Source organism: Nannobrachium achirus (assembly GCF_963921795.1).
Source record: "Nannobrachium achirus genome assembly, chromosome: 8".
Taxonomy (NCBI): domain Eukaryota; kingdom Metazoa; phylum Chordata; class Actinopteri; order Myctophiformes; family Myctophidae; genus Nannobrachium; species Nannobrachium achirus.
The window spans coordinates 3,895,185-3,950,088 of NC_137817.1; the positions used below are offsets into that span (position 1 = coordinate 3,895,185).

The following is a 54,904-nucleotide window of genomic DNA, read 5'->3' on the forward strand; positions in this document are numbered from 1 at the left end:
ACCGTGTCAATAAGAATATTTAGACAAGATGTATCGAGGCATCGAACGTCAATAAAGGGTCCGCAGACGGTTTCATAGCACCTTTATGGTCATTATTGCGCTAACAGGAAAACTCGACCGAAAACAATTCGACCTCATTCGCACGACCGCGTGTTTCCCAACGGGTCTGTGGCCTTAAGCTAGATGCAGAATAGACCAAAATCTAATCTTTGCTTCTGGGGGTCCCTGGAACAAAATATTTTGCGATGGGGGTCCGTGGCCAAATACATATCATGCTGGGGGTCCTTGACATGACAAAGTTTGAGAAACACTGATGGCAACATAAGTTTTTTTTTCTTTTTTCATCTCAAAAACGGTTCCAGGGACCCCCAGAAGCAAAGATTAGATTTTGGTCTATTCTGCATCTAGCTTAAGGCCACAGACTCGTTGGGAAACACACGGTCACACGAATGAGGTGGAGTTTACTGGTATTGGTTATTGCCAGTCCCTCTACGAGCCAAGAGGACACGACGTGTCCTTCTAGCGTGAAGGACAGTCACAATCCTCCCAATTTCCCGGGAATCCCTGAACGCAGCATAGCTCGGTTTACACACCGCCGTGAGGCGCTGCCGCTTGCCGACAAAACAACCGATCTGCAAGCTGAAGTGTGGCGTTAAATCAGACATGAAGGCACTGAGGTGGATCTATAGATCTAGGCTGAAACAGTGGCTCTGAATACAATCTTTGAACCACTTTCAACCTGTTTACATACACTATAGCAGATTTAAAGTATTATTATGCTCTTTTCGTGAAAAAAAAGCATTATGGCGAAAACCTTTTTTTTTCTACAAGCTCACCACATGCTTGTAGATCTGCTCTTTCTGAAATAGGGCTTACATGGTTAACAGTTCCTAAACTGATCTTAAGCGAAAGCAAAACACATACGACAAATTCATCTTAAAGGCCCTTTTCCACCGGCAGCGATAACGATAGCCATAAAATATCACAGCGATAATTATGCCTTCACATTGATGTCCGATAAAGTTATCGGACATCAATGTGAAGAGGCGCTAATTAACAGCCGCTCGCTCAGAGCGCACCTCGAGCTGTTTGTCAGAGACCCAGTTCCATATCACTGTGATCTTAACCACATCGTTGTTGATCCTAACGATGTAGTTGGCGGCTATCGTTGTCTGTATCGGTGTTGAGTGGATGCTGCCGATCCACTTCAATTGAAAACCCACTTTTTTAAATCGTTATCGTCATCGCTGCCAGTGGAAAAGGGCCTTAATGCTGAAAGTCATTGTGTGTAATTATCATTGACATACCGACAACAACCCAAAACGTCTTTTTGTAGAGGTTGTGCGACTTGATCACTGAAGCATAAAGTTACATGCAGTGTTGGGGAAGTTAAAGTTACATGTAACTGAGTTACGTAACTAAGTTACATTTTGCTGTAACTTGCTGGTAACTGAGTTACATTCATATTTCTGTAACTCGTCAAGTAACTGAGATACTTTTGGGGTCATTTTTGGCTCAAGTTACAAGTTACAAGAAGTTACAAGCGAAGTTATAATTTTACGATCAAAATGCCCTCAACAGATCATAATTTTCTTATTTGTTTAATTTTATTTTAGGAACACAGATGTTTACTAAAGAAAATATCAACCTTTTTGAAATAAAATATAAAACTCAGTTGAGGCATATTTCTGCTGGCAAGTGACTTTTTTTTGTAGGATATTATATTTTGTTTCATGTACACCAAATGTACATTCTCAATTTAACACTGGAAAAAAAAGTAACTCAAGTTACCCAAGTTACTTTTTCTATGTACCGTAACTTGAAACTTTATAAGTTATATTTCTCCAGGGGTATAACTTTAACTTGATCAAGTTACTGCCATGGTGAGTTACTTGTAACTGTACAAGTTACGCTTTCAAAGTAACTTCCCCAACACTGGTTACATGTTATGTATCTGATATAAAAGGTCTCTGGAATCACAGCTTTCAGATCATTTCATATTTACAGTCTCTAATCTACCAACATTGTGCTTCCTGAACACCAGCTGTTCTCAGAGCAGCTGAAGCCTAATTCATACATCCCAGTACGACACCAAAATAACTGCCATTTACCATATTATCACCATAATGAAAATATCACCCAACATCCATTATCCTGGGGAGGAATATTTGCCAAAAAAATAGCCGATCTACAAGCTCACAACGCGTTGCTAATGCGACGCGTTGTGAGCTTGTAGATCGGCTATTTTTTGGCAAAGATTTTGTAGAGAATGAAAAATATATATAATATATACTTTATATCAAGTACGTTATTTATAGGTCGATTTACCAATCATAGAGGGTTTAAGTGGTACCGGATATGCAGCTCGGCAAATAAAAGGTAAATTGATCCCAGTGCATGACGGAGGACGATATCACGATAAATTAAATCTCCACGATACGATTATTGACTATCATCCCATCCCTAATTGCTAAAGGGCAGAAACCTCTTATCTTATAGTCCGACTAGGGTTAGGTTTAGGTTTAGGCATAGTTTTACTGAGGTTAGAGTTAGGGTTAGCTTTAGGCATAGTAGCATTCACCACCGTCGGCAGGTTAGCATTTCACCCGGTTAGCATTCACCAGCGTCGGGACGAATGTGACGTGGAACTATCGAAACGTGGTAATAACGCTACGCTCCCATCGGTGAGCAGGTCTGACTGCAGTAGTAGAGGCATTTATTATTATTATTATTATTATTATTATAATCCCCGTCAACATGGCTAAACGGCACAACAGAAATCCCATTGCACTTGGGTGTGTTCACAACAAAAGTCAACAATTCATCCACACATTTGTAAAATATGTATAACATATTTTCAAGTGCATGTAAAACATAAAATAATAAAGATATGTTGCGGCGACGCTACCAACACATTCCTAAAGTTTCCCATGTTCAAATCCTGATTCTTGGCGTATCCAGATTGTTATCCGATTTTTTTTTTTCAGGTCTGAACAGCAACAAACCGCATGGAAACTACATTTAGCTGATCCCATCTGAACCAGATTACTACCAGGTGGTTTGAAACCCGATTTAAATATGACCTCCAAAGACGGGTCGGTCTGGACTATCTGGACACTGAAGCCCGATTTCTATTTAGTGGCAGGACGATGTCACTCGCCGCCGACAACAGCGTTCTACGAGCTCACAGCGCGTCACTTTGTGACCCGCTGATGACTTCAATATATTATTTTATGCTTTAACTAATGAAAAATAGCAGATATTCATATACAGTAAGCTCACAGCACAGCACCGTGAGCATGTAGATCTGCTATTTTTGAAAAATCTTGAAAATCTGTGCAAGTCTTTGAATATTTTGACCCGATTCTATAAGTGTCTTCTAAATCCTTCTAAAGGTTTTTTGAAAAACCCATGTTTCTATGTCAGTGGTTCTCAAACCTTTTCCTGTCGAGGACCCCCAAAATGACATGTATTTGGCCACGGACCTCCATGTCAAAATATGTTGTTCCAGGGACCAGGGACCCCCCCCCCCCCCCCCCCCCCCCAGAAGCAAACATTTGAGTTACAAATGTTCGCTTTTATATTTATATATATTCAAAGACTTGCAAAAATAAATTACACATTTTCAAAAATAGCAGATCTACAAGCTCACGGCGCCGTGCTGTGAGCTTGTAGATCTGCTATTTTCAATAGTTAAAGCATTAAATAATTCGATGCCTAAATGGCCCAACCATCACTAACGCGTTATTACCACAGCAACCGATGCCGATCGGTCGCCGACGTGTGAGAGAACACAAGTCCCATCTGATCACTTCCCTTGCGAATAACAGTGAGGACAGTCGGTCTTAAAGATGGTACCTGCAGTCTGATCAGTGGTTTCCCAAACCTTTTAACCTTTCAAGGACACCCTGGTTTGATATGCAGTTAGGGCCACGGACCCCCATTCAAAGCTCTATCTCTTGAACCGCAATCTATACCCTACAATCCCTACTCGGGGTCTACAAAATGGAACCATTTTGGTTCCATTTGAACACTCTTAAGAGTTACAGTCCCATAACTCCTCAAGGACCCCTGGGGGTCCTCGGACTCCAGTTTGAGATCCACTGCCTTGGATGATTAGAAGAGAACAGACAGAGAGAATCATTTATAAAGTCACATCACACCACAGGTTAATATCCTGGTTATAACGCTGTTAAAGGGACACAGAGCAGACATGTGCACCACGACTGTCTGCTATTAAAGGAGCATTTCAGACAGACAGAACAGAAATAGAAATATCTATTGGGTCTAAGTGTATTGCATGTACAGTACATGTACGGTACAGTGTACTGTATGTCTCCTTGTGATGTCACCGCAAGAGAGACAAGTCTTGCGTGCTGTCCGGAGAAATGAGCTGGTAATGTGAGGTTCTTTATGAAATGAGCTCAGACTGTCTATAATGTAATGTACTGTATGTGTGCTTCATGAAATGAGCTCCAACTGTCTATATATCGTCACTGTCGGATGAAAACCTTGTATGTCCAAAACCGTTCGTTTTGCATTTTTCATTTTAAAAATGATTTAAAAGTGATACACCATGCATTTAAAAAGTAAGGTTTGAGGCTAAATTACCACTCCTGAATAGAGAGCCTCTCTCATTTTTGAATGGCTCTCAGAGCATTTCAGCTGCAGTACCACCTTTGGCCTGAACTGGCCTGAAAAAAAAAACGAAATAAAAAAAAAACTATCAATTATTTTTTGATGATGACGTCACAATCGGCAGATGACGTCACAATCGGCAGCAAATCTGGATAGACTGTTTTGAGAACCCGTGGGATACTTTTAACCTTCGCCTTCTCAAAACCAGAGAAAGACACACCGGTCAGAAATGGGACTTTGTGAGGATAGAAGGTGCTAGTGGGACCCCAAAAAAAGGTTTTAAAATAGGAAAAGTGAAACTTCATGGTGTATCACCTTTAAACTAGTGAAAACAGCCGATCTACAAGCACACACAACTTGCTTGTAGATCTGCTGTTTTCGCTACTTTTGTGCGACGGCCTTGTATGATGAAGCAGGGCTTTGCTTTGCGAAAGAACGGACACATTTGAAACTTGGAGATACGAGGTTTTCACCCCACAGCGACGATATAATGTATGTGTTCTTTATGAAATGAGTATCAACTGTCTATATGTAATGTGTGTGTTCTATATATATATATATAATGTATGTGTTCTTCATGAAATTGTGACCAGTGTTGAGATGCAGTAGCAGCAGTCTGGTTCTCCTCAGACATCAACAGTTCGAAAAACGCTGGAACATACCTTGTCCTCACAACGTCGGAGGTGTTTGTACTGTAGGTCTGTCTGTAGACACCTGGGGCCCTATTATGAACCAGGTCTTATGCCTTATGCCTTAACGTCTTTGCCTTTTTTTACTATTTTGTTTTTGTTTTTTAAATATTTCAAATAGCTGATCTGCAAGTTCACAACGTGCAGATGTAGATCAGCATTTGAAGTATTTAAAAATGTTTTTCAAAATAGTGAAAAAAAGGTAAAGAAGTTAAGGCATAAGGCATAAGACCTGGATCATAATAGGGCCCCATGTCTGTCTAGCTACAGGATCTACCTACCTACATGTTAATCTACCTACGTAATCTCTCTGTCTCTCCACGGAACACAGTCCAGTCTCAGTGCAAATGCTGGTGTAACTGGCTGTCAACTTATAAGAGAAAAAAACCCACTTTTGACTCGCAGGCAGCAGCCAGTTGTTTCAGCCCAAAACATTTAGTACTTTAGTTGTTTCAATCAAGATGAAAACTCCTGTTGTTTTAAGGCAGTGATGTTTCGCCCCTTTTTCCAGCTCTTTTCAGGCTGGATGATTTTGTCGGCCCTTTCATGCCCGTGAAACGTTTTTATCCAGGCAGATTCATACTTCGTCGCACGGCGGTGTCGCGTGAGGAAAACAGGCGACATAACAGCTCCGGTACGAGCTGTGAGCTCGGCCATTAGGTGGCGACGCCGAGCACAAATGTTTTGCCGTTTCAGGCCGAGACGTTGATGGGAGCGGTGGTGGTAGCAGCAGCGGTGGGCTGGGGAGGGGAGGGGGAGGGGAGCGTCTCGGGGGACGAGGGCGTGGACGAGGAGGGGGGCGGGGTGTCGGGGGGCGGGGGAGGCGGCGGGTTGTTGTGATTGGCCGTGAGAGCGGTGGCGGCGGTGGTGGGCGGAGTCTGGAACAGGATGTGATGTAAGGTGCGGCGCAGGTTGGGGTGGAGCCTCTCCTGCGTCTGGTAGAAGGTCTCCACGGCCACCGAGCGCATGGGCCCGGAGACCAGGTCCTCGTACAGCGGCACCGTGTACATCCTGGAGGTCTGGAACGATAGAGAGATAGATAGACCTTTATTATCCCACAAGGGAAATTCAGTTGCCCAGAGGCAGCACAGCAGTTTAAGGTTACAAGTTACAAAGAAGTAAGAAAAAGAAAAAGAGTACTGCAGTGTACAGTCCAAAGAGCAAGCACACAAAAGAAGAATATAAACATAAAGTGTCGAAAAGCTATTACAAAAAAGAAGAATATATACATAAAGTGACCACAAAACATTCAACTCTCATACGTGACACGTCACACACACACACTAAAAGCTATACTCAAAGCACAAAACAGTGCCAAAATAAAAAAAAGTGCACATAACAGTCAATGCTAGTCAATGCAACACAAGTATCACACCGCCATATCAACACAGCAATAGTACTCAGTTCAACCAACACAACCCAATAGTGCAGGGCCAGAAAATAAGTGACCACAGTGCAAATAAATCAAGAATATATATATATTTTTTCCTTTTTTAAGCAATAATGGGAGCCACAGCAAGACGCCACAGCAACCCTCTCGGGGAAAAGTATGTTAGAGGTCAGAGTCAGTACAACTTTAGTTCCAGTAGTGCAAGGTAACAGTTGTCCTAGGTAATCCTATTAGGCCTTGGCAAGCGACCATCATGAGTCTCGTTGTATTGCTTGAGAGCGACCGGCACAAAGGACTTTCCAAGTCTCTCGCACCTCCGTCCTGGGTAGCGGAAACGGTGGTGGTGGTACTGGTCACAGTGGTCAGTGTGTGTTCAGAAGGACAGAGGGTCTTACGTGTTTGTGGAGGAAGGCTCGAACCCGCGGCAGTTCAGGATAGAAACTGTTCCTGACGATGATCTGCAGCCATCGGATCTGAACCTCAGCATTCAGACCATCAAACAGAGCAGAGTAAGACCCTGTGAGACCCACCATCACCTCTACACACACACACACACACACACACACACACACACACACGCACACGCGCACACACACACAGTGAAATAAGTCAACATTTTGTCATTATTACATTGCAAAGCAAGGGCAGTAATGTAAGCATTCTGTCAAGTGTACCAAATTCATCAAGGCCACGGCTACTCAATTTAACACATTGACCGCCATTTTAACATACCTCCGTACTCCCACCTGCCATTCGTCTCCATAGACTTCCATGTAATTGGGTGTGCACGGATCATGCACACCCATGCCTAGATAATGCACCACGTGTGTCCACATTGCTCACAGCTTTCAAACAAAAAAATCCGAATGGAAATCCGTTCAGGCATTCATGAGATAACAGCCACTATGTTTAACAAAGATGGCTGCCAAAATGGCTGCCATGCTTGAAAGATGGGGTTGCTATGGGGGTTAAACATGCAATTTCGTGATTGCTATCATGCCTACTCCATTTTTTGGGGTCAAAATTTTTTTTTGAAAAAAAGATTTTTTTGATTTTTTTTTTTTTTTTTTTTTTTTATTCTCGGGACTATCGGGCCTGGCGGGGAAAGACATTGGAATAATCTCGGGACTATCGGGCCTGGCAGGGAATGAGTTAAGATGGCTCAAAATACCAAAGGTCCAAGGGCCGCAAGCTAAAGATGACGGTTCTATTTTGGAGGTTTAAGCTGGTCGCACACTAGCCGACAATCGGGGCATTTAATGATCCTCTCGACAATCAGGCTGCCTGCGTCTGAAACGGGCCCGGGCTAGGGCTGCACAATTCATCGTTTTTAAACCGAAATCGCGATTTGGAACCACGCAATTAGCCAATCACAAAGGTGCATAATAATCTCAAAAGTGATTTCTGTGTGACAGTGGCTCCCCTGCACACATGTGAAACTTATGGTGTGTCTTAGGGTGCATTTTTTTGCCTTGATAAAAGCAAGGCAGTGACATGCGGTACTTTCTTCCTTGACAATAATGAGAGGCAGACAATCCCATTACTGAGTTCTTTCTGAATATAAAAACGTTTTATATTGCTAATAAATAAACTAATTGGGGAACCCTGGTGTATGAGGACCCCTAGGGGGTCCCTGTAGGTACAGTGTATGAGGACCCCCTAGGGGGTCCCTGTAGGTACCGTGTATGAGGACCCCCTAGGGGGTCCCTGTATGTACCGTGTATGAGGGGGGAGTGGTCCAGCAGGCGGTCCAGGAACAGCACGGTTTGGAAGGTGCTCCAGGAGGACAGGTCAAAGGTCACCAGGGTGTGGGGGTCAGGGGGGTTGCTGCCCCCCCACAGCTCACACAGAGCGCTGACCGGCTGCGTCAGAGCGCCCCCTGCTGACACGTCGGGCTCACACAGCGGAGGACCACACTCGTTTAACCACCGCTCAAACTCCACACCTGAAGAGAGACCAGGGACGTGCGGAGAAGGTTAGAGAGGCAGGGGATGAAATATATAAAAGGGCCTTGGAAATATTGAAAAATAGCAGATCTCCAAGCTCACAACGCGTCGCAGTTGGCTATTTTCTATACTTATTTATGGCCTGGAGAGGGCACTTTTTACAGACAGGTAAAAGGGCAGGCCCTAAAGGTGAAAATTAGTCGGCAACAAAGTATAAATCAGACAGAACTCCAACCCCTAACCATAAACTCTATATGTCTAATCTTAAACCCAACCTAATTGTAAGTCAAAAGCTGGTTGCACACTGCTGCGTTTTTTCGTTGCATTTTGGAAACCGAAATCCGCAAAAAAACTTTCGGGCCAAGGAGAGAGAGAGGAGAGGGGAGAGAGAGCAAGGCATCCAGTGGTGACAGTTGCGAAATTTGAAAAAAATCTAACCTGGTCCGAAAATAAATTCCGAAAGGGGCGGCCAAAATGTAACTCCCCAAATGTATATTGTGAGGACTGGAGAATTGTGCTCATAAGGTGTATTTCTCAAATTCTACTATACTTTTGTCCCATACAAGTATGGCAATAAGCATGCTTGCTCGCACATACACAAGCAAACCCCCTCACATGTACAAATAAAGACACACTAACACGTACAAACACACTAACCTTGTGTGCGTATGTGGGGGAAGTAATCCAGGTAGTAGTCTATCAGATCCTGAGCCAAAACACTGCTGAACTTAAACTCTGAGATATAAGCCTGTTCACAACACACACACACACACACACACACACACACACACACACACACACACACACACACACACACACACACACACACACACACACACACACACACACACACACACACACACACACACACACACACACACACACACACACACACACACACACACACGTTAACATACGGCTACATTTTGTTTTGTGTATAATTATGGTTGCTATATTGTAATGTCTGTTTTGTTTCATGTTTTGGAGGGGCTACAGATGGAAAGTAGCTTTGTGTTACACTGACCTGTCCTGTGTTCATTAACACTTTCTGCTTTATGTATAATTCATTATTTCAATACCTTCGGTCGGGTTTTTTCCATTGATTGTACCTTATTTTGAAGACCCACAGAAGCCACGGTCGTGTCCATGTTGTGGAAATTAATTCACTATGGTGTAATATCGATGAACTTGTTTTCTTACGCACGAAAAAGAAACATTGTTACGGCGACTGTCCGACGGGGCCACGCGCCGCATGTTTCCAACAAAACAGTGGCGAGTGGAAAGCTTTCCAAGTCTCCATCAAAGCCGAGGCTCGCGTTAGCGCAGCCATTTGTGTTGGGAACACACTGGCAAAGGAGAAAGTGTTTCGGACATGGTAGCAAACGGAGCGGCGGGGAGCGGAGCGGCCCGGTGGCCGACCAGAGCGACGAGCGAGAGGGACAAAAGCCCTCTGGAGCGCGGAACGGCTTTTGTCATCGCTCCACTCCGCTCGTGTGCTCTGGTTTTGAGCTTGTAGATCGGCTATTTTTGGTCCGTCGCTTAGATACGGGCCGGTGAAAAAAAGCGTTTCTCGGCGATCGACTGGATCTGGAGATAGATTCCGAGATTAAGCCGTTTTACTGCAGAGCAATGCATAGAGGCCTTCCTGATGACGTCATCATCTCTTTCACCCGCGGGTCCCAATGACCCAGCGTTACTGTTATTTCATTAAAAGCAATATCCTGGATGTTATCGGGGGAAAAGCACACCACAGCTGGGTTTGAAATCCTGACTTTTGTCGGGAAAAGCACTCAATGTGTTAATGTGCACTGCCCTGACCAAATAAATGAACTAAGTTAAGTAAAGTAAACTATAAGTGTTGTTAAGGTAATTGGCCAAGTGACTTCAGTGATGCTTGCAGAGCTTGGCAAAGGGTTAATTTTTTTTTTTTATAATTTTTATCCCACGGTTTTTGCAACCCATTTTCTCACCCAGTGCCAACTACCTAACCTGTAGTCCTGGTTTCCGCTCTCCCCCTGCTGCGCCAGGGGAATTGGGGAGCACCCGGCTGGCTAGGTGGAGGTAGTAAAGAAACCAGGACTACTGCATGTTTTTGCGAGGGCATCTACCCTAGGAGACACGGGGAGAACATGCAAACTCAGCACAGAAAGGCCCTATCGCCGACCCTATCGCTGATGACGCGGAAGGGGGGAACACGCCCCCAGCGCCCCCCGGCGGGAATCGAACCCAGGACCTTCTGGCTGTGAGGCGAAGCGCTAACCACTGTGCCACCGTGCCCCCTGGCAAATGGATAATGACGGTAAAACATATCCTCTTGAGAAATATTGCTTAAGCGTGTTTCACCAAATTTGTTATGGTGTGTGTGTGTGTGTGTGTGTGTGTGTGTGTGTGTGTGGGTGTGTGTGTGGGTGTGTGTGGGTGTGAGAGAGAGACAGAGAGAGACAGAGAGAGAGAGTTTCACCCTGAGGAAGCTGTCAAATCTCTTGGTGTCTCCACACAGCTGGGACAGATAGCAGACAAAACAAAAGCCCTTCTCATATGTAAACAAATTCATCAGACTGCTGGGGTTGGTACCTGGAGAGGAGAGGAGAGGAGAGGAGAGGAGAGGAGAGGAGAGGGGAGGGGAGGGGAGGGGAGGGGAGGGGAGGGGAGAGGAGAGGAGAGGAGAGGAGAGGAGAGGAGAGGAGAGGGTAAGGGCTGGGACCACAGGGCAGGACTTGACAAAGGATCAGTTATTAGGAAGGATATCGACTCAGCAAGCAAGATGATGTGCATGTGTTGTGTGTGTACTGTAGAGATGGAACTCATTAATTGTTCTTGATAATGAGCACCTTATCGATCCTGCTTATCGAGCCCACTATTGAGCGTTTTATAATATTTTGTAAGGTTGCGGGTGCAAGAGGCCGAAATGGGTTTCCTCAGACGGGTGGCTGGTATCTCCCTTAGAGATAGGGTGAGAAGTTCAGTCACCCGAGAGAGACTTGGAGTAGAACCGCTGCTCCTACACTTGGAAAGGAGTCAGCTTAGGTGGTTGGGGCATCTAGTACGGATGCCCCCCGAGCGCCTTCCTAGGAAGGTCCTCGATGCACGTCCCACTGGGAGGAGACCCCGTGGTATAAACGCCTCGGTATACTCCCTGAGGGAGTGGAGGAAGTTGCTCGGGATAAGGACATCTGGAGGTCTCAGTTGGAACTGTTACCCCCGCGACCCGATTCCGGATAAGCGGTTGAAGATGGATGGATGGATGGATGAAAGATGTGAGAACATAAGTTCTCAACAAAATAACTGGTATTTTTTTTTTATTGGTCAGTTGTTGTGACTGAGTTTGTGGCTGACCACCATCTATGATGATGACAACTGACAAACATTATCATTAAATATCATTAAAACAATCATTCATCAGTGTGCAATAAGTGTTAAATGGCTTTATATTATGAATATTACTGTAATAATTTCTTGATGGCTTCTTGTCTTGATTGTTTAAACATGACATCATGGGTCACAATGCTTATAACAAGCTTGATAAGCCCAAAGCTTATGCAGGCATTGACACTAAGGCTTGCCCACCTGCCCCCGACAGGTAAATAAAACCTTCGGGTAGGTGGAGTTTGCTTTCAGGTTGCCCAAATGGCAAGTGCTTGTTTAACTCATCTGCTGCCATTTAACAATACCTTCGTACTCTCATATGCCAAACTGTCTCCATAGACCTCCATGTAATTCATAGAGCACGGATCATGCACACCCATGCCTAGATAATGCACCACGTGTGTCCACATTGCTCACAGCTTTCAAACAAAAAAATCCGAATGGAAATCCGTTCAGGCATTCATGAGATAGCAGCCATTATGTTTTCCTAAAATGTAAACAAAGATGAATGCCATGTTTGAAAGATGGGGTTGCTATGGGGGTTAAACATGCAATTTCGCGATCGCTATCATGCCTAATACATTTTTTGGGGTCAAACATTTTTTTTTGAAAAAAAACTTTTTTTTATTTTTATTTTTTTATTCTCGGGTTCCTCGGGCATGGCAGGGCCGTACAACGGGATTTTTTTGGGCTCCTCGGCCATGGCAGCACATGAGTTAAGAGGGGACACAACCGTCTATGAACACAACACAAGATATTTGACTAGACAGATGAATATGGCCAGAGCGCTCTGTCTTCTTGTCTGTGGAATGTCAACTTAGAGCTAGTTTGTAGCGGACCCTTGTTTCCAGCTCCATCCCTAGTTGTGTGTGTGTGTGTGTGTGTGTGTGTGTGTGTGTGTGTGTGTGTGTGTGTGTGTGTGTGTGTGTGTGTGTGTGTCAGGAGTTTACCTGGCTCAAATTTGGCCTGCAGTTTGCTGACAGGGTTGTTGTCTCCTAGAAGGCGGAGCTGTCTGTGGAGAGCGTCCAATCGGAACACAGTTTCCAGACAGGTGAAGGGCTCACCTGGAGAGGGGGCGGAGTCAGTCAGCAAGGCTGTAGAATACTTTTATTGAGCCACGAATAGTCAGCAACTTTGGGGGAAAGAATCACTTTCAAAAATATATATTTGAATTATTGGGTCAATGTTTTACAATGTCAACTCAAGCAAAGTAGTATGCGTCTTTGATGCACTGCTGACTGAGTAGGCTACGTTGAGTGTGAAACACTTCCACAAGACAGTGACAACACAGAGGAATTTTATTGTCTGAATAAGCATAATCAAGTCAATACTGGAGATGTGGCGTGACGGCATGGATTTCTACACAGAGAGGGCTGTTTTTTCAACTTAAGATGCTGCATTCAAGTTCAGGAGAGTTTGGACAAGGCAATTCTCTTGAATGCTGCCTTCAGGTATGGCATGGAAAGAGGGGGCATTTGTGTTTCTTTCACCATAGTGAAAACTGCATTCATGGTTCTGGAGAGGGCCCTTTTTACAGACGGATAAAAGGGCAGGGGCTCAAGCCCCCTTTGATGTCTATGTGTGCACGTTCCAGCTAGACATCATCTTATTTTTTTTTATTTTTTTTTTATCCATGTTTAAAACTGCTCTGTATTGTTGAAGCTAATTTTTTTGCTTTGTTTTCTCAGCGTACACAACAGTACTTTTTTTCTTCTTATACTTCCCTGTAACATTAACTGCTGTGCCGCCTCTTGGCGCCCGATTTTCCCTCTTGGGATAATAAATCTATCTAAAGCTGTATCTTTAATTGACACTCGCATTGCTGAAACCCTAACAGGATAAAAGTATCAGTCCGGTAGATAACATGAGACCTTATTTCATGTCTGACAACATTCAAGTAGAACCACCAGAAGGAGTAAATCAGGTCAAATAACATAACAGCAACGTCAGTTAAACTCTAGACATGAAATAAATATTAGTTACAATCACCTTTTGTAAGCTTGTTCTTGACAACTGGCAGCAAGTGCCCTCTTGTGGATATACCACACACAATAACAAAAAATAATAATAATAATGGCATACATTAAAATTCAAAGTGCTGGGGGTTGAAAGCAGCTTTATAAAAGGTGAGTTTTCAGAAGGGATTTCAAACAGGCAAGGCATTCCAGAGTGTTGTCGGGGCTCTGAAAGCAAAGGCTCGTTCAACTTCTGTTTTCATTTGTCACTTTGGAATGTTCAGGAGTGCTAAACACAAGAGGCAGGAATAGAGGGAATTACAGTAGTCAAGGTGTGAGTAAACAAATGCATCGTGGATACATTTTGCTTTTGGTTTTGGTTAATGTTTTACAATGTCAACTCAACCAAAGCAGTACAGTATGTGTCTTTGATGAACCGCTGACTGAGAACACTGAGGAATACTTTATAATCTTCATTCCAGCCTTTTTCAAGCAGCAGCGGGTCAGGGGTGGAAGGAATGTTGTTTCTGAGGCGGTAAAAAGAGGTTGGAACAACCTTCTTTTCATGTGTTACTGGAGAGTTCAGAAACTAGACATACACCCAGGTTTCTGGCAGTGGGGTTGTAAATTAGCAAGTAGTGAACCAAGGTTCCTTTCTATGGGGGTTATGCCTTGGGGTGGATTGAACACCAGAACTTCGCATTTTACGTCATTTAGTTGAAGGAAATGCTCACAGACATCCAGTAGTAAACACAGACCGTAAGAAATATGGACAGTGGGAACCGTCACGTGACCCATTGGTTTCTATCAGAGCAAAAATGAATATTTTTTTGCCCTTGTCCGCCATCATTGTATTAATGGTACCAAAGGAATGCTATTGGTCACGTGCAACCGCAGGGATACTTGGGAGAATGTGCTTGCTTGCCGAAAATAAAGCAGACGTAGAAGAAGGAGCTTAGAAGGAGTCTTAGCATAGCCAGCTTTAACAATTCAATTGTTAAATAAATGGGATGGAATATTTTCACAAAACACGCATATCATGTTGATTGAAAGGAAACTTTAAAGTAGCGACAGGAACCATAAAGTATTTGTGACGATGTTTATTAAGGTAAGAAAATCAAATGTAAAGTTCGGGAAAAATTCATGGGGGGATATCAGCACGGGGGGAAAACAGCGACACTAGCGGCCAAACGTTGGACCCTTTAGTTCCAGGTTTGTTTCATATTAAATCTGGATAACTGGCCCCCTTAAGTAACTGGCACAGCAGGTCCTACCGTAGGCCTGTGTGGTGATCCTCCTCTGAGCGTAGGTGGCCAGGCCCTCGCTCAGCCACATGTCTTCCCAGGTGGCGTTGGTGACGGCGTTCCCAAACCAGCCGTGGGCGATCTCGTGGATGACGTCGATGAGCAGGAACTCACTGCTCTCCAGGATGGAGGCGATGATGAAGGTCAGGCACGGGTTCTCCATAGCAACGATGGGGAAGGAGGGGGGCAGGAACACCATGTCACACCTGGGGGGACCAGCAGTCACACTGATTAAGAAAAAACATATCATCTAGAGCAGGGTGTCTCAGGGCACCCCATGAATATGTGTTTTTAATCCGAGGCACCCCTACATTATAATTTTCACTCCCAGCACCTTATATTTATAGCATATCGTCGTTGTCGGGTGGAAACATTGTATGTCCAAAACCATTCATTTTGTATTTATCATCTATAAAATGTACTAAACAAGTGAAAACAGCAGATCTACAAGCACACAACGCCTCACACCGCGAGTTGTTGTGTGCTTGTAGATCGGCTGTTTTCACTAGTTTTGTGCGACAGTCTTGATGAAGCAGGGCTTTGCTTTACCAAAAGACACTCACATTTGAAACTTGGAGATACGAGGCTTCTGCCCGACAGTGATGATATTTTAGTGATTATCTTGCGAGGAAAACGTTGAGATAACAGCCATTTTGGTTAGAACTGACTGAAAATAACTTTGTACTTCAAGTTTAAAATGATAATAAATATTTTTTCAAGTGTCCAAATAAATTCCAAATATTATCAAATGATCTCGTGGCACCCCTGGACTGCCGTCACGGCACCCCAGGGTGCCCCGAGTCGACACCCACTTTGAAAACCCCTAAACAGTGCTAACCACTGCCCCCAATCAATCATCTGATTGATCTTAACTTTAGATCAGTGGTTTTCAACCAGTAGACCGGGGGCCACCAGTGGTCCTTGAGGGGGTTCCAGGTGGTCCCCAGCTAAAAAATGGAGAGTTGGAAACCAAATTATAGATCTGGGTCCATTTGGTTTCATTTTACACACTCAAGAGTTAAATTATTGTTAGACATCTGCATTACTTAATTTACAAGATGTCTACACAATTAGAGAATGTAGAAGAATTGTTATTTTGATTAAAGTCTGCCTGTTATCTCTCCTATGGAACCACAACAATACAGCATGGAATTGTGGACAAATCCAACGATAACAAAATATTCTACGTTTTGTGTCTGAGAGAATAAATCTCATCAAATGGTGGTCTGTGGCTCAAATCAAAATCAATCAGGTGATTGATTGGAGCACTGGTCCCCAAACCTTTATGCCTTACACCGCAGTAGTGTAAAAGTAGGGCTGTCACAATGATAAAAAATGTAGCTGACCAATTGTCATACAAATAATTGCGATTCTGTTCGCCTTGGAGGCCTTGTAAACTAAAATTGCACAGTGTAGAAATGGTGTAACTAACAAATGAAATGAATAATAACTAATATATAATAACTAATGGGGTCGGGTGGTAACCTCCTCCAATGTCCAAAAGTGTTACTTTTCAGGATTCAAATTCAAAAATAGCAAAAGTAGCAGATCTACAAGCTTTCATTTTGTATTGTAGACAATTATTATTCACCCCTTTTTCTCCCCGATTTAGTCGTTATGCCAATTAAAGGAGTAGTTCACCCCAAAATAACTTTTTTTTTGATTACTCATGCCATGGAGACTTGAGTTCAATCATATTATTTTGTATTTCTCACATTCCTAAGACAAAAATGGGACTATAGTAAATTTACCCCTATTGATTCCGGATGGGGACCCAAATGCATTTGGGTCCCCATCCGGAATCAAAGGGGGTAAATACATTGTAATACAATTATTGTCTTAGGAATGTGACAAAAAACAAAACATATTATTGAACTCAAGTCTCCATGGCATGAGTAATCAATAGGAAAAAAGTTATTTTGGGGTGAACTACTCCTTTAATTCCTCCCCACACATATTTCTCTGTTAGTCACCCTAACCCTAACCCTAAACCCCTAAAACAAAGGTAAGAGGTGGTTTAGGACCCAGATCCACTCAGCGAGTCACTCAGTCAGTCACCTTCCCCAGAGGTAGGGTCCAAACAGCTCCTCAGCCACAGCCAGCCAGCGCTCCACACTGCCCCCTAGCTTGTTCACCGCACATGACAACAGACAGGGCTCCGCCCACACGCGGCTCCTGGAAACCAAATAGACAAGGGACATTTAAAATCCGACTCATTAGGGAGGGGTCCTGGGCCCCTGTTGAAGACCTATGCTATAGCACACCTACAAGCTCACATCATTCATCACACGACAAGCAGGCTACAAATCGGGGCACAATGCCATTAAAATCCATTAACTGCATGAGTTTGCAGACCTGGGTCCGATGTCTGCGTGCTTCAGGTCCCCTGCCACCAAGGCCACCAGGTAGGAGGGGACAGGGTGCTCCATGGAGAACTGGAACACCCTGTCACTCTTAGAATAACAGCTCCTGGTGGCACTCATCAACACCGTCACTCCTTCTGGGACCTGCAAGGACAATAGCAGGATTTACTTTTCACAGAAAGAACTCACAAAGTGCTTTACATAAAACAGAAATAAAAACAGCAGGAAGCATTCAAATTATTAGGAAAAACTAAAACAAACTGTACAATGCATCTCAGGAAAACAATTAACTGTAGGAGAAGCTCAATGACATGCTTATTGAAACAGGCATGTTTATAGGTGGTTCTTAACAATATATCCACAGATGCTGAATGTGCATGTTTTCATAAACCTTCCTACCTGGTTTGGTGGATTTCCCTCATTGCTGCCTCTTAGGGGTGTAACGATATAGTAACTGTATCGAAATATCGTTTTTAACTTAAAAAATCGAAGTAGATCGAAATGAAAACAGCTAAAATTGAATCGTATTGTTTTATTTTGTATCGTATCGAATCGGCAGTGTAAAGAATCGATTGTATCGATACTACCTACTTGTGCATTGTATTTAGCATTTTTAAGGAGAAAAAATTAAAAGGAGGGGTTTAATTACTTTTCCTTTCCATATAGCTACACTGGTCTATCGATGAATGTGTGTAATCTCTGGGTTCATGTCAAGGTGCAGGTTTTTCAATACAATAATGTCCATGTATTTGGAAGATAATCACCGTGTTTACTCATTTATATCCATAATAATACATGTTTCCCTTAAAAACCTGCACTATCCACACTTTTCACACAGATTTAATTTCTTTGCTAAATAGTTACTATATCAATTTTAAATCATTAAATCGAATCGTATCGTATCGCCATGAATGAACCAATATCGTCCATGTATCGTATCGTCAACCATGTATCGTGATATGTATCGAATCGCTATTAAAATGTATCGTTACACCCCTACTGCCTCTGTTCAGAGATCTGCCAACCTCTCCCCACAGCTAAAACGGGCTCTTCGTCGTCTCCCAAAAAAACGCTTATTTTGGCCGCTCCAAGGTTTTTTCTTTTTTCTTTTCTTTTTAATGAATCGTCTATTTACGGTTCCAATCAGCAGCAGTAAACTATTGACAACGGGGCAGTGGAGATTCACTTCCTCCAAGCGGAGCCCAGCCGGACCGGAAGGGGAGAATCTCGCCTGGGCTAGGAAGCTGTCTTTGGTCGTTCTCATGCGTTTACTGCTGCTAACAGCGCGCCTGTGCCTCTATTGTAACCGTAAATAGACGATACATTATAGAAAAAAGAAAAAGCATCCAAAATAAGCGCTTTTGGGAGATGATGAAGAGCCGTGGGGGAGAAGTTGGCAGATCTCAGATGGTGCGGTTGAGGCAGAGGCAGCAATGAGGGAAATCCACCAAACCAGGTAGGAAGGTTTATGAAAACATGCACATTCAGGGGGGGGGGGGGGGGGGGGTCATGTTTTGGTCCGAACGCCTCCTTTAATCATGTACTATCATCGTAAAATAACATGTCAGGGTCATTTTAGGTGGAAAGCCACGTGAGGGCACAAAGGCCAAATGCCAGGGCAGCAAGGCCATCAAATAATAAAACAATGATTTTTTCCCATGTCCATGGAAATAAATAAAGTCCATGGAATTAATGCAATTAATGTACTGTAATTGAGAAAACAACGGTCCAATCAGCTGGGGCAGTGTGGGTGGGCAGGATCTACACACATCCTGAGTCTCTGACGTAATACAATCACAAGGTACACAGTAAATCACTACCCATCCATCCAGGGGCCACAACGCATTATTTGTACCCAGATAAGGTTACAATGTGAACAGTTGAAAGTAGAAATGCGCGCACGACTCAGAGTAGTTTCACAGCACTAGACTGTACGCTGATGAAGGCTTAAAGAGTAGTTTCACAGCACTAGACTGTACGCTGATGAAGGCTTAAAGAGTAGTTTCACAGCACTAGACTGTACGCTGATGAAGGCTTAAAGAGTAGTTTCACAGCACTAGACTGTACGCTGATGAAGGCTTAAAGAGTAGTTTCACAGCACTAGACTGTACGCTGATGAAGGCTTAAAGAGTAGTTTCACAGCACTAGACTGTACGCTGATGAAGGCTTAAAGAGTAGTTTCACAGCACTAGACTGTACGCTGATGAAGGCTTAAAGAGTAGTTTCACAGCACTAGACTGTACGCTGATGAAGGCTTAAAGAGTAGTTTCACAGCACTAGACTGTACGCTGATGAAGGCTTAAAGAGTAGTTTCACAGCACTAGACTGTACGCTGATGAAGGCTTAAAGAGTAGTTTCACAGCACTAGACTGTACGCTGATGAAGGCTTAAAGAGTAGTTTCACAGCACTAGACTGTACGCTGATGAAGGCTTAAAGAGTAGTTTCACAGCACTAGACTGTACGCTGATGAAGGCTTAAAGAGTAGTTTCACAGCACTAGACTGTACGCTGATGAAGGCTTAAAGAGTAGTTTCACAGCACTAGACTGTACGCTGATGAAGGCTTAAAGAGTAGTTTCACAGCACTAGACTGTACGCTGATGAAGGCTTAAAGAGTAGTTTCACAGCACTAGACTGTACGCTGATGAAGGCTTAAAGAGTAGTTTCACAGCACTAGACTGTACGCTGATGAAGGCTTAAAGAGTAGTTTCACAGCACTAGACTGTACGCTGATGAAGGCTTAAAGAGTAGTTTCACAGCACTAGACTGTACGCTGATGAAGGCTTAAAGAGTAGTTTCACAGCACTAGACTGTACGCTGATGAAGGCTTAAAGAGTAGTTTCACAGCACTAGACTGTACGCTGATGAAGGCTTAAAGAGTAGTTTCACAGCACTAGACTGTACGCTGATGAAGGCTTAAAGAGTAGTTTCACAGCACTAGACTGTACGCTGATGAAGGCTTAAAGAGTAGTTTCACAGCACTAGACTGTACGCTGATGAAGGCTTAAAGAGTAGTTTCACAGCACTAGACTGTACGCTGATGAAGGCTTAAAGAGTAGTTTCACAGCACTAGACTGTACGCTGATGAAGGCTTAAAGAGTAGTTTCACAGCACTAGACTGTACGCTGATGAGTAGTTTCACAGCACTAGACTGTACGCTGATGAAGGCTTAAAGAGTAGTTTCACAGCACTAGACTGTACGCTGATGAGTAGTTTCACAGCACTAGACTGTACGCTGATGAAGGCTTAAAGAGTAGTTTCACAGCACTAGACTGTACGCTGATGAAGGCTTAAAGAGTAGTTTCACAGCACTAGACTGTACGCTGATGAAGGCTTAAAGAGTAGTTTCACAGCACTAGACTGTACGCTGATGAAGAGTAGTTTCACAGCACTAGACTGTACGCTGATGAAGGCTTAAAGAGTAGTTTCACAGCACTAGACTGTACGCTGATGAAGGCTTAAAGAGTAGTTTCACAGCACTAGACTGTACGCTGATGAAGGCTTAAAGAGTAGTTTCACAGCACTAGACTGTACGCTGATGAGTAGTTTCACAGCACTAGACTGTACGCTGATGAGTAGTTTCACAGCACTAGACTGTACGCTGATGAAGGCTTAAAGAGTAGTTTCACAGCACTAGACTGTACGCTGATGAGTAGTTTCACAGCACTAGACTGTACGCTGATGAGTAGTTTCACAGCACTAGACTGTACGCTGATGAAGGCTTAAAGAGTAGTTTCACAGCACTAGACTGTACGCTGATGAAGGCTTAAAGAGTAGTTTCACAGCACTAGACTGTACGCTGATGAAGGCTTAAAGAGTAGTTTCACAGCACTAGACTGTACGCTGATGAAGGCTTAAAGAGTAGTTTCACAGCACTAGACTGTACGCTGATGAAGGCTTAAAGAGTAGTTTCACAGCACTAGACTGTACGCTGATGAAGGCTTAAAGAGTAGTTTCACAGCACTAGACTGTACGCTGATGAAGGCTTAAAGAGTAGTTTCACAGCACTAGACTGTACGCTGATGAAGGCTTAAAGAGTAGTTTCACAGCACTAGACTGTACGCTGATGAAGGCTTAAAGAGTAGTTTCACAGCACTAGACTGTACGCTGATGAAGGCTTAAAGAGTAGTTTCACAGCACTAGACTGTACGCTGATGAAGGCTTAAAGAGTAGTTTCACAGCACTAGACTGTACGCTGATGAAGGCTTAAAGAGTAGTTTCACAGCACTAGACTGTACGCTGATGAAGGCTTAAAGAGTAGTTTCACAGCACTAGACTGTACGCTGATGAAGGCTTAAAGAGTAGTTTCACAGCACTAGACTGTACGCTGATGAAGGCTTAAAGAGTAGTTTCACAGCACTAGACTGTACGCTGATGAAGGCTTAAAGAGTAGTTTCACAGCACTAGACTGTACGCTGATGAAGGCTTAAAGAGTAGTTTCACAGCACTAGACTGTACGCTGATGAAGGCTTAAAGAGTAGTTTCACAGCACTAGACTGTACGCTGATGAAGGCTTAAAGAGTAGTTTCACAGCACTAGACTGTACGCTGATGAAGGCTTAAAGAGTAGTTTCACAGCACTAGACTGTACGCTGATGAAGGCTTAAAGAGTAGTTTCACAGCACTAGACTGTACGCTGATGAAGGCTTAAAGAGTAGTTTCACAGCACTAGACTGTACGCTGATGAAGGCTTAAAGAGTAGTTTCACAGCACTAGACTGTACGCTGATGAAGGCTTAAAGAGTAGTTTCACAGCACTAGACTGTACGCTGATGAAGGCTTAAAGAGTAGTTTCACAGCACTAGACTGTACGCTGATGAAGGCTTAAAGAGTAGTTTCACAGCACTAGACTGTACGCTGATGAAGGCTTAAAGAGTAGTTTCACAGCACTAGACTGTACGCTGATGAAGGCTTAAAGAGTAGTTTCACAGCACTAGACTGTACGCTGATGAAGGCTTAAAGAGTAGTTTCACAGCACTAGACTGTACGCTGATGAAGGCTTAAAGAGTAGTTTCACAGCACTAGACTGTACGCTGATGAAGGCTTAAAGAGTAGTTTCACAGCACTAGACTGTACGCTGATGAAGGCTTAAAGAGTAGTTTCACAGCACTAGACTGTACGCTGATGAAGGCTTAAAGAGTAGTTTCACAGCACTAGACTGTACGCTGATGAAGGCTTAAAGAGTAGTTTCACAGCACTAGACTGTACGCTGATGAAGGCTTAAAGAGTAGTTTCACAGCACTAGACTGTACGCTGATGAAGGCTTAAAGAGTAGTTTCACAGCACTAGACTGTACGCTGATGAAGGCTTAAAGAGTAGTTTCACAGCACTAGACTGTACGCTGATGAAGGCTTAAAGAGTAGTTTCACAGCACTAGACTGTACGCTGATGAAGGCTTAAAGAGTAGTTTCACAGCACTAGACTGTACGCTGATGAAGGCTTAAAGAGTAGTTTCACAGCACTAGACTGTACGCTGATGAAGGCTTAAAGAGTAGTTTCACAGCACTAGACTGTACGCTGATGAAGGCTTAAAGAGTAGTTTCACAGCACTAGACTGTACGCTGATGAAGGCTTAAAGAGTAGTTTCACAGCACTAGACTGTACGCTGATGAAGGCTTAAAGAGTAGTTTCACAGCACTAGACTGTACGCTGATGAAGGCTTAAAGAGTAGTTTCACAGCACTAGACTGTACGCTGATGAAGGCTTAAAGAGTAGTTTCACAGCACTAGACTGTACGCTGATGAAGGCTTAAAGAGTAGTTTCACAGCACTAGACTGTACGCTGATGAAGGCTTAAAGAGTAGTTTCACAGCACTAGACTGTACGCTGATGAAGGCTTAAAGAGTAGTTTCACAGCACTAGACTGTACGCTGATGAAGGCTTAAAGAGTAGTTTCACAGCACTAGACTGTACGCTGATGAAGGCTTAAAGAGTAGTTTCACAGCACTAGACTGTACGCTGATGAAGGCTTAAAGAGTAGTTTCACAGCACTAGACTGTACGCTGATGAAGGCTTAAAGAGTAGTTTCACAGCACTAGACTGTACGCTGATGAAGGCTTAAAGAGTAGTTTCACAGCACTAGACTGTACGCTGATGAAGGCTTAAAGAGTAGTTTCACAGCACTAGACTGTACGCTGATGAAGGCTTAAAGAGTAGTTTCACAGCACTAGACTGTACGCTGATGAAGGCTTAAAGAGTAGTTTCACAGCACTAGACTGTACGCTGATGAAGGCTTAAAGAGTAGTTTCACAGCACTAGACTGTACGCTGATGAAGGCTTAAAGAGTAGTTTCACAGCACTAGACTGTACGCTGATGAAGGCTTAAAGAGTAGTTTCACAGCACTAGACTGTACGCTGATGAAGGCTTAAAGAGTAGTTTCACAGCACTAGACTGTACGCTGATGAAGGCTTAAAGAGTAGTTTCACAGCACTAGACTGTACGCTGATGAAGGCTTAAAGAGTAGTTTCACAGCACTAGACTGTACGCTGATGAAGGCTTAAAGAGTAGTTTCACAGCACTAGACTGTACGCTGATGAAGGCTTAAAGAGTAGTTTCACAGCACTAGACTGTACGCTGATGAAGGCTTAAAGAGTAGTTTCACAGCACTAGACTGTACGCTGATGAAGGCTTAAAGAGTAGTTTCACAGCACTAGACTGTACGCTGATGAAGGCTTAAAGAGTAGTTTCACAGCACTAGACTGTACGCTGATGAAGGCTTAAAGAGTAGTTTCACAGCACTAGACTGTACGCTGATGAAGGCTTAAAGAGTAGTTTCACAGCACTAGACTGTACGCTGATGAAGGCTTAAAGAGTAGTTTCACAGCACTAGACTGTACGCTGATGAAGGCTTAAAGAGTAGTTTCACAGCACTAGACTGTACGCTGATGAAGGCTTAAAGAGTAGTTTCACAGCACTAGACTGTACGCTGATGAAGGCTTAAAGAGTAGTTTCACAGCACTAGACTGTACGCTGATGAAGGCTTAAAGAGTAGTTTCACAGCACTAGACTGTACGCTGATGAAGGCTTAAAGAGTAGTTTCACAGCACTAGACTGTACGCTGATGAAGGCTTAAAGAGTAGTTTCACAGCACTAGACTGTACGCTGATGAAGGCTTAAAGAGTAGTTTCACAGCACTAGACTGTACGCTGATGAAGGCTTAAAGAGTAGTTTCACAGCACTAGACTGTACGCTGATGAAGGCTTAAAGAGTAGTTTCACAGCACTAGACTGTACGCTGATGAAGGCTTAAAGAGTAGTTTCACAGCACTAGACTGTACGCTGATGAAGGCTTAAAGAGTAGTTTCACAGCACTAGACTGTACGCTGATGAAGGCTTAAAGAGTAGTTTCACAGCACTAGACTGTACGCTGATGAAGGCTTAAAGAGTAGTTTCACAGCACTAGACTGTACGCTGATGAAGGCTTAAAGAGTAGTTTCACAGCACTAGACTGTACGCTGATGAAGGCTTAAAGAGTAGTTTCACAGCACTAGACTGTACGCTGATGAAGGCTTAAAGAGTAGTTTCACAGCACTAGACTGTACGCTGATGAAGGCTTAAAGAGTAGTTTCACAGCACTAGACTGTACGCTGATGAAGGCTTAAAGAGTAGTTTCACAGCACTAGACTGTACGCTGATGAAGGCTTAAAGAGTAGTTTCACAGCACTAGACTGTACGCTGATGAAGGCTTAAAGAGTAGTTTCACAGCACTAGACTGTACGCTGATGAAGGCTTAAAGAGTAGTTTCACAGCACTAGACTGTACGCTGATGAAGGCTTAAAGAGTAGTTTCACAGCACTAGACTGTACGCTGATGAAGGCTTAAAGAGTAGTTTCACAGCACTAGACTGTACGCTGATGAAGGCTTAAAGAGTAGTTTCACAGCACTAGACTGTACGCTGATGAAGGCTTAAAGAGTAGTTTCACAGCACTAGACTGTACGCTGATGAAGGCTTAAAGAGTAGTTTCACAGCACTAGACTGTACGCTGATGAAGGCTTAAAGAGTAGTTTCACAGCACTAGACTGTACGCTGATGAAGGCTTAAAGAGTAGTTTCACAGCACTAGACTGTACGCTGATGAAGGCTTAAAGAGTAGTTTCACAGCACTAGACTGTACGCTGATGAAGGCTTAAAGAGTAGTTTCACAGCACTAGACTGTACGCTGATGAAGGCTTAAAGAGTAGTTTCACAGCACTAGACTGTACGCTGATGAAGGCTTAAAGAGTAGTTTCACAGCACTAGACTGTACGCTGATGAAGGCTTAAAGAGTAGTTTCACAGCACTAGACTGTACGCTGATGAAGGCTTAAAGAGTAGTTTCACAGCACTAGACTGTACGCTGATGAAGGCTTAAAGAGTAGTTTCACAGCACTAGACTGTACGCTGATGAAGGCTTAAAGAGTAGTTTCACAGCACTAGACTGTACGCTGATGAAGGCTTAAAGAGTAGTTTCACAGCACTAGACTGTACGCTGATGAAGGCTTAAAGAGTAGTTTCACAGCACTAGACTGTACGCTGATGAAGGCTTAAAGAGTAGTTTCACAGCACTAGACTGTACGCTGATGAAGGCTTAAAGAGTAGTTTCACAGCACTAGACTGTACGCTGATGAAGGCTTAAAGAGTAGTTTCACAGCACTAGACTGTACGCTGATGAAGGCTTAAAGAGTAGTTTCACAGCACTAGACTGTACGCTGATGAAGGCTTAAAGAGTAGTTTCACAGCACTAGACTGTACGCTGATGAAGGCTTAAAGAGTAGTTTCACAGCACTAGACTGTACGCTGATGAAGGCTTAAAGAGTAGTTTCACAGCACTAGACTGTACGCTGATGAAGGCTTAAAGAGTAGTTTCACAGCACTAGACTGTACGCTGATGAAGGCTTAAAGAGTAGTTTCACAGCACTAGACTGTACGCTGATGAAGGCTTAAAGAGTAGTTTCACAGCACTAGACTGTACGCTGATGAAGGCTTAAAGAGTAGTTTCACAGCACTAGACTGTACGCTGATGAAGGCTTAAAGAGTAGTTTCACAGCACTAGACTGTACGCTGATGAAGGCTTAAAGAGTAGTTTCACAGCACTAGACTGTACGCTGATGAAGGCTTAAAGAGTAGTTTCACAGCACTAGACTGTACGCTGATGAAGGCTTAAAGAGTAGTTTCACAGCACTAGACTGTACGCTGATGAAGGCTTAAAGAGTAGTTTCACAGCACTAGACTGTACGCTGATGAAGGCTTAAAGAGTAGTTTCACAGCACTAGACTGTACGCTGATGAAGGCTTAAAGAGTAGTTTCACAGCACTAGACTGTACGCTGATGAAGGCTTAAAGAGTAGTTTCACAGCACTAGACTGTACGCTGATGAAGGCTTAAAGAGTAGTTTCACAGCACTAGACTGTACGCTGATGAAGGCTTAAAGAGTAGTTTCACAGCACTAGACTGTACGCTGATGAAGGCTTAAAGAGTAGTTTCACAGCACTAGACTGTACGCTGATGAAGGCTTAAAGAGTAGTTTCACAGCACTAGACTGTACGCTGATGAAGGCTTAAAGAGTAGTTTCACAGCACTAGACTGTACGCTGATGAAGGCTTAAAGAGTAGTTTCACAGCACTAGACTGTACGCTGATGAAGGCTTAAAGAGTAGTTTCACAGCACTAGACTGTACGCTGATGAAGGCTTAAAGAGTAGTTTCACAGCACTAGACTGTACGCTGATGAAGGCTTAAAGAGTAGTTTCACAGCACTAGACTGTACGCTGATGAAGGCTTAAAGAGTAGTTTCACAGCACTAGACTGTACGCTGATGAAGGCTTAAAGAGTAGTTTCACAGCACTAGACTGTACGCTGATGAAGGCTTAAAGAGTAGTTTCACAGCACTAGACTGTACGCTGATGAAGGCTTAAAGAGTAGTTTCACAGCACTAGACTGTACGCTGATGAAGGCTTAAAGAGTAGTTTCACAGCACTAGACTGTACGCTGATGAAGGCTTAAAGAGTAGTTTCACAGCACTAGACTGTACGCTGATGAAGGCTTAAAGAGTAGTTTCACAGCACTAGACTGTACGCTGATGAAGGCTTAAAGAGTAGTTTCACAGCACTAGACTGTACGCTGATGAAGGCTTAAAGAGTAGTTTCACAGCACTAGACTGTACGCTGATGAAGGCTTAAAGAGTAGTTTCACAGCACTAGACTGTACGCTGATGAAGGCTTAAAGAGTAGTTTCACAGCACTAGACTGTACGCTGATGAAGGCTTAAAGAGTAGTTTCACAGCACTAGACTGTACGCTGATGAAGGCTTAAAGAGTAGTTTCACAGCACTAGACTGTACGCTGATGAAGGCTTAAAGAGTAGTTTCACAGCACTAGACTGTACGCTGATGAAGGCTTAAAGAGTAGTTTCACAGCACTAGACTGTACGCTGATGAAGGCTTAAAGAGTAGTTTCACAGCACTAGACTGTACGCTGATGAAGGCTTAAAGAGTAGTTTCACAGCACTAGACTGTACGCTGATGAAGGCTTAAAGAGTAGTTTCACAGCACTAGACTGTACGCTGATGAAGGCTTAAAGAGTAGTTTCACAGCACTAGACTGTACGCTGATGAAGGCTTAAAGAGTAGTTTCACAGCACTAGACTGTACGCTGATGAAGGCTTAAAGAGTAGTTTCACAGCACTAGACTGTACGCTGATGAAGGCTTAAAGAGTAGTTTCACAGCACTAGACTGTACGCTGATGAAGGCTTAAAGAGTAGTTTCACAGCACTAGACTGTACGCTGATGAAGGCTTAAAGAGTAGTTTCACAGCACTAGACTGTACGCTGATGAAGGCTTAAAGAGTAGTTTCACAGCACTAGACTGTACGCTGATGAAGGCTTAAAGAGTAGTTTCACAGCACTAGACTGTACGCTGATGAAGGCTTAAAGAGTAGTTTCACAGCACTAGACTGTACGCTGATGAAGGCTTAAAGAGTAGTTTCACAGCACTAGACTGTACGCTGATGAAGGCTTAAAGAGTAGTTTCACAGCACTAGACTGTACGCTGATGAAGGCTTAAAGAGTAGTTTCACAGCACTAGACTGTACGCTGATGAAGGCTTAAAGAGTAGTTTCACAGCACTAGACTGTACGCTGATGAAGGCTTAAAGAGTAGTTTCACAGCACTAGACTGTACGCTGATGAAGGCTTAAAGAGTAGTTTCACAGCACTAGACTGTACGCTGATGAAGGCTTAAAGAGTAGTTTCACAGCACTAGACTGTACGCTGATGAAGGCTTAAAGAGTAGTTTCACAGCACTAGACTGTACGCTGATGAAGGCTTAAAGAGTAGTTTCACAGCACTAGACTGTACGCTGATGAAGGCTTAAAGAGTAGTTTCACAGCACTAGACTGTACGCTGATGAAGGCTTAAAGAGTAGTTTCACAGCACTAGACTGTACGCTGATGAAGGCTTAAAGAGTAGTTTCACAGCACTAGACTGTACGCTGATGAAGGCTTAAAGAGTAGTTTCACAGCACTAGACTGTACGCTGATGAAGGCTTAAAGAGTAGTTTCACAGCACTAGACTGTACGCTGATGAAGGCTTAAAGAGTAGTTTCACAGCACTAGACTGTACGCTGATGAAGGCTTAAAGAGTAGTTTCACAGCACTAGACTGTACGCTGATGAAGGCTTAAAGAGTAGTTTCACAGCACTAGACTGTACGCTGATGAAGGCTTAAAGAGTAGTTTCACAGCACTAGACTGTACGCTGATGAAGGCTTAAAGAGTAGTTTCACAGCACTAGACTGTACGCTGATGAAGGCTTAAAGAGTAGTTTCACAGCACTAGACTGTACGCTGATGAAGGCTTAAAGAGTAGTTTCACAGCACTAGACTGTACGCTGATGAAGGCTTAAAGAGTAGTTTCACAGCACTAGACTGTACGCTGATGAAGGCTTAAAGAGTAGTTTCACAGCACTAGACTGTACGCTGATGAAGGCTTAAAGAGTAGTTTCACAGCACTAGACTGTACGCTGATGAAGGCTTAAAGAGTAGTTTCACAGCACTAGACTGTACGCTGATGAAGGCTTAAAGAGTAGTTTCACAGCACTAGACTGTACGCTGATGAAGGCTTAAAGAGTAGTTTCACAGCACTAGACTGTACGCTGATGAAGGCTTAAAGAGTAGTTTCACAGCACTAGACTGTACGCTGATGAAGGCTTAAAGAGTAGTTTCACAGCACTAGACTGTACGCTGATGAAGGCTTAAAGAGTAGTTTCACAGCACTAGACTGTACGCTGATGAAGGCTTAAAGAGTAGTTTCACAGCACTAGACTGTACGCTGATGAAGGCTTAAAGAGTAGTTTCACAGCACTAGACTGTACGCTGATGAAGGCTTAAAGCCCAAACGCGTCCGTTTGTTGCTGCTCTGCAGCTTTCCATACCGACCTTAAGATAATAAAAAAAAGTGCCTTAAAAGGACTGAACCGTGAGTGCTGGTGTTCTCTTTTCAAAGTTACAATGTGAACAGCACATTTTGTGTTCAAGTCATAGAGAAACAACCGCTCAATGTTTCCAATGACATTTATGTATTGCAGTGGTTCTCAACCTTTTCAGGCCGTGACCCCCAAAATAATCATATTTTAACTCATACAGTGCCGCCGGCCACAAGGGGCGCTAGAGTGCCAGAAATGTCTCTATAGACCTTCGCTCTAGCTTCCGTCGACACTGTCCCAAGTGCCTTGGGATTTCACTCCAGCCAATGCTATGAGTGACTAGAGGAGGAAGCTAGCTGACACGTAGCCAAAATGCTAACCCATTTAGAAGCCCGATCTAAAGCTATTTCAGTCGCAAAAAACATTCTCTTTGGGTCTGGGAACACAATCCGGAGAAAATCCTGTCTAAAGATGTGATTTATTATTGGAGTGGGCGGCGCGATGCGGCCGTTAGCGCGACTACGGCCCGTGTATGGCCGAGTGTTGGCCCGGACCATGGATGGACGTTTAGACCGGGGCTTCGTTGAGGCCTCCGATTAAATAATTCATTTTATTAAATATCCCGGACTAGTTCGGGATAGGCACCCTGGAATACGTCGCGCCGCCAACAGTATAGATTGAGGTTTTTTTGGGGGGCTCTAAACTTTATTTTAAACCATTTTCAATGGAATAAATCGTCGGACCATCTAGCGTCTCTCGTTGGTAAGCGCTGGACGAGCAAGGACCACCCACGTTGCTCCAAGCAGCTCGGGGTAAGTAAAATAGCAAATAAAATATTGTATTGGATTGAAATAAAGCCGAACTTGTTCGGGATAGGCACTTATAGGGTTAACAGGGACCCCCCACACCCTGACGAGCACTAAGAGTTACATCTTGTATAACACGGTTCTGTTGTGAAAATAGCAGCTCTACAAGCTCACAACGCCTCGCAACAATTTCTGTCCTCTAATCTAATGCTTAATTTGTCATTTTAGAGGTATTAAAAAGTCCTTAAATTGTCACTTTAGAAATGTGCAGATACCCTCTATACACTTAAACTTTATGTTGCTTTGTTTACTGTTGAGTGAGAAAATAATATTACACATTAAGTTAATCATCTCCCCCCCAAAATTGAGACCCGCTGATGTATTGGACCTAAAGCAGTGCGGGTTAGGGTTAGGGTTAGTGCTGGTCATGGTATGTAGGTGTCAGGGTCAGGGGTTAAAGGTCATACTCACTCTGACAGTAGCAGTGTACGTGCTCTTGACGGCCGGCGTGTCGAAGCAGGGGAAGAAGGATCGGTTGCAGACGGAGTGACCCTGAGTGAACACTAGGGGGCTGGTCTGACCACACGTCAACTCTGACTCCAACCACCACATCTGGAACGCACGCACGCACGCACACACACACACACACACACACAGTGAACACCAGAGGACTGGTCTGACCACACGTCAACTCTGACTCCAACCACCACATCTGTAGCACACACACACACACACACACACACACACACACACACACACACACACACACACACACACACACACACACACACACACACACACACACACACACACACACACACACACACACACACACACACACACACACACACACACACACACACACACACACACAGTGAACACCAGAGGACTGGTCTGACCACACGTCAACTCTGACTCCAACCACCACATCTGTAGCACACACACACACGTGCCATTTTAAAGATCAGCTAAATTGCACAATATTTGCACAATTTCTGTCTGGAGTGAAACCAGTGGTACCAGCTCACTACCAACCAGTGAAACCAGTGGTACCAGCTCACTACCAAGAGACCAAAGCTGAAGTGACACGTGCCACTGGAATGTCACTTTTTTTTTCAACTACAGATCCATCTAAAATAATTAGAATATTGTGTAAAAAAGCATTGCATATGCCATAGAACCCCAAATCATAAAGTACTTTGGAAACTTCCCACATTTCTCTATTATAAATCATTGTTTTGAGTGGTCTTGTGTAATATTGTAATATTTTGAAATCTGGACTTTTGATATTCATGAGATGTATGCCATAAAAGGTTTAGGTTTTAACAAAAAAAAAGTTGGAATAATTCACTGAATGTCCAATGTATCTAGAATACATTAAAGTTTCAAGAAAATGTACTTTTACACAATATTCTAATGTTTTTTTTTTAGATCTGCAGTCTTGTCCCTTATGTTGTGCATTCATCATTTGTTGAAAAAAAGGGAAAAAAACTAGGGGGGAATTGTTTAAGAATTATTTAACAAGGAGTCTCCAAAAAGCATTTGTAACACCTTTGTGTCTCTGCCACCAAAAGAAATAGGAGGAATCCAGCACCATATGAAGCCAGGCGTGTCTTACTAAGGATGGAGCCCTAAACAAGCAGCTTGATAACCCGATAACAGATTTATTGATTACCCGGTATCAATACGCTTTGGGCTTATCAAGCTTGTTATCGAGCATAGCGGCCCATGATGTGAGGCGATCAAGAAATTATTACAGTACTATTCATAATATAAAGCCATTTAACACTTATTGCACATTAATGAATGATTGTTCTTACAATATTTAATGATATGTGTTACTTTTGTCAATTGTCATCTTCATATTTGGTGGTCAGCCACAAACTCACAGTCACAACAACTGGCCAATAAAAAAAGATTATCTTTTGTTCTGAATTTGTCGTCTCACATATTTCCACAAAATATTAGAAAACGCTCAACAGTGGGCTGGATAAAAGCCCGGCTCAATAAGCAGGATTGATAAGGTGCTCATTATCAATAAAAATTAATGAGCTCCATCCCCATGTCTTACCGCGGGTCCGTCCGTGGTGGTGTAGCGCACGGTGATCTGGAAGGCTCTGTTGGGCTTGGTGGCGGCGGGCGGCAGGCTGATGCTCAGAGATGAGCCGTAGTCAGTGAACGGGTCCACCCGGTAGGTCAGAGACACCGGGGCGGAGTCCGGACCGGAGTCGGACAGCTTACAGTCCACAGAGTGGATGAGCAGCGAGGGGTGGCTGTCCAAGACCAGGGTCTGTATTCCACCTGGCTGGACCGGACTCAGATCCAACACCTTGGGATAGGAACCAGTAGGAATGTCAATGATTAACCCGTTTAGGAACGGGAACGCGTTATTGGCCTACGCATTGTTACGTTAACCATTCTTTTATGCTTTAACTAAAAAAGAATAGCAGATCTACAAGCTCACTGCGATCTTCTATTTTTGAAAAGTCATGAACATTTGTGCAAATCTTTGAATATATATTTGTCATAGTGTCATATTTAAAGCGAACATTTGTAACTCAAATTTTGCTTCTGGATGGTCCCTGGAATGACATATTTTGAGATGGGCGTCTGCTGCCAAATACATGTAATTTTGAGGGTCCCCTGACATGAAAATGTTTCAGAAGAAGCACTGATTTAGAAGAAGGATTTAAAGGACTTATAGAATCAGATCAAAATATTCAAAGACAAATGTTCATGATTCTTCAAAAATAGCAGATCTACAAGCTCGCAGCGCGGCACCATCTTTTTGTTTGGTTATTTTAGTTAAGTCAGAGTCAGACTAGCATTGTGCTAAACAAGTTGTATGTGTGTTGATGTGTAAACTGTCCAGCTGGGAGCAGGCCACGGTGGCAGACCAAGGACCAGATGGGAGGATTACATCTCCATGTTGGCCTTGGAACGCCTCAGCATCCCCCGTTGGAGGCAGCCACGGCGGCCAAGGAGAGGGAAGCCTCGTCTGGCATTCTCTGCTGGAACGCTTACCTCTACGACTAGTTGCAAATTGCAACACTAGATCTTTTTAAATCGGTTGAATCTAGGGTTGCAAATGCCTCCCATAGGCAGCCAATGAATCAAAACTGTTTTGAAGAGGTTGTGGGGGTCCCTGCTTCATCTCTCTCAACTAAAGCAGTGTTTCTCAACCACTGTGCCTGGGGACCTTTGGTGTGCCCCTGAGAAGGGTCGAGTGTGCCCCTTGAAACTGCTTGAAAGCCAGTATTGTATTTATCATTTTAAAAATGATTTAAACTAGTGAAAACAGCCAACAAGCACACAACGTGGCGTTGTGTGCTTGTAGATCTGCTGTTTTCACTACTGTTGTGCGACGGCCTTGTATGATGAAGCAGGGCTTTACTTTGCGAAGAAACGTACACATTTGAAACTTGGAGATACAAGGTTTCTTCCCGACTATGGCTGTCACAATTATTACATAATCGTCAAATCGTGATTATTTGACATTATCGCAATTATTTTGTCATAATCGTCATAATCGTGAATGTTGAAAAATGTCAGAAATAGTGGAAATAGCAGATCTACAAGCTCACAACGCGTCGCGATGCGACGCGTTGTGAGCTTGTAGATCGGCTATTTCCACTATCAAAGTTATTTTTTTAAGTAGTAAGTTGTCAAATATGTCAGTAATTTCTTTGTATATTTAGGTTATGTGTCATATCTGCAATGTACAACTTCAAAGCCTAAAAGCCAAACAGGAATGTAATTATCAACGACAAAAACACAATTAAATCGTTAATCGGTAATTATTTGAGTGACAATTAATCGTCATGTAAAATGTCATATCGTGACAGCCCTATTCCCGACAGTGACGATATTTACACCCCCGTATTATGTTGGTGTGCCCACGGATTCTTGGGACATGAAAAGTGTGCCCATACAAAAAAAAAAGGTTGAGAAACACTGAGCTAGTGGGTCCTTGGCCTGAGAACATATGGGCATACATGGTGCCTACCTGCCAGGCTGACATCTCCTTCATGGGGCATACATGGTGCCTACCTGCCAGGCTGACATCTCCTTCATGGGGCATACATGGTGCCTACCTGCCAGGCTGACATCTCCTTCATGGGGCATACATGGTGCCTACCTGCCAGGCTGACATCTCCTTCATGACGGGCATACATCATGCCTACCTGCCAGGCTGACATCTCCTTCATGACGGGCATACATCATGCCTACCTGCCAGGCTGACATCTCCTTCATGACGGGCATACATCGTGCCTACCTGCCAGGCTGACATCTCCTTCATGGGGCATACATGGTGCCTACCTGCCAGGCTGACATCTCCTTCATGACGGGCATACATGGTGCCTACCTGCCAGGCTGACATCTCCTTCATGGGGCATACATGGTGCCTACCTGCCAGGCTGACATCTCCTTCATGACGGGCATACATGGTGCCTACCTGCCAGGCTGACATCTCCTTCATGGGGCATACATCATGCCTACCTGCCAGGCTGACATCTCCTTCATGGGGCATACATGGTGCCTACCTGCCAGGCTGACATCTCCTTCATGACGGGCATACATCGTGCCTACCTGCCAGGCTGACATCTCCTTCATGGGGCATACATGGTGCCTACCTGCCAGGCTGACATCTCCTTCATGGGGCATACATGGTGCCTACCTGCCAGGCTGACATCTCCTTCATGGGGCATACATCATGCCTACCTGCCAGGCTGACATCTCCTTCATGGGGCATACATCGTGCCTACCTGCCAGGCTGACATCTCCTTCATGACGGGCATACATCATGCCTACCTGCCAGGCTGACATCTCCTTCATGACGGGCATACATCGTGCCTACCTGCCAGGCTGACATCTCCTTCATGACGGGCATACATCATGCCTACCTGCCAGGCTGACATCTCCTTCATGACGGGCATACATCATGCCTACCTGCCAGGCTGACATCTCCTTCATGACGGGCATACATCATGCCTACCTGCCAGGCTGACATCTCCTTCATGACGGGCATACATCGTGCCTACCTGCCAGGCTGACATCTCCTTCATGACGGGCATACATCATGCCTACCTGCCAGGCTGACATCTCCTTCATGACGGGCATACATCGTGCCTACCTGCCAGGCTGACATCTCCTTCATGGGGCATACATGGTGCCTACCTGCCAGGCTGACATCTCCTTCATGGGGCATACATGGTGCCTACCTGCCAGGCTGACATCTCCTTCATGGGGCATACATCATGCCTACCTGCCAGGCTGACATCTCCTTCATGGGGCATACATCGTGCCTACCTGCCAGGCTGACATCTCCTTCATGACGGGCATACATCATGCCTACCTGCCAGGCTGACATCTCCTTCATGACGGGCATACATCATGCCTACCTGCCAGGCTGACATCTCCTTCATGACGGGCATACATCGTGCCTACCTGCCAGGCTGACATCTCCTTCATGACGGGCATACATCGTGCCTACCTGCCAGGCTGACATCTCCTTCATGACGGGCATACATCATGCCTACCTGCCAGGCTGACATCTCCTTCATGGGGCATACATGGTGCCTACCTGCCAGGCTGACATCTCCTTCATGGGGCATACATGGTGCCTACCTGCCAGGCTGACATCTCCTTCATGGGGCATACATCGTGCCTACCTGCCAGGCTGACATCTCCTTCATGACGGGCATACATCGTGCCTACCTGCCAGGCTGACATCTCCTTCATGGGGCATACATGGTGCCTACCTGCCAGGCTGACATCTCCTTCATGGGGCATACATGGTGCCTACCTGCCAGGCTGACATCTCCTTCATGGGGCATACATCGTGCCTACCTGCCAGGCTGACATCTCCTACATGACGGGCATACATCGTGCCTACCTGCCAGGCTGACATCTCCTTCATGGGGCATACATCGTGCCTACCTGCCAGGCTGACATCTCCTTCATGACGGGCATACATCATGCCTACCTGCCAGGCTGACATCTCCTTCATGACGGGCATACATCGTGCCTACCTGCCAGGCTGACATCTCCTTCATGACGGGCATACATCATGCCTACCTGCCAGGCTGACATCTCCTTCATGGGGCATACATCGTGCCTACCTGCCAGGCTGACATCTCCTTCATGACGGGCATACATGGTGCCTACCTGCCAGGCTGACATCTCCTTCATGACGGGCATACATGGTGCCTACCTGCCAGGCTGACATCTCCTTCATGACGGGCATACATCGTGCCTACCTGCCAGGCTGACATCTCCTTCATGGGGCATACATCATGCCTACCTGCCAGGCTGACATCTCCTTCATGACGGGCATACATCATGCCTACCTGCCAGGCTGACATCTCCTTCATGGCGAAGTTGATCCTCAGGTCGAGGTGGAAGTGCCTCAGGGTGAAGCAGTGGAAGTTGGAGGCCGACGCCACGTCCACAAAGGGACACTTCTCCCCCGTCCCGGAGCGGAACCCCCCCCCGCTGGGGACCGCCAGCACCTTGCGACAGCAGCACAGCGTGGCGGGACGCAGGGGATGCACGTCTGTCTGTCTGTCCATCGTACGGCATGCAGACAGACAGACAGACGGACGGACTGCCTGCAGAGAGAGAGAGAGAGAGAGAGAGAGAGAGAGACAGACAGACAGACAGACAGGCTCCTGTCAAACTCAACACAATATATAGTCCGGTAAAATTAAGGCAGAGGTTGGACAAAATTTTATTAGTTTCTCAACTGATTCTGTTAGGAAATTAGGTCTACTAGCCAGGATAAAAAAATCTACCATAATCTGCTCACTGCAAATACCCACAGTGGCCAAATCAAGTTGGACTCCCATCGACTTTCTATACAGGAGGAAAATACTCAGAAAGCTTTAAGTAGGATGTGAGGGGTCTAACTAGGGGTTTGTCATGATGCTGAATCCATTGCAAGCATTTGTTTTGCACAAAAAAACATTCATTGGCCCCAGAAAACGCTTTTCATCTCTAAACCATCATTTTCTGGGGCCATTTATAGCCCAAGGAATGTTTTTTGTGCAAAACAAATGCTAACCCTTAAAAAACTAAATAATAAAATTTTGTCCAACCTGAGTGTATTTTTTCCCTAGGGAATCAAAGGTTTCGAAGGAGTACTGTTAGTAGTTCACCCCCAAAATGACTTTTTTCTATCAATTACTGATCAATTACTGACCCAAAGGAGACGAGTTCAATTACTGACCCCATGGAGACGAGTTCAATTACTGACCCCATGGAGACGAGTTCAATTACTGACCCCATGGAGACGAGTTCAATTACTGGACCCCATGGAGACGAGTTCAATTACTGACCCCATGGAGACGAGTTCAATTACTGACCCCATGGAGACGAGTTCAATTACTGACCCCATGGAGACGAGTTCAATTACTGACCCCATGGAGACGAGTTCAATTACTGACCCCATGGAGACGAGTTCAATTACTGACCCCATGGAGACGAGTTCAATTACTGACCCCATGGAGAGGAGTTCAATTACTGACCCCATGGAGACGAGTTCAATTACTGGACCCCATGGAGACGAGTTCAATTACTGACCCCATGGAGATGAGTTCAATTACTGACCCCATGGAGACGAGTTCAATTACTGACCCCATGGAGACGAGTTCAATTACTGACCCCATGGAGATGAGTTCAATTACTGACCCCATGGAGACGAGTTCAATTACTGACCCCATGGAGACGAGTTCAATTACTGGACCCCATGGAGACGAGTTCAATTACTGACCCCATGGAGACGAGTTCAATTACTGACCCCATGGAGACGAGTTCAATTACTGACCCCATGGAGACGAGTTCAATTACTGACCCCATGGAGATGAGTTCAATTACTGACCCCATGGAGACGAGTTCAATTACTGACCCCATGGAGACGAGTTCAATTACTGACCCCATGGAGACGAGTTCAATTACTGACCCCATGGAGACGAGTTCAATTACTGACCCCATGGAGACGAGTTCAATTACTGACCCCATGGAGATGAGTTCAATTACTGACCCAATGGAGACGAGTTCAATTACTGACCCAATGGAGACGAGTTCAATTACTGACCCAATGGAGATGAGTTCAATTACTGACCCCATGGAGACGAGTTCAATTACTGACCCCATGGAGATGAGTTCAATAATATTTTGTTGTTTTTTTGCCCATATAATTATAGTCGACAATGTGATGTCAGAACATGCCCATATATGGGCATTCCCAGATCACACTTGCAAATTAATTATGTCCTTGTCCGTTCTATGCCCATAAATGGAGATCCCTGTCCCAGTGTCATCGATATTAAGGGCATATCTGGGAACGCCCATATCTGAACATGCCCATATATGGGCATTCCCAGATCACACTTTCAAACTAATTACGTCCTTGTAAGTTCTATGTCCATATATGGAGATCCCTGTCCCGATGTCATCAATATTAAGGGCATATCTGGGTATGCCCATATTTGGTAATGCCCATATATGGGCATGTTCTGCCAATCTCAACAGGCAATCTCAACGGACCAATTACCCAGAGGGTAACTGGTCCGATACACATCACTGGCCAGATAGACAAGAATTGGCGCGCCCTCGCCCTTTAGGCCGAGGTCGCATGTCACCCTGAGGCGTCTTACTAGTAATGTAGCTAGTAAATGTACCCCCATTGATTCTGGATGGAGACCCAAATGTATTTGAGTCTCCATCCGGAATCAATGGGCCTACAAAGAGTCTCCTCAAATTATTGTTTTAGGAATACGATAAAAACAAAGAAAATATCCACAAAGTCTCCATGGGTTGAGTAATCGATAATAACAAGTCATTTTGGGGGTGAACTACTCCTTTAATATAGGCAACACAAATGTTCCAAAAATAATGAAAATAGCTGATCTACAATGTCACAACCCAACAAATTGCGATGTGTTGTGTGCTTGTATATCAGATACCTTTTTGGATTGTTGACATTTGAAGTCAAATTATGTGTGATTTGATTTCTATTATTATCATTTTTTTTATGACTTCTCTTTTGTTTTTCTTGGTGTGACTTCAAATGACATGTGTGTCATTTACAGGATTAGCATGTCAGTGAGTTTTAGTGCTCTAATATCAAATCCACAAACTATGGAATTTTGCTAAATATCTACATGTAGGCTATATGGACCATCATATACTATAGATGTAATTTTCTTCTTTAATAATCCTTTGTAGGGGTGATGAGCAATAGGACAGAGCAGAATATGGACCTGTGTGTGTGTGTGTGTGTGTGTGTGTGTGTGTGTGTGTGTGTGTGTGTGTGTGTGTGGCTGTGCAGCTGAGCACCCTTTGAACCCATCTGGGCTAACACCACAACACATTAGAAACACAGGCTGTCTCTATTAACGTGTATAATCCATCACTATACTAGAGTGCATGTTGTCTATACATTGTGTGTACTGTTGCTGTGTCAGTGTTGTGTTGTTGTTTACCTGTGTACAAGGACGATGTTGACCACAGCAGTAGCAGGTTAGCACAGGAGGCTAACAGGCAGCAGCAGCAGATGTGGAGGCTGGGGGTTTATTATTAATTAAACTAATCTAATTAGTTCCCAGATGTGATCAGAAAACACATACTGTAGACGAACCAATCAATCAAACTAATCAATCAACAGTCAATCTCTATGTGAAATCCATCAGGTCCAAAGTTACAACTAAAGAACAGAAGAAGCCCCCCTTTCTGCTCACAATTGGAATATAACAACTACACAAAGTGAATGTTTATCGTCCTCACACTGTGCTGTGTGTCGCTCTGGAGACAGAAACAACAGCAGAGGAATGGAAACAGAGGCAGAACGGAGCAGAAAAACAAGGTTAAATGAAATAAAAGACAGATTATTGATGATCTCTGGTCGCCCTGCTTCAAAACAGGAAGAACACAGCACAAGTTAAGAGCTGGGACGTTCAAGAACGAGTCGAGTCTTTTGAACGGCTCTTTGAAATGAACGATGATAATAAAATAATAATAAAACTTTATTTGTATTGCACCTTTCATGACATGAAATGCAGCTCAAAGCGCTTTGCAGAGCAGAAAATGAAGCACAAGTGCTTAACAGAAGAAAAAAAACATGTCTCCTTTCCGACATGTCTCCATTCCGACACTAACCCTATCTCTACCCCTACCCTAAACCTTAGGCCCATGGGGAGTGTCGCCACTCCGACAATAAGAAGTCCATTTCGGAGTGGCGACATGTCGGAATGGAGAGAGCCTCCCGAATACAATAAAGCAGAGAAATAAAAACATAAAACATTGAAGAACAATTTCAGAACAGCGTGGACGACAATAGCAGCACAGGGATTTAAACATTCAGCTAAAAGCAAGAGTGAAGAAATAGGTCTTGAGCTGTGCTTTAAAGCTATCCACAGAGGCTGCCTGTCTTAGTAGTGGGAGTTTATTCCAAGCTGTCGGTCCATAGAAGCAGAAAGCTGCTTCACCAACTTTTTTATATGGGATCTGGTAGTGACTGGAGCCGTTTCTAAATGAACAGTGGAGTAAAAAGTGCTCAAATTCTTCACATTAATTAAAAGTATCAACACTGTAACGTGGAAATACTCTGCCACAAGCAGAAGTTTGGAATTAGAAATAATGTACTTGAGTAAAAGTACAAAAGTATTGATATCAAAAGGCCTACTTAAAGTACCAATAAAAAAATGAATTGAAAGGAACGGATCCCAGAGATCCGGCTCACTTCAAAGAGCCATAAATCCCATCTCTAGCACAAGTTTTTACACAGGGTAACTTCTTTTGCCCTCGATGTGTTCTGGCAGGCAGCGGCATTATCACCACCACCACCACAGGGCTAAAAACAACATAAGTAACTGTTGTAATTGTTTTCTTTGCAATTATTCTATCGACAACGTTTTCAAATCATCGAATAGTTGAGAAATGTTTGATATTTTATTAATTTTCCACAAATCAACACTAGCCTATTTTTTTCCCCTATTGTTGGTACTAATTCTTCCTTGTACAACAGGATCATACAAAGGTATACAATATTTTGTGAAAATCTGTTAAATAAATAAATAATTACAATCTAATATTTTTCTAATTGATCAAATTGATTAGTCACAGAACAGCCCAACCCACATCTGCGACTGGTAAACATTTCCATCACACTGGCTGTGTGCATGGCAGTAAAATACCCTATGTTGTTGTTTAGAGTCTCAGAGGAGCTCCTTTGCAGGGTCAAAGGGTCATTATTTGTATTAACTAATTATGATTACATAATGATATTTCCCTGATACTCCTAGTAGCCACAAGCAGGAAGAGAACATTTAGCTGACTTTGTCAGCCTTAAGTCAGTGCTTCACAAAATGTTATTTTATTTTATTTCAAGGGCCCCCATAACTCAGAGAGCGTAAGTGTCCATTGGTACCTCCTGAACCCTAGGGTCCCTGGCTGGACCCCACTTTGAGAACCCTTGCCTTATATGTAATGACATTTCCATATTGTATAACATATTCACACTCATCTGCAGAGTGTGTATTATGGTTGTCGGTGAAAATACATATTTTTCAAATACTTTTTAAACGTATTTTCACCCATCTCTGCTCGTCTGTATGATCAGTGTGTGAGGAATGTTAATTATATTATTGAGGACACATTAGGCATTTCATAATAAATCAGGGTTTACTCATTTGTCAGCCAAGGTAGGTAGGACTCAAAGTGATAAGTAGGCTATAGATGGGTGCCGATGATCTAGTGCATACATGGGCAACTGGCGGCCCGGGGGCCACATGCAGCCCCCACCTTCACTTAATGCGGCCCGCAGGTTGATACCGGAATACTGATATATTATTGAGTTCAGCTGTTACATGACCTGCTTTAATTCTGTCAGTTTATATTAGTAGCCTTATGGCCAATGAATTTGTATTTTGGTTCATAAAGTTAATATGAGTTATATAACTGAATGTGTTTGAATGAAATCAAAATGTTACATTTCAGGATTCCAATTAAAAAATAACAAAAAATTATTCAGGATTCCAATAAAAAAAAATAGCCGATCTACAAGCTCAAAACGCATCGCAGTGCGATGCGTTTTGAGCTTGTAGATCGGCTATTTTTGCTTCTTTTCTATGAGATACTAGAATGACAAAGTATAGGACGTAGCAATATGCAATGTGGCCCTCTGGAGTGAAGGTGGAAATATAGTGGCCCTCGCCATCATCAAAGTTGCCCACCCCTGGTATAGTGGTTAAGGCACATGTAGGCTCTAATGTAGAGTCACAGGTTCAATTCCTGTCCTTTGCTGCGTGTCACTCCCTGTCTCTCTCTCTCTCCCTGTTTCCTGTCACACTGTGTTATCTGAGTAAAGCCGGAAAAGCAAAAACAATGTATTCAAAGAAAGTATAGATAAGCTGCTCCTGGTCAAAATAGTACTCAACCATAAAAAAAAATATATACTAAAAAATGCAAAAGTACAAAGTATATTTTATTTTGAATATTAATGCATGCACGCACGCACACACACACCACACACATGCACCCACGCGCAAACGCGCAAACACACACACACACACACACACACACACACACACACACACACACACACACACACACACACACACACACAGAGAGAGAGAGAGAGAGAGAGAGAGAGAGAGAGAGAGAGAGAGAGAGAGAGAGAGAGAGAGAGAGAGAGAAAGACAGACAGGCTAAACTACTGTATAATCTTAAAATATGTTTATTAACATTGTTACAAAGCAGTAACCTCCCTCCCCTGGCAGTTATGACCTCATGCTAAGGCGGTTATAAAAATACTACAAATGACTGACAGGCAGGCTGACTGACTGACAGACAGACTGACAGGGCAACAGATAGACAGACAGGATGACAGACAGACAAGAGATACAAGCCAGTTAGGAGGTAAGGTGTTTTCATTACAGAAACTTGGCTGGAGACTGAAGACTAATTTATCTGTCAGCGAATGGCGGTGTTATGCACTGAAAGAAGAAATAAAAAGCAGATATACAAGCTCACAATGCATGGTGGATGCTAGGCACTATGATCTTGTATTTTCAATGCTTGACAACGTTGTACAATTAAGAATACATTGGGCTTAAAGGGCCATTTCACCTCTGGGACAACCCAATCTTATTTTATTGTTGTTAATTGGGACACAATGCATTTTGCATCATCATATGATGCAAAATGCATCACTAGTACATGCTGAAATACAAAAATATCTCAAAAACAGATTGAACACAAAAAATAACTCAAAAAATGTGTCAATTAACTTTGACATTCTGATTTGACAGTCTATACATGTATACACTTTGACTATTTTACCAGCCTGCAAATATTTACAATACAGGATCCGCAAAAAAACGATGGCTATAGCAGTTCAAGGGGCTTGTATAGAGTACAGTACACTGTTGGACCCTGGACCTGTTTCATGTTAACTCCACTGTTTGACTCATTTTGTCTGTCGGGTAGAAACCTCATAATATCCAAATGTCACATGTCTGCGTTTGGAGCTCGTAGATCTGCTACTTTTGTGTGACGCTGCAGTATTATATGTAGGGCAGTGGCGTCAGTTCAGCAAAAGCTATGGTATGGCAGTCATGTAGCCATACCTTAGCAACAGGCACGATGAATTTATTTTAAGAAGTACATTTAATTTTTTCCACTGTAGCCAAATACCTTGCCATACGTGGTTGTGCCTCTGTTCGCACCTATTGGTTGCAGTGTTGTTTTTGACAGCAAATTTTGATTTAGTTTTAGTCATAGTCTTTTGAATAAAATGCCATTTAGTTTTAGTCGTAATGTGGTCACCTGAAAAGTTTTAGTTTTAGTCAAATTTTTGTCAACTAAATATCATAAGATTTTATGGCGACTAAATCTACAGTTGATGGCAGGCCTTGATGGCATCGTAATGACTGATTTTACACTTGATTGCGTGCTGAAAATAGCCGATCTACAAGCTCACACTGCGACGCGTTGTGAGCTTGTAGATCTGCTATTTTCAGCACGCAACACCTGAGAGCAACCAAGCATAAAATGACTCTCTTCTCCACTAGTCCCTCTCTAACGTTTTAGTCTAGTTTTTATTTTGTTGACGAAATTGACAATATATTTAGTCTTAGTTTTAGTCATCACAGCTTAGTTTTTATTTCGTTTTCGTCAGTGAAAAAAACGCAGTCGACAACAATTTTTCGTCATAGTTTTAGTCGACAAAATCAACACTGATTGGTTGCTGTGTCTCTTGGTTGGACAAAAGCCCTTTCTCTCCATCCACCACCATTGAAATAACAGGTTTTTCAGTTGACTATTTGTATTGATATTCAGTGTATTCAATTCTTATACTAAAGGAGTAGTTCACCCCCAAAATGACTTTATTTCTATTGATTAGTCACGCCGTGGAGACTAGAGTTCAATAATATTTTTAGTTCTTTGTCGCATTCCTAAGACAAAAATGTGATAACAATAAATGTACCCCCATTCGTTCCGGATGGCATCCGGAATCAATGGGGGTAAATTTACTCTAATAAAATGTTTGTCTTAGGAATGTGACAAACAACTAAAAATATTATTGAACTCTAGTCTCCATGGCGTGACTAATCAATAGAAAAAAAGTCATTTTGGGGGTGAACTACTCCTTTAAACTTGGTCTCAGTAAATGATGCATCTACACTAGCAGCAGGTGGCTACGTGTGTTAGTTTATATTTGGAGATGTGTTGTTGGGATGAAGTGCAGCTGTGAACTTGAAGCATTGTATTAGCCCATTTATAACTATTCCTTATGCTGGACAATAGGGGGCAGTGTTGCATGTTGTATGTACAAAGGTAAGCTCTCAAAGACAGAAAGACTGCTATTTCTGAAGAGCTTAAGTATAAAATGATGGATTATGAAGTGGTTACAGATGCAGATGCGTTTGTACTTTATTGTATGATGAATAATGAAAATAACTGATCGATAGGCTCACGACATGTTGCATTGCGTGTTGTGAGCTTGTAGATGTGCTATTTTCACGGTTTTAAACGTATTTTTCCTCTTTTTCCTTTTTGATAATTTAAGCCTATAACGACTGATTTCACCAAAAAATACCATGTCAGATGTGTTTCTATCTGACAAGTGTGTCACAACAATCTGTGACCTATTAATTATCGTGACTCAAGGACAGCGTCGAGGACATCAGGCAGGGACGTGCTGGGCCCCTGATTCAGCCCGGGAAAAAGAGTTGTAGAGGCCCTCATTGCGCGCTATAGAGAGAGATCTCTCTCTATAGCGCTGCTGCTACTCAAAGATTTGCCATTTCAGATCATGACAAGTGACAAGCCAGTGGGCCAATTACATGAGTTATATTTCGTCGTTGTCAGGTGGAAACCTTGTACGTCCAAAACCGTTTGTTTTGTATTTATCATTTAAAAAATGAATTAAACTAGTGAAAACAGCCGATCTACAAGCACACAACGCCTCGCAACGCAAGGCGTTGTGTGCTTGTAGATCTGCTGTTTTTACTACTTTTGTGCGACGGCCTTATATGATGAAGCAGGGCTTTGCTTTGCGAAAGAAATTTACACATTTGAAACTTGGAGATACGAGGTTTCTGCCCGACAGTGACGATTTACTTTGTTGGCCGCCTAGCCCCCAAAATGGAACGAAGGCCTTTTATTTTATTTTTTAATTTTTTCCTAATGGCCGGCCTGGACCGGCCGGGAATGAACCGGCCGTTCGGGAGTTGTCCCACTTTTCCCAATGGCCAGCACGTCCCTTCTATCAGGCACAGTATCCATTTTCTAGAGGGAAAAACTAAACACAGTTGTGGATCTAACAGAAGAGACTCACATCAACAGTAGATCCAGGGTTGTAACAGTTAATCAAACTAATCGATTTAATCCATGAGAAAAAAGGATAATCGATCATTTCATAAAATAACTGATTAAAAGCTTGACGTTTATATTTATGTAGTTTTGCATGACAAACAACACAGTTGTGTGATAATTATTCTCATGTAGTTAATTGATTATTTCATATATAAATGTGTTAACATAAAAAAAACACACTTCTCGATAATTCAAATAATAAAAGTAATTGGCAGAAGAATCACTAAGAAAAGAGTCGATCAGTGTTATCTTTACATAAACATCATTGACAAACATTGATTAAATAAGCATAATTATGTTCTCATGAATTATTTAAACACTACAGCAAAATAATTTCAGTAATAATAATCTTAAAAATCCAAATAAAATAACGTGTGTGCTAGGCTTATTGTGATAATTGTTGATAGAGCAGCAATGAAACAAAAATCTTATCGCAAAAAAACTATTAATAAAACTTGGACATTCTGATCTGATTTAGACTGGATTCATATCGCACCTTTAAAAACAAACCTTTTATAAAAAGGAGGCTCTTGTCTCCTTTATGGAAAAACAACAAACAGACAAAAATATATTACACATATTTCACATGAAAATATATTTCGGACCGTAAAAATATACTCTGGCCCGCTCAAGACATATTTTCACTGAAATGATTTTTTTTTTTTAAAGTTTTTTTCATTAGACAGTTTTTTGTATATTTAGAAACATATACTGTATACAGTACGACATCAACTTCCTGATTCCTTCCCGAGTCAGAAACCAAAATTATTATGATTGTAGCTAAAACTAAAATATACACACTAGTTTTATATACGTATTATGTTGTATGTACAATATTATATGGACAGTAAGATCAGGTTTATATACATACAGTACTTGGGCACACACAGACATCAAGGGGGGCTCGAGCCCCTGCCCTTTTATCCATGCCCTCTCCAGACCATGTATACAGCTTTTATTTAGTTCAGTGTGGTATCAAGCACCGAAAATAGCAGACCTCCAAGACCTCACAACGCGCTGTGCGCGTTGTGAGCTTGGAGGTCACTTAGTTTAGATATTTTCACCAAAAGGCCCTTTTGAAAATGTCAGCCCCTGCCTCTCTAACATTCTCTGCACGTACCTGCTAGGGTTATATGTAAGACCAGATTTATATACATACTGCACTAGGGGAATATTATGTGTAACACCAGGTTTATGGTGTATATATTATATACATACTAAACTGGGTTTATCTACAGATTTATATACATAAAGTACAGTAGTTGGGTTATATACCATACAGTACTAGGGTTAAGATCAGGTTTATATACATAATGTACTAGGGTTATTATGTAAGACCATGTTTATGATATACACATAGATTGGGTTTATCTACAGATTAGGTTTATATACATACAGTACTAGCTTTATATCCTGTTAAAACTAGATTAACATGAAGACCAGGCCTACATAGATTACGTTTACATACAGATTAGGTTTATGTAATAGAATAGGTTAATATGACAACTAGGTTTTTATAGCCTGGGTTTGTATACTGTGTTTGTACACAGACTAGGTTTATACTGTATCTAGACTAGGTTTATACTGTTGTTACGGCCCTTTATTTAGGGAAAAGGATTGCAACGTACTAACTAAAAGGACACAGAATTTAACATAATTTGGGGGCTCGTCCGGGATTTGAACATAGACTACTGTACATAGAGTCTATAGCAGTGGTGGCAAACATACAGAGATGATTCAATCCGCCCCGAGGCTTGTAGAGCGTAGATTAATTCCAGGGACTCTGTGGGTTCCTTTATGGGGGTCTAAATTGACCCATACACGTCTGTAACTCTGACAAGTGTACAAATGGAACCAAATTTGGTTCCATTTGTACACTGTTAGAGTTAAGTGGAGACCTTGAAATGTGAAAGGTTGAGAACCACTGACCTAAGTTCATACTGGACACTCTGTCCCCATCCTCCTCATCTTCTGACAGATGTCTTGTTTTCTCCTCTCATCCTCTGACAGACATGTTGTTTTCTTCTCCTCCTTCTCCTCATCCTCTAGCCTGGAATCGCTTCACATTTCAGGGTTTGATCCGGTCGGGAGCGGAACCAACCCACGTCATGCTGTAGTCCTCAAAGGACTACACTTTGGCCGGATAAGATCAAATCGAAAACAGTTTTAACCCAAAACAATTCCCCTGCGCTCAAGGACATCCTTTTAGGACCTACCCTATCCACCTGTTTCTGCAAGACTTTACTGTAGCATTATCTGCGGGACACTTCCGGTTAACAGCAGACATACAAGCTCACGTCACACCGCAGATGCAACCGTTGTGAGCTTGTAGATCACACTCGGCTGCGGCGCCAGAAATGCCGCTCGCCTTCTGCGCAATGCACGATGGGATGTTGGAAAGTTGTGGATAAAACCCTTGATAGTTTTGCTTACTTTTTGAAATGTTTGTTTGATATATCCATCTTTTAGTCCAACTCGTGGTGACTGGCAAGACTACACTCCTCTAGCATTTAAACAGGGATTGGGGAAACAAACGGCGAACCAAAACAAAGCGACGCCAACTTCTTCAGCTTGTTTCCAGTTCAGGCCACACCTACACCGGATCAAACGACCCGGTGTAAACAAATGCCAGGTTTTCTCCGAGGTGGAGAGACTGGTGATTCTCCTTTCCTCCTCATCCTCTGACAGATCTCCTCTCCTCTTCATCCTCTGACAGATCTCCTCTCCTCTCCTCTTCATCCTCTGACAGATATCTTGTTCTCCACAGCAGTCAGCATGGCACACAACCTGGAGTTCTCATTGGCCAGCAGCTTAGCGGGCTCGTCAAACTCCACCACCTATCAGCCAATCAGACCAGGAGACAGGAAAATACATTTAAAAGAAACGTAACGCAATTTGGTCTCTGTGCGAGCATGTGTGTGTGTGTGTGTGTGTGTGTGTGTGTGTGTGTGTGTGTGTGTGTGTGTGTGTGTGTGTGTGTGTGTGTGTCATTTTAGAAGTATTAAAAAGTCCTTAAATTGTCACTTTAGAAATGTGCATATACCATCTATACACTTTCTGTTGATTTGTTTACTGTTTTGTGAGAGAACAATGCACATTAACTTAATCATCTGTGGACCCCCAAAAAATAATGTGGGGACCCCCCCAGGGGTCCCGACCCACAGGTTCAGAACCACTGCCTTTGACTGTACCACCTGTAGGGTGAACATGCTTGTTGATAGCATTCAACCAATCAAAAAAGGGGAATTGAACTTGTGAAACAGTGTGTTTCCAGCACCCTGACCTGTCCCTGACTGAGGACGATGATCCTGTCTGAGTTGAGCACGGTGTGGAGGCGGTGGGCGATGGTCAGAGTGGTGACGTCCTCGAACGAGGTCCTGATGGTCTCCTGGATCAGAGCGTCCGTCTCTGCGTCCATCGCTGCCGTGGCCTCGTCAACGATCAGAACCTGGGAGGAATCGTTACAATTAGGGCTGGGCGATTTATCGATTTTTAATCGAAATCAGTTTTTCTTTGTTTGGAAGATACAAAAAAAAAAGAAATTGTTAAATGGATTTTCACTAAATTAGGGTAAGTCTGGTACGGATGTCGCTCATTAGAGCTCTGCACGGGGCAAAAAGTCCACATAACTGCCCGGTCCTCCTATAGCACCTCCTAAAGGCTACAATAAGCACCAGTTAATGTTATTTCTCTCTGAGGTGCCCTTTCTTTTATTCCCAATAGAAAAAAAATTGTTTGCATTTTTTTAAATGAAAACATCTTTGAAACAATGTACAGTATTCTTTTTACCAAATCTAAATCGAAAATGTACTTAAAAAATGAATCAGGATTTTATTTTTAGGCCAAATCATGACAGTCGTTACTGGAGTGCAGTGATGCAAACGCTGTCAACAACCAATAGTTATGCTCTCTGGAGCTTAAAGGGGAAGACCACCCATTTTCAATATTGAACTATGTCATTAATATACCTTAGAGGAGTTGTGTGTAAATAGAAAAAAAGTTCCCCCTCTTCTGTGTTGCCTAGAACTGGAGGATTGATTTTGGGGTTTGTATTGTAAAGTACAATGTGTGATGTCATCAAGTTGTACTTTACAATACAAACCCCAAAATCAATCCTCCAGTTCTGGGCAACACAGAAGGGGGGGAACTTTTTTTCTATTTACACACAACTCCTCTAAGGTATATTAATGACATAGTTCAATAATGAAAATGGGTGGGCTTCCCCTTTAAGCAGGAAAGTAAACCTCACCGTAGGCGATAAGCGCTCCATCTCTCCCCTTATCTCAGACTCTGTGTGTGTGTGTGTGTGTGTGTGTGTGTGTGTGTGTGTGTGTGTGTGTGTGTGTGTGTGTGTGTGTGTGTGTGTGCTCACATGCGAGCGTGAAGGGCTAGTCACAATTATTACATAATCGTCTAATCGTGATTATTTGACATTATCGCAATAGACCGTTTGTCAGCCTTCTGATTGGTCCCTGAGACTCCCTGACTGGCCAACCAGAAAAAAACATTCACTTTTTGCTATCGGGGGTGGAGTTTGTGCAGTGGAGAATGTTGTTTCAGGCTTTCAAAAACTGTCCGCAGTGCGCGACACGGAGATCGGCCGGTACGGTGATAGCGACGGCAAGCGTCAAGCGATCTCGCTCATCATAACGAATAAGCTTCAACAAACTAGTTCACATGTACCTTATCAATGGTCTAAGAGTCACGATTGGGTACATATAATTTAAATGGGCAGAATTACGAAAAGCCAGCCTATTATGTGAGGAGAAACATTCTCTCTGTCCTCTTCCTAGTACCCAAGATGCAATGCGCTTCTCTTTCTATCTCTGATCCAGAGGATTAAACTAATTAAAACATGTATTTTTCGGGGGAAAACTACTGTTTTGCTATGTAATTACTGTACCTTTTTCTTCCCTTTTTATTAATATCACGTAGATGTGTTTTTTGTGGTACTTTATATAGCTGTAATGAGGCTATGAAGGGGAAAAAAATCCCATCCACTTCCACTATAAAAGAATCTGCAAAGAGGATTCTGTCCCACTGGGATTAAACAAATTAAAACATATATTTTCGGGTAAACCCCCTGTTTTGCAATGTAACTACTGTACCTTTGTCTTCCCTTTTTATTAATATCACCTAGGTGTTTTTCCTTTGGTACTTTATATAGCTGTAATGAGGCTATGAAGGGAAAAAAAATCCCATCCACTTCCACTATAAAAACAATCTGCCCAGGGTTAATGTCCCATCATAGTAACAGGGCAGAATGGGGCGGGATTTACAAAAGGGTTTATTATTTAGTCATAATCGTGAATGTTGAAAAATGTCCGAAATAGTGGAAATAGCAGATCTACAAGCTCACAACGCATCGCATCGCGTTATTCCACTATCCACTATTCCACTATCAAAGTTATTTATTTAAGTAGTAAGTTGTCAAATATGTCAGTAATTTCTTTGTATATTTAGGGTATGTGTCATATTTACCATGTACAACTTCAAAGCCTAAAAGCCAAACAGAAATGTAATTGTCAACGACAAAAACACAATTAAATCGTTAATCGCCAATTATCTGAGTGACAATTAATCGTCATGTAAAATGTCATATCGTGACAGCCCTATGAAGGGGGATGTGTTCTATGCACACATCCACAGCAGTTCACTTCATATTTACAATAAACTGAATATACAGTAGCACTATGGAATGGTTGGGTTGATATTATATACGTTGCATGTATTCAATATCTATACTATAATTTTGCGAATGTCTGAGTGAGTGAGTGTCTGTCTGTCACAGCGTTTCTCCTCAGTGGCTGGAGCAATTGATCTGAAATCGCATCACCATAAGCATATGAACACACCTGACATAACTGTGAAGCCTGTTTGTCACTTTCACAAATCGTATGCTGTATATTAGCATTTTTATGGTGTATCTACTATCTATTCTGCATCTAGCATGAGGCACATCTATTCTGCATCTAGCTTGAGGCAAAATGTTTAACCAGCTCTGTGTGTGTGTGTGTGTGTGTGTGTGTGTGCGCAGGCAGGCGGGTGTGTGTGCAGGCGGGTGGGCGGGCGGGCGGGCTGGGGGGGGGGGGGGGACAGTATCTCTGTAGCCATTAAACGAAACGGGTTTCTTACATTGATGCTCCTACATCATGCAAGCACCAGTTAAAGTTACTTTCCATCCCTCATATACTGTGTGCACAGTGCACATCCCATAACCCACACACTGCACATCATTTTGGAGCTCATATCTTTGAACGGGTAAGGGCTAGTAGATATAATACATAGATCTACTGTACAGACACATACATCTTCAGCATGTTGTGGTGCAACATGCAGAAGACATAGGGTAATTGTCATACAGTAGTCTTGACAAAACTTGTGACAAATTATCTTTGCCTAACCACAACTACGGTAACTGTTGTGAGCTTGTAGATTGGCTATTTCTACTATAAACTTTCTTTTTAGAGTATAAAGTTGTCAAAGACAAAAACACAATTAAATCGTTAATCACAATTATTTGAATAACAATTAATCGTCATGTAAAATGTCATATTCGTGACAGCCCTACTAACCATAACATGAGCTACCTGCGCTGCAGGTTAAAGATCCTCCTACCAGACAATTGGACTCGAGTCATGATGACTCGACTTGACTCAGACTCGAGTCGCAAATTTGACGACTTGCGACTTGACTCGGACATAAGGGCAAAAACTTGAGACTCGACTTGACTTGGAAGACAATGACTCCCGATTCGACTCGACTTGAGACACGCTGACTCGGACGACTTGCCGCTACGCCACTCACCAAAGCAGTCGTGAACGCCACGCTAGGTTCACACTTTTATTGATTGATTGAGCCAAACACTATGATCAGATCAGTATTTTTTTACATTTACTTTAGGAAGAAAGGTTTCGCTCTTCAAGATATAAACCTGAGATATAACCTGTGACTCGACTTGAAAAGCTTGTGACTTGACTCGACTTGACAACCTTGTGACTCGACTCGACGCGACTTGACTCGACGCGACTTGACTCGACGCGACTTGACATGACAACCTTGTGACTCGACTCGACGCGACTTGACAACCTTGTGACTCGACTCGACTTGAGACTTGCTTGAGACTTGGACCAAATGACTTGCGACTCGCTTGGGACTCGGATCAGAGGGACTTGTACAATTGTCTGCCTCCTACCTTGCACTGTCTGAGCAGAGTTCTGGCCACACACAGCAGCTGTCTCTCTCCTACAGAGAAGTTCTCTCCATTCAGCACCACCGTGGAGTCCAGCTTCAGAGGCAGCTGAGACACCTGGGACAAGAGGACAGGAGACATGACATAAGGACACCAGGATAATAATAATATTAATAATACTTTATTTGTATAGCACATTTCATGACATGAAATGCAGCTCAAAGTGCTTTACAGAGCAGAAAATGAAGCACTTGTGTGCTTAACAGAAAAAAATACACATGATTACAATAACAAAGCAGAAAAATAAAAACATAAAACATTGAGGAACAATTTCAGAACAGTGCGGACGTCAATAGCAGCACAGGGATTTAAAAATTCAGCAAAAAGCAAGAGTAAAGAAATAGGTCTTGAGCTGTGCTTTAAAGCTGTCCACAGAGGCTGCCTGTTTTAGGTGTAGTGGGAGTTTATTCCAAGCTGTCAGTCCGTAGAAGCAGAAAGCTGCTTCACCATATTTTTTTATATGTCATTGTAGGTACATCGAGTAGGTCTGCACTAGAAGACCAGAGTGGGCGGGTTGGAACGTATCTATGCAGGCAGTCATAGAGATACGAAGGTGCCAGACCATTTAGAGCTTTATAAACAAGTAAAATAATTTTAAAATCAATCCTAAAAACAACCGGGAGGATAGGATACATGCCATAAGGACATCAGGACAGGAGACATGGCATAAGAACACCAGGATAGAGACATGCCATAAAGACAGGTAATAGGACAAAGGATAGGAGATAACATAAGATGGGTAGAGGATAGAAAAGATCAATATGTACAATTTAATATGGACAATTTAAGCTGCTTTTAAATCTCCCTACCTGGCTATGTAATACATACACATTTTCTGTTGTGGTTTTATTTTGTTGTTTCTGTGTTTTATATTTGTAATTGTCTTAACTCATTCAGTGCCAGCGATTAAACGATTATTTAATCACCTGTAC

General features: G+C 43.0%; 2 protein-coding genes across 2 annotated transcripts in view; both read right to left on the reverse strand.

Annotated features, from left to right (window-relative positions):
* Positions 1–5,555: 5,555 nt before the first annotated feature.
* rnpepl1 (arginyl aminopeptidase like 1) lies at positions 5,556–40,765 on the reverse strand. Its single transcript, XM_080731441.1, has 13 exons — positions 40,327–40,765; positions 37,192–37,452; positions 32,913–33,170; positions 31,313–31,453; positions 17,644–17,795; positions 17,347–17,463; positions 15,259–15,494; positions 12,980–13,093; positions 11,125–11,237; positions 9,321–9,411; positions 8,435–8,662; positions 7,113–7,255; positions 5,556–6,346 (listed from the first exon to the last, which is right to left on the reverse strand). Exons 2-13 carry the CDS (start codon positions 37,411–37,413, stop codon positions 6,020–6,022), a joined length of 2,142 nt encoding a protein of 713 aa, XP_080587567.1. The 5' UTR covers positions 37,414–37,452; positions 40,327–40,765; the 3' UTR covers positions 5,556–6,019.
* An 8,690-nt stretch (positions 40,766–49,455) lies between these two features.
* The window catches only part of abcc5 (ATP-binding cassette, sub-family C (CFTR/MRP), member 5), a gene marked incomplete at both ends in the record, with an annotated part of 61,533 nt that continues 56,084 nt past the window's right edge, over positions 49,456–54,904 (reverse strand). Inside the window, 3 exon segments of the mRNA XM_080731145.1 lie at positions 49,456–49,557; positions 50,004–50,168; positions 53,916–54,029. Coding sequence (XP_080587271.1) covers positions 49,456–49,557; positions 50,004–50,168; positions 53,916–54,029 — 381 coding nt within the window.

Coding starts and splice junctions, on each gene's coding strand:
- rnpepl1 (XM_080731441.1), bottom strand. CDS start 37,413: ATGGACAGACAGACAGACGTGCATCCCCTGCGTCCCGCCACGCTGTGC. Junction 11,238..12,979: donor GCAGGCCAAATTTGAGCCAG/GTAAACTCCTGA, acceptor TCTCCTCTCCAG/GTACCAACCCCAGCAGTCTG. Junction 8,663..9,320: donor CCCCCACATACGCACACAAG/GTTAGTGTGTTT, acceptor GTCTCTCTTCAG/GTGTGGAGTTTGAGCGGTGG.